This window comes from Cinclus cinclus, chromosome 4, assembly GCF_963662255.1.
Source record: "Cinclus cinclus chromosome 4, bCinCin1.1, whole genome shotgun sequence".
NCBI classification, from domain to species: domain Eukaryota; kingdom Metazoa; phylum Chordata; class Aves; order Passeriformes; family Cinclidae; genus Cinclus; species Cinclus cinclus.
In genome coordinates this window covers 69,759,033-69,831,121 of record NC_085049.1, presented here as the reverse complement: position 1 = coordinate 69,831,121, position 72,089 = coordinate 69,759,033, and the positions used below count along the sequence as shown (strand labels likewise).

Genomic DNA, 72,089 nt, shown 5'->3' with positions numbered 1-72,089 from the left:
TGAGACTATCACTCTCTGGTTTCATCAATTTTTTTTCCCTCTTTCAGTTCATGTTCACAGTCAAATCTCATTTTAAATCACAGCCATCTTTCTGTTTGATGCCAGTCTTTTGTTGAGTTTGTGAGAAGATGCAGTGGTGAGGGTGAACCAGGAAATATTGTGTACCATTGCTGAATTTCAAAGGGAGAAGCATTTTCAAATCTGGGTGACACCTAGTAAATCTTTAACAGGCAATGAATGAGGCACTTTCAGACTGTCCTTATTTATTGTCAGAATGGAGATTAATATCATTCCAGAGGTCAAGTTGGTTTGACTGATCTCTAAATTACTGACCAGCTTTTTACTCTCTCTAATGATAAGTCCTGTGCTTACCATCCTGTGGCCCTTTGGAACCTCACCACTTCTGCTGGGGATAACTGATTATTTCCAGAGATGATGGCAGTTTACACATTCTAGAATGTGTTCTGCCAAAGCCTAACAACTGCAAAATACACTTTATTAGATTAGCGATTAACTTATTTTCCATCCAGTCTGTCTTGTTTCATCCATCTCCTTTATCCCAGTGAGATGATTCATGTAGGATTTTTCATCCTCTTAGAGCACTGAGCCCACGGGAGAAGTTGGAAATGCTTTTGAAATGAAGTTGGTCTCATGCTTTTGATTTGGTCAGTTCTGATGCTGTACAAGATTAATAAGAAAGCACTTCAGCCACTGAAATTAGCACAGTTCAGACTTCTCTTGATGGTTTCTTAGCTGGACATGCTGCAGGCCTTGCTGGAGTATTTTTTTTTCTGTTGGTCTTTGTCGTTTGGAAATGGAAGACAATATACAACACAGGTGAAATAATGAGGAATAATTTTATTAGCATAAACACGAGGTGGGCATTTCCTGTGAAAGGAAGCTTATTAACTTAAGGAGAAATACGAGCAGATCTCAGCTTCTGCAAGGTAATTTCTGCAGAGCTATAAAGCCACAAAACTGAAATACCAAATGTTATGCTCTGTCTGAAAATCTGGTTGTTCTAATTAAGCTGTCTTCTTCCATTCTGGCCAAGCTAGACATGTAGGGTTTTTTCAATGCTTAGAAGATGGTTTTAGTAGTGGCATTAAAGGAACTACATTTTCACAAGACTTAATAAATTCTGAGTATGAACTGTGAGTTTGCACTCAGGATCTTCCAACAGTTCTTAAAAAGAGCTATTGGATCCTGTCTTCCCTGGCAGGCAGACCTTCCTGGGCCATGTGTGCCTATGGTTTATTTTTGTTTTTGTTTTTTTTTTTTTTTCCTGATTCTGGAAGGAATGTCCTGGTTCCTGATTCTGGAAGGAATGTCCTGGAAGACTGTGCTTTTATTATTAGCATTATGAGAAGGGTACTCTGAAATACAAAGGGATTGTTTCCAACAAGGGGTTCCTTGCTGAAACTGGGCCAGAAAAACCAGCTGTTCTAGTTTACCTGAGCTATTTGCCCTTCTAACTCTCCTTTGCAATGTGAGGGAGAAACAGTTGCTTTTCTGCATTTTCTGTATTCTTTTAAGAGCAGGGTGAATTTGCAGAGACAAGTTGACATATAAATCACTGCTGCTCCTGTCCATGCAGAGTACATTTAAAATTAATATTGTAAATATGCTGCTTTCTCACTTTTCTACAGTTAGCTTTTGGCACGGGGCCTCACTTTGTGGTCCTAAATACACTGCAGACGTGCTTTAATGGCAGCAGTCAGAACGTAGCAGAAGCTTCTGGCTAAGCTTGGCACCTAAATCCTCCTTCCAGGATTGTGGGGGTGAGTTGCCAAATAAATTCTGCTCAGCGTTATCTCTGCATCTGGCCCTGTCTTGGCATGGGATGGGCCTGTGCAGTGGGAAACAGAACTACAGCTTCAGCAGAATGTTTAAATGTAGTAAATTAAAGCCCCCAGCCAAATGAAACTTGTAATTGGTGTGTCACTTTCAAGTGAGAGAATGGCTCAGGCAGGTTCAGCATTCTGCCTGGGTTGCAGAACTGTTGTAATTATCCTGTGTGGTTTTTAATACTTCTGAGAAGAAAGAAAAACAGAGATGCACTGATTTTTAGAGCTACACTCTCTTGCCAACGTGCAGCTGGCATCTGAGGGCATCTGAGCATTTCAGCCAGATGCAGTCTCTGTCAGCACTAAGGCTGGCTCAAAAATTGCTGTTGCCAACACAGGCTGAGTTACTTTTGAAGTAATGTGACTTCTTCTGGACATAGACTGTCATTGAGATTGTAACTTAATTTCAAGATCACACTCTTTTTCTCTCTTCCAATACAGAGCGTCTGCTGGAAGCATGAGAGGACAGACTAAAAATATGATTTTACTGTTAGTCCTTAACTTTCAATACTTAGCTTTTTTTTCCCCCCCTTATTCTTAAGGACATTCTTATTATAACCCTTGCACACAAATTGATATAGATACACTCAAACACAGGTGTATTGAGAGGGACCCTGGAATTTGGCATGCTTGAATAGATTCCACACCTTTCCAGAAACAACCTAGGTGATACGAAAGGTCTCTTGGCAAAAGAATGCCCTTGAGGTATCATATTTGCATGAGGAAGCTCCTAAAATAAATATGTGTGGGAGTTGCTGAATATATTTAATCTACATTTGTCTGTCAGAAACAATAAATCTCAAAAAAGGAAAAAAAAAAATCTTGGTAAGTTGACAGTTAATCTTGAAGGTGAAATAACACCCAACCAACTCCTGAACCTGCTGTGCCTACTGCAGTCTGAATGCTTGTGAATGCTGCTAGTTCTGCTCAGAGCATTCATGCTTTTTGATATCAAGTTTTTTCAGCAGCTATCAAAAGCAATTTACCAGGAAGCAACAAAATAAAGCACTTTATCTGAAACAGGTATTTCAATTCATGTCACTATACATACATACATACATACATACATACATACATATATATATATATATATATATATATATATATATATATATATATATATAATAAATGGTTCCAAAAAACCAGCTGGGCTAGTAACTGGTGCATCTGCTGGTTGCCACCTTTGAAGGGCAGCACGTCATCATTTCACATACTTGTGGCCTCCTGGAAAACACAGAAATTTCCCCTTGGTGCAAAAATGGTCCTTTCAATAAGATTTTTCAAAGCACTAAAAAGCAACAGCATCAACAACAACAACAAACAACAAATTACCACATCGATGCTTTGATGAGGAAGTTTTCCCTGGAAAATGATCTGAGGTGGGTATTTGAAGGAATGGAGCTATATCCCGATGTATTTGAGATGGGAAAAGTGAGGTTAACTCAGCTCTTGTAGCTGATGCCAGAGAAATCTGCTTGTTTTGAAGGGCACCCTGTTCATAGATTTCACTGATGCCCAGATGCTTTCATTGATCTGATGGGTGAGCAGCAATAAACAGAATACCTTTGGGTGTGGGAATCCAGTACACTTCTCAAGAACAGGTAAAACTTGTTGTTCTTTTCCTGCAGTACATTCTGAACCAAAACATTTATACAGAGAATGAAGTTTAAGCACAGTGCTCAGGCTGTTATTTCCTCTTACTTTTGTACTTTGTGAGCAGAGGCTTAGATGTGCAATATTAAAGGAGAGTTCTGTAGACAAGTGGCATTATATGCTTTTTTCTTAAAAGTGCTTGCATGCTTTAGGAATAAAAATTCAGAATTTTATATGCAACTCATGATGGCAACTAAGCTTCTTAAGGCTTCAAACATCCTGAAAGGAAGAAGCCAAGCTAAAGTTTTTTCTTGTGACAAGGCTTTTGATGGTTCCTAAAGCACTTAATTCGGCTTATTCAGTGCCTTATGTCTGGACTCAGTGCCTGGGCTCTCAGGGCAGCTTGCCTCTCAGGTTTGTAAGGACAAGACTAACTCCTCTATTAGCAATTACTGCTGACTAGTTTATGCATTTCCAAAGAACTTCAGCTGAGGCTGGTCAATACAGCATAGTTGCTTGAGACCTGGGGTTTTTAGCAGATACTCCTTAAATTTTACATCAACTAAGGAGGAAGCACAGGATTTATCTTGTGAACAAAGCATCTCCAACTTTATTGCTGCTGTTAGAATACCAGATCGCTGTAGCATTCTGCCTTGGAGCCATCACAAGTAAATTATTTCAGTATGAAGTTCTTTCTTTGCAATTTTGGGCTCTTCCTTCCTAAGTTATATGATGTCTTTTCCTTTTCTTTGTTCAGCATTTACTAAATGACAGATACTTTACCCATCCATTAACTGTTATCCACTGGTGTGTCCCAGGTCTTTCTCCATTCTCCTTACTTAAGCAGGAAAAAGGTTTAAAAATATGCTCTAAATAGATTTAAAAATATGCTCTCAATCTCCCTGGGCACTTTAACACATTGCTTGTTTTTATCTAGGTTCCCAGATGAACTAGGACCTCTAAGTCAGGCTGTTACAAAAAAAAAAAAAAAAGGCAGCAGAATTAAACCAATTTCTAAGTTATCATATTCATTACAAAAGAAGCTCCAAATTTTCAAACACCACATTTTCATTCTTCTTCCCTTTACCCCTAATTTTAGTCTCCCTTTAAAGGAAAAAAAAAAAAAGAATGCAGACCCATATACCAAAATAAATCTGTAATTGGAGGCTTTAATGATAACTTCTAATATTTACTTCTTAAAATGCTGAATTAAAACTAACATGGTAACTTTAATGAGAAAAATGAGTTCCACATTATGCAAATATTTGGCCTGGAGACCAAGATTTCAATTCATCAGGATTATAGCTGTTGGAAACAACTGAAGAACAAGGTGAAGGTTTCTTCTTGTGTCTGAGACCTTTTTCACAGCTGACTGGGTTGCTCACTCATCAGCTGGGCAAGTCCCAGCATCCTTTAAGGTGTCTCTTAAGGGAGATGTGACTGTGTGACTGCTGCTTTATGTGGGGCTCACATATAAGCTCCTGATCAGGGAGCTGATTAGAGGAATTTCCAGAGCTGGCCTGGTCTTGCTGATGGTGACTATTACAGCTGTAATGTGAGGGCTCTACTGAAAGGAGAGCATACAAGGATAAAAAGTATGGCAAAGGAAGCTGTCGCCATTATGGAAAATCAAAGCTCAAGCAAAAGCACAGTAAATTCTGAAAACAGATATGGGGGAGCTCTTTTAGAGTGGTGATTTTAAGACCCACTTCAAGAAAGTCTGTAAGCAACTGTTTTTTTCTCTCAAACTTCTATATTTCCTTTCAGGTTATCAGTTGTATGAATTTATTTGGAAGCAGAACTCTTGGCTTGATTGGAGCAGCAGCAACAACATAGAAGTACAGAAGCATTCAAAACTTGTGAAAAATCTGTGTGCTTTGCTGTGAAACTAAGCTTTGTGCTGGGGAATGAGAAAGGGATCAAGCAAACATCTTGGTCTGGTGTCATTGGCTAAACCCAGTTAATGCTAATGTTAGTTGGAACTAATGTTGCTCTGTCTGCTTCATGTATAGCAAGGCCACTTGGAGTTTGAATTCCCAACCAAGGGATGAGTTTGCCTTCAAGGGGAAAATATTTACCAGCCTCCAGTTAAAGTTACCTCAAAGATTTATTTTTTTTTATCCCCATAAGCCTTAACTGGTTTCACTTTATGACAAGAAGTTTTTAAATCCTAAAGAAGTTGTACCAAAGGGGAGCTGCAACCACTTGCACTGTGCACAGAATAGGAAATACTGAGTTGTCGGGTTGCTTTTATCTTGCCAAGTCTTCCAAAGTGGTAGGAATGGAGCATCTCTGACCTCACTGGATAGATGTTTCTAGCATGGCATCACTGTGCTGGTAAGAACTTTTTTCCTGATACCCAACCTGAATCTCCCCTCATGCACCTCAGCATGGTGCTAGTGCCCTGTTGCCCCTTGCTTTGCCCCCTTTCACTACTGGAACAAATTTGGTTTTGTGATCTCTGGGGCTTAGTTGCAAGTATTTGTATGTTGTTTTACATCTCTGCCAAGCACTTAAAAAGTACAGTCCGATGTACATGAAGAATTCTGAATTCTATGCTACTTTATTTCTGGGGAAGAATATGAGTTACAGCTTCAGTCCTGGAAATCCTTTAACAGAATTTGAAAATCCAAGGTGTGGTGATTTAACCCTTTTTTTTTTCCAACTTGAAATTTTACCACATCATTGTTTATACAAAACTACAACCTGAGCTTTCACAGAAAATATCCATCTTCCTCATTATCACATCATCTGCCTCACCATTAAAAGCCCTTAGAATAAAGAGCTGTTTATGGGGACAGATGTCTTGTATCAGCAGACTTTAAAAATAAATACTCCAAACAGACTTTATAGCCCATGCAGTAGCCAGACAAATGCAAAGAACTTCACAGCACAGGTGTGAGAAAGCTTATCTGTCTCCTTATCTGCAAATTACAAGGGTCAGAGACACACAGGTTTGAAAAAGTCATAGCAAGAAGGAGCAGATGGCAAATGATTGCAGCATGGGAATAGTCTGCTAAATTCAGCCCTGGGTGAAAGCCAGTGGCAGGTGAGTGACCTGTTGTCAGGAGGAAATAGGGCCATGCAGAGCTGTCAAATACCAGTTTACTCAGAAATGCTGGAGCTGGGCTCTTTCCAGCAACCATTGGGGTAGATTTTCTGAGAAGAATGTTTGGGCAATTAGAGGACTCCAACAACAGGAATAATGTTACTGAAGATGCTTCTCATCAAACTCTTTAGGGAATAACGAATAACAAAGGAGCTCAAGACCGGCTCTCTTGGCCCTTCAGAACTTACCTTCCATGTGAACAAGGTTTCAGAAGGCAAGGCTGAATCTCCTGAAGTTTCCCTTGTAGCCTAGGAGCCACCACTCCATCAACACAGCTACTGTTGGAATGAAGAAGGACCCAAACAGATGTATCTCACTTGGTTTCGGCAAGAAAATCGTCAACCGCACGTGAAATATTCTTTGATGTTTTGAGACCTTCCTTTCCCTCAACCTCGTGTCAAGTTTCCTGTGTCTGAGGTTTTGGGTTTTATGGAGCTAAGCAACGTGTTACCCTGACTTCACTGCTCAATTTACAGGAGATGGAACTGACTTTGATGTGGGAGCAGAGATGGGACTGCTGGATTATTTCTGGTCTCAACTTTGCCATTTTCAGAGATTGTCTTCTAAGGCAGAGCAAAAACAGCATGCATGCACATTTCAGCGTGCCTGTTGTACACAGGACATCCCAAAAAAACAGTAAGTGATTTATCTTGGAAGAGGGTGGGGAAGAATCATATTTTTCTTAGTTTAGGAGGAGAGTTATTGTTACAGCCCAGAAAGAGAAAGAATGTTGGCAAGATCTTCACAGAAACTCTTCTCTTCTTTTCCTCTTTCTTACCCTTAAAAAGCAATTGTTAAATAGCATGCATGTAAAAATTAAACTGTCCCCTTCCAAAAAGTGCCTCTGGTTAAAGGACAACAGCACAAGCCAGTGTAAACTATGGGCTATTTGCTGTCCTTTTGGTGGTGCTGCTGCCAGCAGTCAGGAGGGTGTTCTTGCCCAAACCACAAGGTCATGAGCATTTAAAAAGAATTTCATGTTTTACTAGAATTGTGGTAAAATATTTTTCAGGGTTGAGATGTTACACTGTTTTTTAATTTTATTTTTGCTTTGTGTGTACTGAGAAAAAAAAAAAAAATTCTAGCCAAGGTCCTACTGCCTGACTGCAGAGTGGAAACAGTGACAGAGCAGAGCTTGCACCTACCACAGGTGATTGGTATGAACACATGAGAGATCAGGGACCACTGACCAGGGCAACACCTTCATCATCTTGGTTTTCTTTTCTGCTGGGAATCAGCTCACTGCTGTTTGCTGACTTTAGTGGCTTTTCTCTCTCTCTTTTTTTTAATGCCTATTTAACAAATCTCTATCTGTAGCCACTACAGTGGATGTGAAGAACATGAGGTTGCTTTGTAAAACAGGTCCATGCCTTTCAGGTGCACTAAAATAGCTCTTCTTTAAAGGTGAACACATTATAGACTAGAATTCATTGTGGCCTACTAATCACCATAATAACCCTCACAATAAGTTAATTACAACCCTGAGGTAGTGATGAATTTGTCCATCTCTCTTCAGAAGAGCAGACAATAACTGATGTGATCAGGAAACCTGTCTTTGGAGGATAGGTAATTCATGCTGTGTACTCAGGAGGAATTCTTTCAAAGGCCTCTGCTCCAATCTTTCACACCAGAAGACAATCTTCTTTGTGTTGTTTAAACTGTGCCAAATCTTCTGTAATAACACTTTTGCAAGAATATTACTGCTATGCAAGGCATCGCTTTTTGACTTCCAGGTTTGTAAATAATTTCAGGCCAAGTAAATAGTACCACTAAAACAAAACAAAACCACAAAAATTCCCTACAATGGTGCTACAAACACTGATTTGTAGATTCTCCTTTTTATCACCGTGTATGTATACCTTCAGACCAGAGTATCTCATCCCAGCCTCCTTTATGTTAAAACTCCTCCCTTTTGTTCATATGCTTTCAATATGACAAATATTATAAAAATTGTATTTCAAGGCTATGTGTAATCGTATGTTGAGAGCATTTCTTTTTCCCAGCATCAGGAAAGAAAAAAACTCCTTAAGAATCCCTATTTTAATTTTCAGAAAGACATAATACCTCCCCTGCTCTCACTGCAGCATCCTGGCTTCTGCTGCTGGGTTGTAAGTGTAATGCAAAGGTTGCTGAGGTTCTCCAATCTTTAAGAATTGTGCAGGGTTTAAACTCATGCACAGTTTGTAATGGGGCTAAGCCCAGAGTTTTGAGTCAAAAAAACTCAGGCATGCTGATGTATCCTAAGCACAGTGTGCTTTCCAGGCAGAGTTCAGCACTGACACTACAACATTACTGATTTATTTTGTTGTTATTCCAAGCCAAACACAGCTATTCTGGCTGGAACCCATTTTCTTATGGGCTTCAGAAAGTTCCTGAAAGTTCCTGAACTTTCTGAAAGATTTTACCCTCCTTGGCCTATCACTATTATTTTTCTGTGGCTCAGACATGGCTATTTCCCTCCTCTGGTGAAAATACAGTACGGATGTATTTTTGAGGGTCAAAAATACCTTTAAATTTCTCGAGAACTGAGGAAGACCTTAAATCTCTCACTGAAGTTGCAGGAGGACCCAGATGTTCAAGTACAGTCAAGGTAGTAGTGGTGTCCTTCTGAACCCCAGAAAAAAGAGCAGGGTGGGGATTTTGGGGACCCAGCTCCTTTCAAGGTGGGAGTGGTGATAGTTTGATAGTCCTATAGCTAATTACAAATTAGAGCATGCAAATCACAGGCATAGGTAAGAGAAAGCCATATGCAGATTTGGAGGTAATAAGGTGGTCAGCACTGGGAAAAAAAAAAAAAACCCTGATGATGAGCACTGGATTTGCAGTGTGTCTCTGTTTCTCTGTTGCTCTGTGATCAGGAGCTTCTTCAGAAGCCTCTGATACCGTGGGGGTATTTGGAGGATTGGGATTGGCTCTAAATTGCAGCAGCTAAGGACATGCCTACTTTCTATTTTCTGTATCTGTGCATATTTAGGCTGTTTTGAGAGAGAACTAAGAGTAACAAGATACAAATAAGAGAACGGGAGCTTCAGTTGAGTAACTGGGAAATTGTTAAAGACATGTCAAGTTCCTAAACTTGAATTATTTACAGTCACACTGGGTACAGCACTGGAAGATACAGCTGAAGGAAGGATGCAGGCAAATTCCAATTTCTAATCCTAAGCCTCTAATTGGAATGCCTCTGATGCATATTTTAGGATGTTTTTAGCTCTGAACATGTGAAATAAGACAAAATTAATTTTCCCTTCATATGCAAACCTATTAATATATCCAAAGTAAGCCTGTAGAGAAAGGCAAACCCCTGATCTGTGTACAGTATCTGCACTAAAGCCCTTTTTGTCTTTTGACAAATATTTGAGCAAATTTCCCTGCTGGGTTTCCAAGGGGCTGTGCAACATCTAAACCAATATGCCAGGCATAACTCACATGCTTGCACCAATATCTGATGTTTCGGGGCTTGTCCTCAGCGTGCTGTGATGTTGAGCTCAAATATGCATTTCCTCCTGATTTCTGTTTCCAGATCTTAGTTGCAGATGATGCCTTAAGGTCGTGTCATGTTCCCCCTGGGATGGGTCAGGAATACGAGTCAGGAATGTAAACTGAGGTTTAAATCAGCAGCAGTTTAAGTAAGGGAGTGGAGGAGCAGCTGCTGGAGTTGGAATAGCTTGGGAAGTGTGGAGTTCTCCACACTTGGCATGGCTTGTGCATGATTCACTGTGTGACTGCTCAGCAGGCTAGCTCATGAAGCATCTCCCAGGAGGGCTGTGAAGTGACACTGTTGGGCTTTTTGGCCCTGCAAACTAAAGATTGGAAAATATTGATACTTCTATCAGGCTGGAACCTAAGGGCTAAGCATGGTAGCATACAAAAAACCGAATTAACAGGCAGCCTGACTGCCCTCAGCTTCCATGGGCTGCCTTTGCAGCACGGACTGGCAGCCTAAAGAGGGGCCAGGGGAGGGCTGGGCTTCTTGTGTGTGGCCTTTGATGGTGCCAGCTCATTTCACCTGGAGTTCTTTTATGGGCCTAGAAAGGGAAGCTGAACCTCTCTTAATAGAGAGCATGTTTCTTCTCAAAAGAAAAATCCCCCAAAAAGACAAGTAACCCAAACCCCATGCCCATGCAGAATACAATGCAATATTTTACATAGTTTAATTCTATTTAGGAAAGGAGGGAGAAGAAAAAGCACTAATGTTTAGGACCAGTGACAGTAGAAAATAAGGTAGGAAGATGAAATGAGGAAAGGAGTTACTCTGGCAATGTCTTCAATCTACTAGAAAATTATCTGTACTTTTTAAGAGTTTCTAGTAAAATAATTCTGTGAAAGATGGTTGTACTGGATTGTGGTTAAGGCACAAGACAGTAGGACCTGGGGTAAGTTCCTTATTCAGCCAAAAATTCTTTGGGCACTGCTCAGCATGCTTAAATTCAAGGTTTCTAATCTCCTCTCAGGAACAGAGCAAGTGGGAACGTTCTATTTCCCTAGTCCAAGACTATGGTGAAGATGATTCTAATTATTTTTGAGGCCTCCAGTGGCCCATGGTGAAGTTTACTAGTAAATACCAATTAAAGAGAGGTGAAAACAGCAGATTCTGGGTGGTTTGACAGGTCAGCAAAACTGGACAAAGAAATTATTTGCGGGAGGACTCTGCTGCCAACAGGAGCATTACACAGCCTGCCTCCAGTAACACTGTGCTGTTGCAGGAAAGTCCAAGTCTCCATACCCAAATTTAATTTAAAAATTAGTTTGCCCTTTTGTAGGAAGGGCTAAGGCTTAAAAATACATTTGCTGCATCCCAGCCAAGTAGGTTGACTAATAACAAGAAGACCAAAGACAGATTTTTTGCATTAGAGACAGCGCTTTATTATTTCTCTGCTTTGTTTTCTTTGGAGTCCTGCTGAAAAGTTTTTGATTGCATACAAGTAGGAGATCAGTTGTAATAAGGCGTACCTCATGTTTCTCATGTTGCTGCCAGTTCAGAGATACTTCTCTGTGAGTTTTGAACGCTGCTCTCATTTTAAAGGGGCACTATCATAGATTCATTTCAGATGAACCAGACCTTTAAAATCACTGCATCAACAGAAACAACCCAAAAACTCTGCATTTCCATTTTAAGGATATCTTACTGAGAGGTACTCATATATTTAAAAGTACCCAGCACTGTTTGTTTGTTTCTTAAATAGCATATGAGTTTAATAAAACTAAATACATGAGTATTTCTAAAAGCTCCCTTCTTGATCTTTTAGACTGCAGTTCTTCCCTCTTATGCTGTTCTCTATTTGGGTTTCCTCTTTCTACATTAATTTTGCCTACCACTTCCTTTGGGCAGTAAAAGTAGACTTGTCCAGGTTTCCTGGTATTCATTCTTTCATGGCACAAGCAGAGTAACAAGTTAGAAGAGGAAGTTGGATTTTCATTGTCTGTTTTCCATCATATTTGAAAAAGTTATAAAAACAATTCCCTCAACATGCAGGGCTGTAAGTTCCCTATCCCCGTGTTTTTTTTTGGACCTGCAGCATTTTGAGTACGATATCTTACAAAAAATAATAGTATTTTTAAAACCTCCTACTGGAGTGCATTTGATTTGAGTTATTCAAAGCAAATGTGGAGGACTAACTGCCCTCCGAAAATAATCAGGAAAAAACTTCCTTCCCCAGGGCATGTTCTGTTCTGTGTGCACGTGTGTGACTTTCTGGGACTCCTTGGAGAACTGTGTGCATCTGCCAGCTGAATTCAGCTCCCAGATATCCAGAAATAGGTTTGGACATGATGCAGTGGTACAACCAGCTGGTTCTAAATTTCTGGTAGGAGCCAGACCTTTAGCCAGAAGTGTTGAGATGAAGAGACCTGGTAACATCTCCTGTGAGGTCCCCACTTCAAGGATTTTGGATCTCCTTCTGGACAAGAACAGCTGTTCAGCAGTGAGGGTACAGGATGGGCAGCAGGGCTTGTAAATACACATGACAAAATACCCATTGCCATAAAGGTAGCTCACCTCCCCAGTTTCAGAAGAGTAATACCAGATCACATCTGCTGAAAACCCATTATTTATATAAGACTTCCCTACTGGTTTAATGGACAATCTAACCCGTTGTTTTTTGTTTTTTTTTTGAGAAAAATCTGACTTACTAAATGTAGCAGATGGGTTTTTTTTTTTTAAGTGCTAGTTTACCATCTTGAGCATCATATCATGAAAACCTGAGCCTTCAGGCCCCCAGGAATTTTTTTTCCCTCCTGTTACCAATTCCCACATGTGCAGGCATAGTCCTAAAGTTATCTCATTGCATGCAGTAGCTGTAGGGAGGATTATCATTTCAAGTATGAGAATATGAAGCAGGATGAGATTAATTCCTTAATCAGCACAGAGCCCAGCCTCCTGTGTGTGTCTGTTTCTTCAAAAATAAAGGCATGACTCCACTCCCTTTATTATATATAGATTATCAACAGAATTGTTTTGAAATTGCAATTTTCTTAAAATAATCACTGAATTACCCAAAAATAATTTCTCCACCAACTAGCAAAGAATGATGAGCTTAAGTTCAGCCCAAAGTGTGTAAAACATAGTGCCTTAAACCTAGTGGTTCTAATTAAAATCCTTTAGGGACACAGTTGTAAAATGCAACAGCCACGTGAGGGAGGATGAGAGGAGCAAGGGATGATAAGATCTATGTAAAATCAGTTTTGCTGCTGTTGTTGATGAAATCTCAAAGGAAAGAGGCTTAAGAATCAGTGAGCCCAGGAAAACAAACAATACAAAAATAGTAATTTTAACTTCATTGGTGCTTTTATAATGCAGGTAGTGAAACAGCTTCTTGTGCATACTCATAGAGTCTGGAGATTCTTATTTAGGAGTGTGAAGAAACAAAAGAGTGAAAATCTACTAAATTCTGAGCAGTGCAACTGATGCTTATCCACTGTAGAAAACTTCTGGTATAAAATAGTCTGAAAAGAATTGGCTGCCAACCAGTGTTTCAAACTCCTCTGGATAGAACAAAGGCAGTCACCTGGAGCTCTGACTAGTGGTAAACCTGGATGAAACTTCACCTCAGACATCCTGGAGAATCCATCTTTGGTTATTCTTGTACTGATATATACAGTGACAACAAGGTGGTTAAGATTAAAAACTCAAAGAAAGATACTCTCTGGCCACTTAAGTTTTTATAGAAAATCAGCCCCTTCTTTTCTGAGACACTTTGTGGTTCATGATGGTGACACCAGGTGTGTGGAGATGGCTACACCAGCTGCTGTAGGATCTCTGTCTTCCCTGGTGCTGTGCTCTGATTCAATCCCTTAGTGAGTTATAGGCTTTTGTGGTCCGGCCGTTGATGAAATCCGCCTTCTTAAAGTCAGCCTTTGGAATGGGAGAAACAGAACAGTTAATTATCCTCAGGGCTGATTCTTCAAGGGAAGAGTGGGTCCAGCTGCCTAAAAGCTGAATGAGGAGCTGTGGTTGGGGTCTGGGCAGAGTCCTGTGCAGTCACAGACACAGAACAGGCAGTGCTCGTTCAGGCCAAGATAGATGAGAGGATAACTGGAATTGCTCAACTCTCTCCACTGACTGTACCAGGACCCTGTTCTTTTAGCTCAGCTCTACAGACTCCTAACTTTTAGGTGACTAATAGCTGAGATTAACATAGCTGAGATTAAGCTATCTGAGATTAACCTAGTTGAGATTAACCCTGTCAGAACAAAGAACACAGGGCAATGCCAAAATGACCCAGGACTCTATCAGTTTGATTTGACCAAGTGATTTCTGTGGCTTATCAGACTAAAGTTTCAAAAATGTCAAGGCATTAGAAGGTTCTGAAGTTTTCAGTGCCATACCTGGTGTCTCTAGGGGGGACCTGATTTGCGTAAGAAGAGCAACTAATCAGCATTTTTTAAAATCAGGTCTGACAAACGTGTCTTGTAGGCTTTCCAAAACTACCAGTAAATTAATAAAAATTCATGCCATCAGGGATATTGCTGTATGGGAAAGTCAGGAATGCAGTTGTAAAAAGCCAGAGATAACAAAAGCTAGTTAAGAATTTATATGGCACAATAGCCTTGTTCTTGAACAGAGCTTTCCAGTTTGTGGGGCAGCACCTGCTGAGTGTGATGCAACACTGTTAAAGTTTATGCTGAGAAGCTTTTTTGGAGCAAATTTCAACCAAAAAAAAAAAAATCTACAAAGGGAAACAGCTGAATAATAAGTGCTAGCAGCTTGCTTGAGAACTTGGAACAGTTTTAGGTTATAGGGAATTTGAAGTGGCAAATTCTGAACAGCAAACACACCAGAAACAATTTGAAATACAGGGTGAAGGTAGGGAGGTGGAAATTAACTCAGCTGTGTGCTGAAAAAGCAGGCACAGAGCTTCAAAAAAACCCCAAACTGGTTTGTGGCAGCCTGGTGCTGGTCATTTTTTGTTTGATCTGACTGTGGCGGTGAACGTTTGCCAAGACCTTTCCCAGCCCCAAGGTTTTGTGTGACTATAGCTGACACCTGGGCTACCAGGCCGTGCAAACAACGAGGAGAACAGAACTGCTCTGGTTTTTAAAGCAGGAAGCTGCCTCACCCTGCCTGTTTTTGCTGGCACCGCAGTCCCTCTGTGCCAGGCTGCTTCAGCCCCTGTGGATGCTCACCTACTCCGCAGCACTCCTCACCACCTGACACTTGTGGCAGGCAGCAGCAGCACTTCTCATAAGCTCTCCCAGCAGAAATAAAACCACAGAGGCGGAGAACAGAAACACGGGTGAGCAAAAATTAAGGCCGTGCATTACTTACGCAGGCTTACGTACAAGTAAATAAGGAAACCAAACTCGGGGACCACTTGAATCCTATCACAGGTTCATTCTTAAATGCTAAAGGATGCTGAGGAACGCTAAGGGCCCCAGGGGACAAACGAAAGGGTTCTAGGTCTGAAAGAACAGATTATTTTTCTTTGTGCTTACCTTTTTGTAAGCACTGTGGAGATCGGTGTGTGACCACAGGGAGTAGAGGAGGACTGAAGCAGCCCTGCTGGCTTTGCTGAACATATTGCTGCCATTTTGCAAAAAGAATGGTAAAATGTATTTAAATTCCCACATCACAATCACAGTGCATGTACAGATCTCAGAAAAGGTAACCTCGTAGCATTTGTTTTATCTATCTCTCTTTATCCTAAGTGCTGGTTTGCCACCCTTTAGCTATTGTAGCATGTTTCAGGTTGTCCTTATTACTGAAATAAATGAAATGTGCCTCCCTGCTTCACTCATTCTTCAAATTTAGGGAGAAACCAAGCATTCTGTAGCCTACATCTTAGAGCAGCTATCGTACTGTACATTTTCAGCTGAGGAACATACCCTCAGCACAACAAACATTTGAAAGAATCTTTCCAGCAGGTAAAATCTCCGGTTAGTTAGACAGGATTGAAACTATTAAGGGCCTCTTGAGGCCTCCTTTACTGAGATTGATTTCCTCTTTCATTTTGCAAAGAGAGAGCAAGGCAAACGGAATAATTACTAGTATTTATAAAGCGTAAATTATCTTTTGAGTAAATATTGATTGCACATGTTTACATATTAAAGAACAATTAAATTTTGTATCTGTTCTCTAAAATGCCAATATGTTATTTTTAAGTACAGGTCTGTAAGTTCTATAAAACGTTAAACTTCATATAAACTTCAGCACTTTATTGCTAAAGTTTATCAGGGCTGTGTTACAATAAAGAGGACAGACATTTTGGGTACAGATGAGATCTGACGATCAGTCACTACATATATATCAGAATACAGATACCATTGTGCAGTTATCTTCTGAGGAGTTATTTAAAACGCTGGAACCTGGCAAATTTACCTATGGATGGCAGAGCTGTTGTAAGAGATCTTTCTGCATTTCCCAATCAGTGCAATCCTATTCACATCACTTGTTCGGGCTGTCCTGTACCTTGAGCTGAAGCGTTTTTTTCTCCCCGAGCGGCAGAGCCCGCGGCTTCTTTTTCGCCCGGGGAAAGAGCGAGACTTGTGGAGCCCCTCACCTGTCGTTGATGCTGATGGCAATGACCTTGGGCAGGCCGTGGGTGCTGAGGAGCAGCCGGGCGTTGTGCGAGCTGCTCTGGGTCAGGTTGAACAGCGTGTAGCAGACGGACGCTGCGGTTTCACTGGCAACATCACAGCCTGGCACGCGCTCGGGCAGGACTGACACCAAATCAGGCAGAACTTCTCTGGCTGCAAGTTGGAAGAGAGACGAGCAGAGCGGGTGAAGATTTACCTCATTCCTCCCATTCTGCCTCGTCGGGGAGCTGAGTGCTCCCACCCCACTCTCCTGGCTTCCTACCTGCATGACATCCCCTCAGTTCAGGTGGAGCTGCATGCACACTACACTGGACAGCCTGTAACCTGCCTCATGCACGATCCATTAATAGCTCAAGTGCTGGACTGAACTCACCAGGCATGGGCCAGCTGCAGGCTGCCACTTTCCTTTTAAGAGATGTTTTATATTAAATTTATCTCCGTTTGATATTAAGGTTCATTTTGCTTGATAAATTTAGACCCTTATGATCTAGAAAACAGTGCGCCCTCTCAAATGTTTTCCTTTGGCCAGAGTTTTTCTTTTTGGAATTTGCCCTGAATTCACACATACTTTCAGTCAATCAAAAAGAACACCTTTTGACAGAAAAAAGGTTCGCCTGAAATTCCCCCAGTCCTCTCTATTACGGGTAAAGCAAGGAAATAACTGCGAATGTGCAAGATGAAGTACCTGCCCCTAAAGCTTTATGCTACTCTGTCTTTCCCACACTCTCATAAGTTGTTTCTTCCTGATGAAATCCCAACTTCTTATCAGTTTATTTCTTCTCTTTCAGGGGGGATTCACCACCTGTAATTGTTAACACCGTATGGATTATCCCTTTGAAATCAGCCCACTGACACGTTATAATGTTTTCATTAATATGGAATGTTCTCTAAAGATCAAACAAGGCCCAGGAGACTATTCTGCAGAATTCTGGAGGTTAAACTGCCCCATGAGCCATCTGTATACCCGGAATTTCCCCTTTCCCCCTTGGTGGGAACACAAAAAAGAACAACAAATTATATGCATATATTTTATCATGTCAGTAGGGAAAAGTCTGAAATACACAATAAATTGAAATGAGAATACTCAGAATAGAAATGGCTTTTTTTTAGAAACGAGATAATTTTGAAAGAATGAACTATTTCTTCTATAGCATCTTATAGCTTCCATTCTCAAAAAATATTTGCAGGAAAATGGTGTGGGCTGCAAACTTCTAAAGCTTTGCGTCTAATAAAAGAGAGTCTGATCTTTACTAGAAGAATTAGAGATGCTCTGTGATTTCTTGCAAAGCATTATGCAGCCATGGCAGCACAGAACTCGGCACTCACCTTCCTTTACCCTATTTTAAGCAGAAGAAAGCCTCCCTCTCCAAATCTGTGCAGACTTTACTTCAATTGTGTATTTTTGAAAGTAACACCAATGGAAGTATCTGAAGAGGAACACCCAATTAAAAACTTGGTTTAGGCGAAACTCTTCATTTTAAACCCTGTACAGTGGCTGCAAGTATCCAGTGAAAAATCTACGATGCTCACAGATCAGGGGTTTTTTGCAAATTTTTTTTTTTTTTCTTTCCAAAGCAGGCAACTTAAATGTGAAGAGAGCAGAGCAAGCTCTCTTTGGACTTTGCTCACCTATGTCATTTTGCAGGGAGGTGTTTCGAGACAGGTTCCTGAGCAGTGAGACTGCTGTTTTCTTCACTGCAGGGTGGCTGACATGCAGCATAGCTCGGATGCTCGGGAGGCCATTTGCCTTTTGAACAACAGTCCTGGCCACTGCAAATGGCATCTGTGGAAAAGGCAGCTCTGTGTCATTACCATGAAAGCAGAGCCTCAGAAAAAGCCACACACAGCCAGCTCTCTGCAGCAGTTTAAGCGTATTTACAATAGTTTTAAGGCAGAGCTACATATGAGTTGCAACAGGAAAGTGATACATAAGAAGTTTCAAGCCCTCTTTCTCCCAGGTGCTCTTTGGCTACTTCCTCAGGCAGGTGTCATTAGTTTCTTCAACACAAAAGTGATCTGCTGTTGTGCCAGAGCCCTCCTCTCTCCACAGGACTGTCTTCCACAAAATGACATTTTTAGTGCTTTTAACATCTGCTCATCCCTCACTGTGTAATGAATTAGCAAACAGCACACATGGAGATGTACACTGGGGGAGAAGAAGCAGACCCCATGATCTGCCAAGCATGGAAAAGTTGCTCTGCTGGTTATGACCTTCCCAATGTTCATTTTCCTTCACCATGTCACTGAGCCAGTGACTTGTCAGTGGTTATTTAAGGTCAGCTCCACTGCAACCCTGAACTCTACGCATTCACATCAAGATCTAAATGAGAAGAAAAGGAAAAAAGCTGACTTACTGGTCCAGTGCCAGCTGTGAGGTTCTGAAGAGCTCCCAGGGATGCTTCCTGGGTGTAGTTTCTGGTACTCTTTGCTATTAAGGAGAGGTAGATCCTAATCAGTGTAGAATGCCAGAGTGATTCAACACCTTTGGGATTGCTCTTTTCCTCAGGTAGCGGGGTGTCCTGCTGCTTCTAAACATGTAAACAGATCAAGCCTTTAGAAACACTGACCTCTATAGCTAAATGCATCATGAGCTGAACTAGCAATTCTGTAACTCTTTATGACCAGGTTATTTGGAGACTGTCAAGTTCCGTGCTCAAATAAGTATGTGCAAAAATTCAGTATTCAGTGATAGTGGCCAGTCCATCCAGTGGAGTATTCCTCAACTAACAAAACATTTGCTATGTCATTGTCATCAGCAGCAGCTGAATGAGAGATTTGGTGTCAAGGACTATCAATAAATTTGCACTTCTGGGGCAAGGAAGTGTCATGTCACCCTATCAGATACATCAATAACAGACTTTTAATGAGATATCAGCCTTATTCTCTAGAGGCTGCTACAAGTTATTAACCAAATGAGGTGTAACTAATCATGTACTTTACCTCTTTCACTTTTCTGCTCCGTGTTCCAAAACAGCCTGGTGTTTTATCATTGTTAGAAATATTTCTTCTCTGCATGTATATGCTCTGGGCATAGCTCTCAGGGAGCTCCATCTCTAGCTGGTAAGAAAGATTGTGAAGAATGCACACACAGTTCTCTGTGGCCTAAAATAACAAAAGAATAGAAATTGAAAGTTTTGGCATGTGTTGAAGGGACATGTACAGACACAGGATGAGATTTCATTTGTGGATCTTCCGTAACTGAGTGCAGAGTTTCTAACGGCTCTGGGAAGAGCCAGGCTTCATGCCTTTACACTGATAGGTGAGACATGCCCTGGGATGTTCCTGAGCACAGAGGGCAGCTGGCACACGGGGCTGCATTCGGAATGGGGTGCGTGCCTGCTGGGAACGCTCCTGGCACATTATCATTCCTGAACTCTGCCTGGGAATTGTTTGGGCGAGTGCTACTTGACACAGGCCAGAAGTGTGCCAAGGAGTGTTTAAGGGCTTAGGAGTAGAGATGATCATGTACACACCTCACCACAGCATCAGCAAGAGGAAAAGTTTTTTAAATTCCCCAAGGAGGAAGCATTTTTCTGTGGTGGAATGCTTTTTAAAATAAGACATTCCTTCTTGAATGTGGCTGAGGTCTACAATTTCTGAGCGATGAGTCTAGTGACAAATAGCTTTGTTACCAGTTCCTCCTTTTCTGAAAGTCGAAGAAGGAATGAGTGGTTTTAAGACAAAATGCAGCAGGCAGCTACTGGCACACGTGTAATGTGCTGGATTCTCCCTGAAGCTAATGACACTGGATACAGGGAGATGGCGAAACTCGAGTAACTAATCCTAGAACAGAGCTATAAATGTGCAGTAATTACCACTACACAGCACGAGTTATAGCAGGCCCACCAGAAGTGCCTCACAGGCTGCAGCTAACCTAAGTGACAGCTGCTCTTCTCACCCAGCTTCACCCAGCTGAAAGAAAAGCCTCTACTCCAAGAGTCTGTGTTCAACGTTCACCTACACTCAGTGGTAGGAGGGAGAGTGAGAACCTGGCATCTGGAGGTGTCCATGTCCCTGTAGTTACTGGCTTAGGCAGCAGGGAAAAGAAAGTGCAGCTTTTATTTTTTTTTTCTAAAAAAAACCTAGGAAAATTAGTTCTATTATAAATGATGTGAGCTCCTTAATGACACTGTCACCCAAACCCAAAAAGGTTCTTCATTTCCTAAGGCTTATGTAGCATTAAATATATAGGAGAGTAACCAGATTATTTTTTTTAGGCTTATAGCTAGCTAGCACCTTGAGACAATCAAAAAGGCAACATCTGACTCTTCTGTGTTTCAGCATTTCTGAAAGCTGTGATTTTACTTCATTAAAAAAAAAAAAAAGACAAGTTTCTACCTTTCTCTCTAGTGATTCTAAAACTGTTTTCCCAGTGCTAAGTTGTACTATTCTTTTAGACTGCAGGATAAAAATACTTCAAAAAGCTTCTTACTGGACTTTCACATTTGGTAGCCCTTTTAAAAGCCCTGGAAATAAATTCTGCAGTTACATCACAGCTGCTTCTGAACATTGGTTTCTAAACAACAGAAAAATGTTCATCTGGCAATTTCCCCTAGGAAAACACTTTTCATCTCAAAGAGTACCTTGTCATTGGGCTCATGGTCTGCAATAGCTCCTTGGATATAATACACAAGAGAATCAATCAAGCCCTCACATTCTCTCATCTTCTTCCTTCCTTCTGGGCCGGCAGAGCTCATGTTTCTGTGCAGGAAAGAATGTGTTGGAGAGAAGAGATTTAGTCCAAAGTATTTTCTTGTGCTCCTCTGACAAACTTTTCCAGCTAAATCTTAAAGATACTGAAGTTCAGGTTGACTGCTTCTTTTCTTCAGAGGTGTAAGACAATCTGAGTCTCTTCTAGATAAAACTTTCACTCCAAAACAAATACTCCAGGCAAACAAACCACTGTGTTTGGATGGATAAGGTAAGACCTGACTCAAATTTTCATCTCAAAGTTGAGTTAATCCTTTTTAAGCAGTCAAAAAACCCCTTGGACTTCTTTTCACTATTCCATTTCCTGTTATAATTTTAATATTTAGGATGGCGAAAATACCAGAGGAGAGACACCTGTAAAAATTGCCATGCACACAGATGTTCTTTAGAATTAAATTTACTTACACTGAGCTGGTTCTTGATCCAAGATGACCCATCAACAGGCACACAATCGGAGGGTTTTGGCAGCATCTCTACATGCAAACACCCCCTCTTTGCCTGCCTTTCAAGTAACATTTGCTGTGCTTTGTAGTAAACCAAGTACAACTTACAAATGAATTACAGAACGGATTTAAAACCTTGAAAAACCAAACACACACTTGCTGCTTGAAGCTGGTTGGCTCTAAACAAGCTACTGATTTTCCAACAATTACGATTTTGGGGTATAATTATTTTTACAACTTAACAAAGTCTGAATTATGAAATATTGGAATTATAAATCCAGGCCTTACTTTTTTTGACTCCTGCAGCTCTCCTGGACAAAAGACTGCACATTCAAGCTTCTTTGTTTGAAATTACATTAAATATAACCAAATCTTAGCGTTCATCAAAACACAGAGGGATATGTTCCTTCAAATAGTTTCAGGTTGCTTATTTTGTTTGCTTACTTTGCCCACTAAATTTACAGTGTTTACAATTTTATTAATGACAAAGCTGGTAAGGTTTAAACTTTCCTGTGGCTTATGACTGTAAAATGAATATAGCATTTTATACACTGTCCTTTCACTTCCACTATTTTATTTTTTTTTCTTCTGGGAAGTGCATATTCAGGTTAAATACTAAGCACTGTAATTACAATTTCACTTTAGGTCATGATGTTAACGATGTCTCTATTTATGAATTCAGTTATTCTCTCGTGGAATGATATATCACAGAATCAATACTCAGATCCCACAACATGGCCTACTATAGAAATCCCTTTGGAATTTAATTTTACCTACATATGTCACACTCAAGGCATGTCACCCTTTCCTATGTTTATGCTGACAGAAGTGTGCACATTACAGCCCTCCTGGTGCATAGCAAAAATAGTTTCTGGGGCACACAGACTAAAAATACTGTCAGAGATAAGTGCGGAATTTCTTTCTCCAAAGGCACTTCAGCTGATGCAGTGTTTTGTTTTGTCCCAGTGCATTTTCTAAAATCCCCTCAACTTTTTACAACTGATCCTGCTGAATGCTTGTGCAAGGAGAGGCCATGCCCTGGCCTTGCTGTCAGCGTGAACAGAGTCGAGTAAAGAGCTTTTATAGCTCAGGAGGCAGAGAAGAGCCTGAATTAGGGGCACTGTCCTGTTCTGCAAGGGAAATTAATTACTGGGCTCTGTTTCATTAGGAAGTTGATGCTCATCCAGAGACAGATATCAGTGTGTGTCCATGTGCATGCCTGTACACACACGGGTACTCCTTTCCCCACCTTTCCCTGCTTCCTTAGAGTGGCAACGTGGACTGGGAAGGGAAGAGCTCCTGCTCTCCCACTCATCCAAACACTGCTGTAATCACCTCACTCAAAACAGGGTCAGAGAAGAGCATTTCAGGAAAAACGTCAGCTGACCATTTACATTTGTTTGCTGACTGAAGCTTAAGAAATACCAGGAGATAAAAATAATATTAGATAGATTAAAAAAAAATATTTCTGAGAAGCGTCACAGAAATGTAAATTTAAATATATTTTTTAAACAATGGAGACATTTTGCTTAGAGAATTTCAAAACTGACTTCATCTTGGCTTCCTAAGACTTGAGGTTCCTGACAACTGATGTGCCAGCCTCTGAGCTGGACTTTATTGTAGTGGAGTTCCAGGAGGCCCTGAAATACTCAGTGCTTGCACCATGAGGAGAACGCAGCCTTAGGGAGATTGGTGCTGGGGGGGGATGCTTTGCACTAAATGACTCAGAACTTACAATTTTGCAGCTCCGACCTATGAAAAAACCCTGACTTCTGGCATGTTTAGCTGTGGTAATCCTGGTGGCATGCTCAGACTGTGCCATTTGCTGATATGGATGCACTGTATCTGTTTACATGCCTCATTTATCTCATCCTGCATTTGCTGCTTCCCTCCCCTCCTGCACACATGCATGGTGCAACTATATCTTTAATCCAAATAGCTTTTTGCTCACAGTCCTGTGGCATGTGGCAAGGATCATCTAATTTCCTGTTGGGAAATACTATTTTGATCCAGAGTTGTGAGGTAAATACAAAGAAATTCGACACAGTAAAACCAAGCCTGACTTGGAAAGAAACAGAATGATGATAATAAATGTTCAATTAGCTGATAAATGGCACCAAATGAAAGGGATACTCCCTCTAAGCCAACACTGAGTCATGCACTGACTGTTGGAAAAGGTTCTTGAACTGCTGTGAATGGTCCACATAACTGATAAGATGAAGGATTTTGTTCCTGGGAGTCATTCTGCTAGAACTGGCAATGCAAATTTAATTCAATTACCAGACAACATTTTGGGAAATTCTCTTCCCTTCATGCCTTGCACAATTCAAAAATTCACCAAGGAGGGAAAGGTATCTGGGATCTACTTGGTAACTAGATGTGCCAGGCTTCAAGCTGCTTCTTCGAAGTAACAGAATTCCTTTCCGGAATTGGGGGAGCAGATAAACTGAAGAGGAAGCAAGAGGAGATAAGAAGGATGGAAATAAATGAATGGCAATGCTATGCAAGAGGCCTTGGTTCAAAGACTTATCATCATCAGTCATTTGTTTTACATTCTCTCTTAGAAGCTGCCATTACAATTCCAAGCTTTTCAACACATGGGGAGAGCTTTGGCTTCGCTTCTCTCCAGAGTAAATGGAAGCAGATGTTTCTGCAGCCTCCTGGCCTGAAGTGCAATGATACCATTTCCTCCAAATACAGCTTTCCACTGTCCTGTGGGTCACTGTGTAATTCATAAGAAGCTCAGACAGAAGCTGGGACAGACAAACTGTGAAAGATAACAATGAAAAAGGAAGGATGATTTTTACTTTGTTGAGTGAGAAGAGATAGGTTAGCTGGCTATCCTAGAAGTAGTTGTCCAGAAAGTTTTGAAAAACTAGAATACATAGGGGCACAGGATGCTTCAGTCACAGGGCAGTTAAAAAGGAAGGCTCTGTAGTAAATTACAGCAGCTTCAGCACTGAAATGTTTTGCAGGGGAAAATGTGATAACTGTGTCTAAATTTGGGAAAATCCAGCATTGCAGAAGTTCTGGGAAAAGGTATTTAAAGATAAAAATGGAACCAGTGCATTATCAGCTTTCAAGGTGTGATACAAACAGCCTTCCACTAAGCCTTCCTTCCAGGGGAAAAGTCATGCCAGAGGTTCACATGAATATAAATAATATTCAAAACCATGCATTCTACATGCTGCTGGGATCTTATCCTTCCAGACTCAGAGGAGTACGGGGAAACTATCTTGAAGATTTTTATCATTCGTATTGGAACTGGAAGCACAACTTTTATGTGTAGGACTTTCAGGCCAAGAAAAAGTGACTTTACCTTTAAAACCCTACAGGACTTGGCCACAAATGTCTGTAACACTCCTCTAGATAGTTTAATACACCTATTTTACTTTTTCGGCTATTGTCACGCAACCAGTGAAATCTGTTGATTTGGCTTACTCTGTGGGTCAAGGCACAGTGTTTTTTATCATAATTCACAACTGAACAACACTATTACTTATTTTAACTGCCAATGAAGAATTCTGTGGTGCATGCAGCTTCTTTTTATTACATGAAGTTTGTGACCCGTGGTTTCTGTAAAGCTTTGCTTCTCACAGGGTTTTAAGACAAAATACAGACCTAGAGAATGGGATTAACAAATCCTTGTAACATCAGACTTCCCTATCATTGACTGCATGCACCAACTCAGGTGTTGAGATTCAGGACCCCACAATACTTCTGGCAATAACTGGGGACTGGTCTGGTCATGCACTCATTCCAGTGCTTGGAAGTACCTGCAATATTATCTGCTAGAAGTGGACTCACTTCTCCTGATGGTGTTTTCTCAAAGAGTATGAAGGAAGCTTTAATTTATAATTTGGTAATGGTGTGGTGCAGTGCATATGCCCCCACCAGATGTTAGTGTTGGGTTTGGGCCGTGGCTGCCCCTTTCAGCCAACAGTTGTATGGAAATTTTTGAAAAGAAGTTCTGGCATTCTCCTGTAACTAAGTACAGTACTTTGCATAATGTATTGCACTTCAAGGTACTATTTTTACCCTCTAATAGAAGCTGCAGGCTATAGACTTTATCAACATGCCCAACAAACATGTTAGCATTACAAAAGGGAAGACTAATTACAGGTTTATATTCTGGCAAATAAGTAGACTCTTTAAACATATTTGAAAGTAACATCATTCCCTCAGTGCACACTTTTATTGCTCTGTGGTGTGCACTTCTTTTTATTGATCCAGAGATTTTTTTGTGATTAATACATAAGGAAGGTATACTTCTAATGATCTAATCTGGGAGGGGAGTCAGTTTCCAGATGCAAATTGATTAATCTTAAAAATCTCAGCTGTTTAGCCTGTACAAATAGGTAAGCCTCATTAAAAATTACTCTGTGCTAGAAAGTATGTGGCAATCCTGCAGATCATCTCTACCTGAGAATTTTCAAGCCCTTCTCCTATTTCTAATTTTTAGTGCTGAAGCTCTTAAAGATTAGAAGGACTAGAATATGGACTGAAAATATGGAATCATTATTTTTAAAATAGGTAATGTACCCTTAAGTACTTGCATAAGGGCAGTTTTAGAGACTTTTAATTAAGACTGGAGAGCTCACAGTAACTCTGGAACAGCCCCAAGCACTGCCTTTGTGTCCAGAGTAATGTTAACCCAGGAATCTAGTTCCATTTAAAAGAACTCAGGTACTGTTATACTTTATTTGTCACACTAAAAGTTGTGTCAATCTGCTGAAACAAGCTCAGGAAGAGCAACACCAAGCTAAACCCAAGAATGATCTGTGTCCCCATTGGCTGCCTCATAGGGAAGAGACAATTCCAGAGTCCAAACACCAAGAGAGGAAATGCCAGACTGATTTCTGCAGAAATGCAGCTTGAGCTAATTAATATGAAAAAAGACAAACTCCTTCACTTCCTAGACAACAGCACTAAATGTTAGCTAGACAGGCTTTATTATGGGTGGTTAGTGTTTCTTTGTATTTGTTTTTGAGTCATCAGAGTAAATAAAAGTTAATTATTACTTAGACATGAAGTTAATTAGTAGCTAGTGGGCTGACAGGAGTTTCTTCAGAAAAAGGTGCATTATTGTTGAGTATTTTGAATAGCTTAGAATTCATCTGTCTTCTGAAATCACACGAGTCAGATACAGAGCTGTCTGCACAGGAAGAATCAATGCCATACATATACATATACATATACATATACATATACATATACATATACACATGACACATCTGCTAGTGGATGTGTCAGCATAGCAGGTATGTGTGAGGCAAAATGGGCAGCTTCCCAGCCTCCAAATTCCAAACTCAATTCCTTGTACTCTACTAGAAGGAGTTTAAACCTCAGGTCACGCCTTTGCAGTCATACATTACTCCTTAGTCAATTCAAACAATGTCCTTTTGTGCATTTTTAAATGTGTAAACTTACTTAATGTTCCATGAGTTTGAACTCTCAGAGGGCCCCCATTTTATAGACTGTTAAAGGTGTTTTTATTGAAGTTGTGATTTTCATACTTCAGCCATTTAGAGGTGTGTTCACTGAGGCCTTTGGTGCTTGTCTACAGTAACTGCTACCGTGTCCATGAGTCAATTAGCAGATTGCAGTACTAAATACACAACTATGAATCTATTCCTCCACCCCATGGCTGCAACTTACTTGAACATGTGCAAAAGGCTGGACAGGGCTTACTCTGGTTTAAAAAATGGCTTTTCTCTAATTTAAGATGAATCACTTTCTAATCAGTTTAGTCACAGATTACGGTATGTTCAAATAAGCATCTCTGGTAGCAGCTGGAAACAGAACACCTTTATGTGCTTGTAGGTACCATGTCCCCTTTCCAAGTCGTCTATTGACAACTTAGAGAAGTGACTGTAGCTTGAGATGAACTCTGGTATTCATCCAGAAATAATTGTGCAAACCTCTTTTGTCATCACTATTGCTTTGGGTAGTTGTAGACAGAGTGCTTACCTCAGGCATCCTGTGGCATTGTAGAAGATATCAGGGTCAGGTAGAACACTTGATTTTGGGTAATCTCTGTCTGGCCAGCCTGAGTAGGGGATGAGAACAGCTTCAGTCAGGGTCTGCAGGGCTTCTCTAACCAACAGGTGCTTCAGCTGGTCATTGGAGGACAGATTCCACAACAAGCCTGTAATATCCACAATAAAATCAGAGAGGCAGAAAGACTCCTCTGCACTTTGAAAGACTTAATCTCACAGCCCTTGGTGTTAATGAGTGAAGAGCCTGCCTGGCACTGATAATCTGAAGAGAAGGGATTGGTAAGTGTTTGCCAGCCCTGATCCAGGGACATGGAAAGAGGGCAGAAAGGGGAGCACAGCTATCCTTGTGAATAAACTAAAATCTCTGCATACTCAGTCTAATGCCCAGCCAAGAAGTGCAATTTTCCATGGCTCTGAACTGTCCATCTGCCACAATCACCTTCTCTGTTACCAAAGCAGCACAATCTAGGGGAAAAACAAACTCACAGAAGGGATAGAGGGGAGGTGCAGAGAGTTTAAAGGAAACCTGCTGGAAGACAGGAGATGCCCACTCCCCAAGTTTCTCTAACACCTGATAGCAAAATTTCTCATAAGAGGGAAAGTTGTTAACACTGGTTGGCTGCTACTGTCCAGACATTAATCACTAAACAAATCATAAAGTAATGCTCCAAACCTCATCTATTCACAATCTCCAAAACAAATTTCAAATAAAATCTTGTAGAACTTATCAGGTTCCATTACGTTCTGTTCCAACAGACAACAATTCTTCTTAAAGTACTCATCCCTTGGAAAACAACACGTATTTCTGCTTTTCACTACAAAGACATTCATTGTTCCTCCAGCTTGCTGCTCTAAGTTTCACAGACCTCCTCCTCTACACACTGGCAAAGTATTAGAGAATGTTCCTTTCATCAGCTCACAACAACAACAACAACAAAATGTTTCTTTTGTATCTCCTTACACTTTGAATTTAATTTCAGGTATTGTGAGCAGCAGTAGAATCAAAACAAAAGCCAGCCAGAAGCAGCCCATTCCTTCTCCTGGGATCAGCTCTTCAGCCTCTGAATCAGGGGATAAAAGGAAGAATGTACTTTTCTGAAGGATAGGTAAGGCTTACTGGAAACCAGACAAGTGGTCCAAAGGGCATTGGTAAGCGAAGCAGGTTAAGACAGAAGGGCACAAATGCAAGAAATGGCACAAGGACAGAATATATTTTTAAAAGAACAAATAAATTCAGAATTACAGGCAGATACTTAGAATTGTCAGAAGAGAATTTTTGAGATATTGCTCTCCCTGTAAATTTCCCAACACAAACCCTACCCCCAGGCACTCTCTCTGGGCTCAGAAGGATTCTCTCAGTGGTATTCTGGGTGTGGATGAATTTGTGCACATTAGAAAACGTCTTCAGGAGTGGATTGTTTCCTTGCACCTATGCTATATTCTCAGGAGCATAGTTTTCCCTTAGATGGTTATTTGGAAAAAAGGGTGGCGTCTGCTTTTGAATTTACATTTCTTTTAATGACAGTTCTGCTTGTGCTATAATCTTCCCCGCAGGAAAAATTGTCTTTAATTTCTTTTATTTATGCTGGATGATAACAAGATCAGGAGGTTAGCTACTCCCTGGAGGCCCATCTGGCTTACCTTCCAAAGCAAAAAACTTTTGGTTCTTTCATGCGACAGCCATTTTACTTTCTGTTCCTCAGTATGCTCTCCAAATACCATACAATTCCAACCCTGTCTTAGGTCCTGTGCTGTCTCCAAATGATATCCTCTCCTACAATTTAGGAGAAACCTCACTCCTTTCCTAAGAGATTTCTAAGTAGCTTGTATGCCAAAGAAAGGACAAAGCCTCTGTGTACTTTATCTGTATCAATGCTTTTGTGAAACCAGCAAATTTTCAGTGAAATTTTCAGTGAAATTCAGTGATCTTGGGCAGGTCTGATTCCCCCTGTGAAGAGATCATATGAGCACAGAAATTGCAGAGAAACTGGGCAGCTCTTTTCTGCACAGGGGCATTAGGCAGATTGGTCCACAGCATCTTTCAAACCTTTGTATCAGGACAAAGCTGTTTTGTTGGGGGCAGTGGTCTGGTGGTTTTTGTGTGTTCACAGACTGTGAAGCAGTGATAGCATGTTCTGGAATCAGCATTTATCTCCACACAATTTGGCTGCTCTTAGTCTCTTCACAGCACAATACATGCCACAGTACATGACTGGGCTCAGGCTGTATTCCTAAGCCTGGGTCTTGAAGAAAATACAGAGCGTTAAAGTATTCTTTGAGAACATAAGATAAAATACGGATTAATGTCAGGTAAATGTTTGTCTGTATTAACAATGATGGACCTAATAAACCAGTGACCTTTAAAGATAAGCTTCTAAGGCTGAGATTTACTTATCTCATGTGCACAAGTACTATATTTCACACAGGTAATGAAGTACAGTATCAGAAAACTTCTGACTCAGAGTTTTAACTTCCTTCTCTCCTCAAACTTCCTTATCTTCACACACTTTTGTCAGGTGGAGTGCTTTGATTCCATGCTTCCCACACAGCAGTAGAAACAAAAAAACTCCCTCTGCTGAGCTTAGACATCTTTATTAATTAATATTGCATGCTTTCAATCCTCAGCCAGGAGTCTTTCACTTCAGTTCAATGAGGTATTATCAGGTACCAAGATGATGTTACTAATCTCTTATGGGGAAAGACATTTAGCTGAATATGATGCCATACATTTGGAAGTCCCTAATTTACAGTCAAATTAGGCAAGTAATATGTATGATGTGGAAAGACAAATGGACTTCTGGTGCTGACTGGTGTAAGACCAGATCTTTCACAGGAACCTTTTCCTGGAAGAGTGCACTTCAGAGATTGCTTGCATGGATATGATATTCCACTAGTCCTGTAAGAAGTCAAAGGCAATGCAAGAGGTGAAATTCATTCATCCAAACTGCCCTTTGCTCTTGTTAGGCTCCTTGCAGGTTGCTAGGGAGCTGGAAGAATTGTTCAAGTGATGGCAAAAAGTATGCCCCAGTGGCATTTTCACTAAGTTACCCAGTGCTTTTTATCCTGGCTGCACATTTGGTTTTGAACAAAGCAAGAAATACTTCTCTCTTGGTGTATTTTTAAAGCTATCCTTTGCAACTGACAGGCATGAAAGCACATAATAATATTTTGCTTTACACAAACTACATCATCCTGCTTGGCATAAACAGTTTTTGGTGTCTTCTTTCTTTTGTGAATAAATATTCATGCTCAGTGACAGCAGTAATTGCTGAAAGAAGGCATCCCTTTATCCATTTCCACTTTGGTGACGGGGAATACTGTGATATTCTCAACATACATGTGAGTTATCAGGCATAGTCAACATTTTTGTCAGAAATTCTGAAACTGCTAGCAAGGAAAGAGCATTGGCTTTCTGGCCACTCTACCACCATTTTTGCTGCTTCCCTCAGTGGTCTGTAACAGCACTGAGAGTTAAGGCACTATACAGTAAATTACTTTGTGACCCAATTCTGCAACCACTGAGTGTGAAAAACTGAGCTAAAAAAAGGGCAAACAATACAAAGCTTTGTTCTCCAGCTTAGGAAGCAGAGAATTTCAAATACTTTAAAGAATGCAGAATTACAGAAGGTCTCAACATGTCTTTGCTTTAGGACAGGGCTGCTTGACAACTTCAGTATCTTCTCACACACTGTTGTCTTCATAGATTTTGTTCCTGGTATCTTCAAAGATCACTTGAAATAAACCTCCATTAATTTTTTCATGTTTTCCATTTATAAAATATAAGCCTGCTCTTCCTTTGCATGCTAATTAGAAAGAATGTGGGTCACAAGCAGTGGAATTCCAAGAGACACACTATGGACACACGGGACTGCAGGAATGAAGCAGGAATCTGGGGCAGTAGGGTTTGTGGGGAATAGAACCACTTTCTGTCCATGGCACATGACAGTTCTGGGTGACAGTCTTCAACAAGGAACTTCCAGTAGGCACTCTCAGCAGAGTCAAAAAATGAAAGCTGAGCTTCTGCGTAAGTGGCAGGCATTAATTACGGTCCCAGGCACCCCTAGGGAGCCTGACTTTCTTTTCTGGAATATCAAGGACTTTAGGCTTCCTGCAAAACAGTCTCACTTAATTTCTGAAGAAACTTTAAGAGGGGAAGTTGCAGCTCCTAATCTCTTTTAATTGACTGAAGGACTGGTCTTAGTAAGGACCTTGGAATTTTACCCTACTGGAATTGCTTGGAGTTGGTGACAATGTTTTTGTATTTAGTCACTAAACACAGGCTTAAGTAAACAATCACGTACTTCACCCTGCAAGCTCTTGCACTACTTAAAGCACTTCATGCTTGACTGCAGAGAAAACACTACCTGTGATTTGCTTCTTAGTCTCTATGTCCCTGGTGTGCCGCAGCAGGCGGAGCAGGAGCGGGATCCCTTTCTGCTCTGACACTTCCAGTTTATTGTCATTGTCCTCAAACACCAAGTTTCTCAGAGCACCACACGCTGCCCGCTGAATATCTTCATTCTGAACCTCAAGGAGCTGCAAAAGTCTGGGGATACCACCAAGTGAGAAAACCTGTGAGGAAAACAAAACACAGCAGAGAACAGTCAGATGCTGTAAATGACAAACTCCACTCTCCCCCTGCCCCAGCAAACATTTAAATACTTACAGGAACTCCTTTAATTTGCTGCTATTTGAGAGACTTGAAGTACAGATCATTAATCATTTGGACATGACTATTAATTTCTGAGCTTTTGTATGACTAATACTTAAAATCCACAATTAGGGGAGGCGACATGTTTTCATAATTACTATCAGAGAATGATACTAAATCTCTTCCAGCTTTGCCACAGATTTGTACTCTCTGACAAGACATTTAATCACTTTGCTTTTTAGCTTCCATGTTGGTGAAATGAATATTTGATATTTAATATTTAATTCTGGAACCTTTATTAACAGGTTATTTGTTTGTTTTTTTTTTTTTTACCCCCAGTAACCAGCTTGATGAAAAGACAGTCTTCTTCCCACTGCACCACGTTAAAAACCAACACATTATACTTAATCCTTCTTAACTGTGCCACACAGAGGAAACAGTAGAAGTGAGCATCATAATGTAGAGCATTAACCACTGTTAGCCAGCTGTCTTCCAAACTACTCACATTTAGCAAAGACTACTTTTCAATGTTTAAATCTTCAGAAAACGAGTTTTGGTCCCAAATGAATGAAGGATTTAAAGGCTGTTATTTTACAGTAGCTGTATGGAAACAAATAGTTTGTTGTGGTGAAAGAGGAATCCCATATCATGAACTGGGATATTACGCAGGCAAGCCTGAACTGACCCGGGAATTAATTTACTATGGAAAGTACCTTACATTAATGTATGATTGTAAGCAGTCTCCTCTAGCATCTCAAAACGTCACGTGGTTTTGTGGACAAACTCACCCTTGTGCAGAACCAACAGCACATGAAAGACTCAGAAATCTGATACCAGTGTCTTAAACAGTCCTGAGTTTAACGATAAAATGAATTCACTACAACCGGCAGGTGTTGGCAGCACGAAAAAATGGAATGTTACCAAAGCCTTGTGTCCTTCATGGAGTAAGCTACACAGCTTGGCAGCCTCTCCTGTGATCCAGCTGTACAAAAGGCACAGTTTCTTTAACCTGCTCTGCTGACCTGACTTCCCCCTGCAATCACTCAGCAATCACCTGAACGCTAGCACAGTGGAACACAGGAATACATGTCGTGAGGGCAGTGGTGCACAGAGCATGCTGAAGGCACATCAACCTGTTTTATTGCACTAGATCAGCCCTTTGGACACCAATACTATAGCTGTTTGGTTTTCAAAAAAATATCTACACAGACTTTCTGTCAGTGATTTCAAGGCATTTATAGCTCTTTTAAAAGGAGTGCTATTTCCACATAATTTGCTGAGAATTTACAACAGCTATTGAATGGTCCTTCTAAATTTTCATTAGTAGACAAAATTCACCAAAATACTGAGAAGTTCATGGAAACAGAAAAACCACCAGACCCACAAACTGTCAAATATCAGGGAACAATAAACAAAGAATGTAGGCTGAAAGGCTAAAAAGGGGACACGAGACCATGCCGACGTGAACAAGTCTGACAGGCACCAAACATAAAAGCTCATTATAGGATACGTGGGATAGACAGGAAAAGAGAAGGTGGCTTCAGACTGACTGCTCCAATCTGAACACTACTCAGTCACTTGTTTTTCTGGGAAGCTGCCTGAGAGAGCTCTGGATAATAATCCACTTTTAAATTTTCAGTTTTGAAGCTCTGTCCTCAGTTTGAAGTTAAGGTCATCACCTGTACTGTTATTTTTCTCCCAAAACTGACTCTGACATACCCTAAAGCACGTCAAAGGAACTGAGACATGTTTGGCTGTCACTGAACTGGACTGCATGCACATGATTATGGAGGTAAGGCTGAGCATATTACAAGCCAAAGTAGGTGTAATAATGTTTTTAATGGTTAAAATAAACAATTACCTTACATTTTAATATACAGAACTGTACAGCAGGAGATGAACACATATTTGAACATGAACACATTTGAATATGAACACATATTTGTGTTCAGTAGTGACATTTACAGAAAAGGAAAAAGAGAATATTTTTAATCTACCCTATTGAAAAACTTGTAAGAGACTCCAGAAGTTTCTTGTAAGAGACTTGAAAATTTGGTTAATCTAAACAATGTACTAATGCATGTACATAGTTCCAGCGAGCCCTTAACATTTTTGCTAACCCACATACTTTTTTTAACACATTTGTGCAGTCCTAACAAACCCTGAAGCTTGGATAAGTTTGCACTGTCCTCAGAATTTTCTTTCTTGGGATATTTCTGCATGCAAGTAAAAAAATGAGAGACAGGAGCAACTATATTGACAAAAAGTTCAGACTCCATGATTTATAAAGGCTGAAAGAATTAAGTGTGTTTGGTCTGAAGAAGAGCAAATTGAGTGGGTATACACTGAGTGGGTTCAAAAGAATCTGCAGCAAAACACATAAATCTATTTTAGGGAAAATATACAACATCAGTATCCTGTAAGGTTACTTGGGACTGCCTTCTTTCTTTTCATGCTGGCACACAGTGCCATAAAGTATAGAATCTTATTTTCTCTACCTGATTGTAACTGGCAAAAAAACAATTACTCACTTTTCTCCTGGCATCTGCTTTTTGGAAGCACTCATGCTGTATGAAAGTCACTGCAGCAAGGATCCTGGGGGTGGACTGAGTATTTTCACTCTTCAGTATGTTCACTGCACGCTCCAGGGTCATCTCCACTTCTGGGCTCCTTAAAAGTATAGTCAGAGAGATCTAGTGAAGAGAGACTGCAGAAAAAATATCAGTCTTGTAAAACTAGGATTTCTGTGGTTTTCATGTAACTCTAGCTTTTCTTAGAGATATTTTTTTTCCCCTTTCCTATAGCAGAAAATATCATAATGGCTTTAAGAGATATTGATATTCGGGGGGGAAGAGGAAGTCATAAATAGAAGTGTGGTTCTGGAGAAAGCAAGTCATGCTTTAAGTTACAACAACAAAATGGAAATACCAGTAGATGTTTCTATCAGTGTTTCTGTCCAGTGCATGAACAAAGATTGTGCAAGGAAGGATGAAGAGGTGGATGAGGATCAAAAGAAGGCCATAACCATGTCAGAGTGACTATTATTGTGAAGATACCTTGATGTTTCCCTCAAGAGTGTGATGATCAAATTTTTGTATTTTATGCCTTTCATCAGTGTCTTAGTTCCCACACTACATCTATGCAGGACTCAGAACTTCATTTTTTTTCAATAAAAAGGAAATTGTTCTTGCCTGAAATAGATGGGCAAAGCTCTTTTTCAGGTGGGAAAAATAAAAATTAAACTGAGTATGTAGAGATCCTGTGGTAGAGTGCTAATGTACAGAGTATCAGAAATATGTGCCACCACTTCCCTTCCAACTTCCAAAGTATGTTTGCTTAAATGATGATTGTGTTAGACAACCATATAAAAAATAGAAATAGAGGTCACCAAACACTTTTTTTTCCCCCCAGTAAATGGAACATAAAACATTTAATGGCACAATCAGGTGCACTAGGTCTGGGACAGGTGGTTATGCTCTCTAGACTTTTTATTTACTTTTGGTTTCAAATGTGCAGCACCAAGAGGGAAAAAAAAAAAAAACAGAGAGAGGAAAACTGACAAGAATGTGAGCATCCTACATATTTTTTTTTTAAATCCAGATAGTTTTGTAGTAGCAGATGTGCCACTGGCCAGAAAGGGATGAGAGGGCAGTCTGTGACCCACAGTGAAACAAGCAGTAATTGGCAATAACTCCCTACTGCACAGCTACCAGAATCAGAATGATTTACTTGATAATTATCTCAGTAAATGAATCTGCAGTTAGACATTTTAACCCAAATTAAAATGAGTACCTGGGAAATATGTTTACTAAAGTTGAAACTTTAATTTTTTTTCTTTAAACTAAGCAGAAATATTAAATAATAAAAATGCTCAGAAAAGTGGAACATGGAAAATTAGCCAGATCATACTTCTTATTCTGTAGGGAAACTGAAAAGCAGGCTTTCCAAACTTGGGTTTTACTTACATTTCTTAAACCAGCAAAGGTTTTGAGACCATGCTGTAAATGTGCACAGGTGACCATGTCTACCCGCTGGACACAACAAGAATTTTGGAGCACTTTTGACCAAATTCAGTCACTTTCTGTGAGCAGCAGACATCTCTGAGGTACTGAATTGTGGCATTTCACTGCCCAGCAGCTGAAGAGGACCAGAACCAGAGGCTTCCCAAGGTCAAGGCTGACGCACGAGCTGATCCCTCAGGGCACACCACAGAACTGAAGTGGGAACTCAACGTGAGGATGCCAAGAGTATCCCAGAGGAGTACCATGCATCAGGAGCCACTGGCGGGCTGAGATGGACACACGGCCAGGCAGACAGTGCAGTGCTAGGTGCTGGGGGTACAGCTGTGCCCTGAGACTGACAGCAGCCCCCCAGGCACACCGTTATTCCTCCGTGCAGCAGGCAGAGGACTGCTCTCGAGGTGTGCACCGCCTTTCTTGGACAGCTCTCCATCAGATCAAAACAACATTCCCTAATGTTTTATCTGGCAGCAATGAGGGATGCAATACCATCTCTGACCCTCAGTGGTATTCATAAAGTGGCAGCACCCTAACTCTTGTCAAAATAAAATCTGATGTAAGGATTCTGTTCCCACCCTCGAAGTATTTACAGGCAAACTTAATTAGCTCTGTGGCTGAGTGGCACATGAGGTGACACCAAACAAATGGCCAGCCAGGCAAAGGTTGTTAAACAATGAACAACGACTTGACAGATTCTGACTTCGTCTTAACTGCCAAAATATACCAGTTTTGAGACAAATGCATACATAATCATTTTGTGGCAGCTCTCAGCACATTTAGAGGTCAGAACCTGCCAGCAGCCATTTCTCAGACAGCTTCAGGTTGAGTCTCTCTCTTTTCTAAGCTCTTAATCATAAGGATGCTCTTAACAGATTCTCTTCACCAGAAGATACAGAGATGGCATCTCTGTACTCTGATTTTTTCAACTCTGCTTTCACAGCATGAGCTAATTCTTTTACAAGAAGTTTGAAAATGCTTTTAGATATGTTTCAAATGCTGTACACAGCTGGTCCACTTCTTCTCTTTGACCTTACACAACTATTTTACATTCTCTTAAATCACTTGGAAAGACAAATTGTGACCTCCCTAAAAAAAAAAAAAAGTACAGATTTCTGGAAAAATTAAATTACTCCAAAAAACAAGCTTATATTCTTTTTTTCCCTTTACATTACTAAGGGACCAACAAGTAAGGTAGCAACATCAGATAAATGCAACCCTAAAAGAAGAGAATGAGAAATAACAAGAAAACCGAGAGTGTCTACAAACTCCTTGACTGAGGAAACTTCTGGCACTGAAAACACTGAACCTAAAATCTGGCACTTAAGAAATTATGCCATCACAAAGATTTCCAATAGATCACAGATCTTCCATCTGAGTTAACATGGTCACAATCAAGGCACTTGCACAATGATTCAAGACTGATTTTTACATCTGCAGGTATTAAAATACTTTGCCTGATGTCTGTACAGACAGACAACCAGACTCCAGTGTCTGCACCTGCAAAAGAAAAGCCAAAATAGCTTCTACATGTAATTCAAGATAAAAATTGTTGGTTGTGGCTCAGAAATGCATTCAAGAATGCACCAAAACTCAAGCAGATTATTAAATCAATGGGTTACACGTTTGTAAATTGTCTTACTGAAAAATAAAGTCCTCCCTACTAAAAACCAAAACCAAGTACCAATTTTCAGTATTACTACTCCAAAATCTTTAGCTGTTGTGAGCTCTCAGCTGATCTTTTTTGGACTTACTGGCTGCAAAGTCTGAATAGTTAAAAGTCAACATAATTAATGTCAGATCTCTGTAGTCCTGCCTCACCCAGAGATGAAAATTTCAATCCTTCAATCCAGACCAAAAGTGAGCATACAATATATAATAATAATAATAATAATAATAATAATAATAATAATAATAATAATAATAATAATAATAGCACCACCATTTGGTTTGCAAATAGAATCATAACACACAACATGTAGTTAACAACAAAAAATACCTGATCTACACAAAGCAGTAATGTCAGGTAATGACTCTTCTCATAGAGCAAGAACCTCAGAAAAAGAAGAAAGACAGGTCTTTGGAAAAATGAATTTAACAGCTACACAGCTATGGGGGGAAAAAAGCCATTTCTTAATAACACTGTTGTAAATTACACTAGGATTAACTTAAACTGAAATTTTAGGATCCTATTTGAATTGTGAAATAACAGCAACCAGAATAAACACGCAAGAAACTATCTCCTGTATATGAAGTAGCTTGTTCTGTCCACTGAAACATAACAGCTCTGGAAACATTCAGAATTGTTCTAAAATGAAAAGATATTCACTCCTGAGGGGGAATTCAGAAATAATAGAATTTCTCTTTTGAAAATGGAACAGATTTTAAACATTCTGAAATCTTCTCTGGAAAGGAATTTTTGGTGGGGGAACTAATTTTGGGAAAAATCCCGAAATTGTATTCTATACAATTTTCATGAAGTCGGGGGGAGATTTGGGAATTTTTGGCATGGAGCTAACAGAGTTTCAAATTAAGATAACTCCTTCAGAGCGTGCAGGATCTCATGCTAGTGGGAAGCTCTGTGGTCTTGGGATTTAGAGCAGTTTGTATTTGTTCTAGGGACTGATGGTGCTGCAGAGCTAAGAGAAATTTCTGCCTGTCTTTTACCTGAAGTTTATAAAAACTAAGACGTGTCCTTGAAACCATGAAGGATTTTTAATTGGAAATTGTCAGTCTGCCAAAAGCTATTCCACCGGTACATTTCTGACCTGTTCTTGTGAGAACCAGTACTGATATCGTACGGGTTCTTGCGAGCACAAAATTTGCCAATACAATTTTGTATATTGTGACTTAGGCTGTAAATTACTCAGTGACTACATGTGTCCCAATAAAATTAACTCTTGGCAAAAGGGGGTCCCAAATTTCAGCAGGAGGTGTAGACCCTGCACTGTACATACACACACATGTTTTCTCCCCTCTCCTCTGTTGCACTGGATGTTGATTTTTAAAAGCCGGTCTACCTTCTGCCTCGTCCGCGCTGATATTTCATACTTGGTGCTGGCTGCTGAACCACAAGCTATGAGTTTACTTCCTAACAACCACGTTCCTGCCAGCTGAGACAGCCCAGAGCCAAAGCGGGTCCTGCACCGTGCTTACCCGAGCTGAGATCCATTGAGGGTCACTTGCTCGCTCTGCAGGAAACCATTTCTCCCCGCTGCGGCCACCGCAGCTGTCACTGGCATCCTCTTCCCATCCGTTTCTGCAGTCACACTGGCTGTGGAAGCTGGCTGGGAAACTTCCCTCCCGCTCCGCGTGCTTCTGAAGGCCGTTTGGTAGAAGCCGGACCTCACGGATTGCCTGTTCTGAGACAAACGGGATGCGGTCGGGGACCTCACCTGTCCCACGGCGCTCTCCGAGGCCAGGCAGTTCTCCTTCTCCAGAAGGTTGGTCACGCTGCGGCTGTGGCCGGGCAGGCGGTGCAGAGGGACGGCGGGGCTGGGGTGGGCACCGTCAAAGAGAGCCTCGGCGACGGTCCCCACGCGGGACTGTCTCTTGAAGGAGCGTCCCCTGTGCGCGCAGTCGCCAAGGCTGTAGCCGACAATCTCCGAGCGCGCGTATCTTGGCGGCACGGTCCCGCTGGATCTCGGGCTATCTCCGTGCCTCTCGCAGAAGCCGGCTGAAATCCCCCCGCCGTAGTGGAAATCGTTGCAGACGTACGCCAATCTTTCCGGATTTCGCTGGGGCGAAACCTCCAGTCTCTTCAAAGGCTGCCTTTGAGCTCTCTCTTCCATCGTCCTGTAAGCGATCCTTGTCCCCCAGCCATTGGTGTAAGAGGATGGGGAGGCAACCTGCTCCGGGGGGGGGCACGAAACAACAGGAGCCATGGTAAGGTCACAGCACTTAGGATTAGCAGCAAAGAAACCAAACCAAACAAAGTAAAGACAAAAATTCTACAGTCTGCTCCCAGAACCACAAAAAAAACCCCAGTGGACATCACCACAGCTGTGCGTTAAATGGGACTCTGCCGCGCTTCTTCGCACCTCCCTCGTGAAGGCAGGAAGAACTACAGTCCGAACATCAGGAGACAAAGTCTAAGCATCCAGTCTTCTGTCATAAACCCAGAGTAGTTGCATAAGTCAATTATGCTAGGTAATGAATTGATTATTAATGGAGATTTTTCTGTTGAAACTCCTTGGGGATTAACACTGACATCTGCTACTAAAACTAAATTCAAGGCTGTCTAACAGATAGAAGAAAATTAATCAATCAAATATAAAAAATATTATACCGAAGTGTCTGCATGTTGATAATAACCTTATTAATATAAAGTTATTTAGCATTATATTTAGGATTGTGTTCATTTGTGGTAGGAGCTAGTAAAAAGAGATAGTCCCTGTTTGTCCAGCCTCTTAAAAATTAATGGGATTGTATAACACTCCAAAAAATTTAAAATGACCATTTCATCATCTCAATGACTTCCCTAATTTTACAGCTGCAATTTTAGATTATTTTTTCTTCCTTTACCTAATGTATTGGATCACCATCTTGCTTTACAATTGTTTCTTTCCAAAACCAAACAAATCCACTGGTGTCAACCTTTCTTTGTAGAATGTACCTTCAAGATTCTTACTTTTAGGTACCACTGAGGTCTCTTGATTCTCATACTTTTTTCTTGTACTCTGTATTGGACTGCATATTCCATTCACAGCCTTACAGAACTAAATCAACTTGGGACACTATCTGGCCTTGAAATAGAGGAGTCATGGACCAATTTTTTTTAAAAAATCAGCAAGCATAGCTGCATACAACCATAAAAGAAAGCTCCATATTCTCCATTTCCACACTGTATTAAAATTTAGAAATATTAAAGGCATTTTTAAGGTAAACTGAGAAGCTTACATAAGCTTCTAATTGAAGAAACAGTGCTTAGTAGATAAGATGCCAGACTGATTTCCCTTAATTTCACTGCTGAAGAGATCTTGAGGGTAATAGTTGACTCACAAAAGGAGTAAAGGTTATAGAAACTAGCAGGCTCAGGCAAAGATCATTGGATATATCTCTTTGCACTACATAAGTTATGCAAAGATAACTTTATCTGTTGTTTTGGGATAATTAATGTTTTTATGAAGTACTAGCCCTTGTGGCTTTTCCCAGGTTTTACACTTTTTTCTCTTTTCTCCCCACCCCCTGCCTGGTGAACTGTATTAAATATTTTCTTGTGATTCCTCTGTCACCTCCAGTTTTCCTCTTGCTGCTCTCCTCTGCAAGGAATGGATTCAGGTCAAATATTATGGGCTGCAGGACAGGTGAGAACAGAGGATGGGAGGACAGAGAATGAAACGTATTCAGGTAAATGTTTCTGTCTCTCCCTATACAGAATCAGAGCTGATTCACTGACGGTTCAAAAGATGGCTTTTAATGACAAAAAGCCATTCTTGAGTAATCCAAAACAAGGAAGGAATTGCCTCCTTCATACAAAGTCATTTAGTAAATGAATATTTCTGTTCTCAAGCCAAAATGCTTTCAGTTTACTAAATGGATCATGAAGGACCATTGCTATGGAGCTGTGTTGATTTCCCAGTCGCTCCTTCAAATAGGTTCAAAAGCAGTCATGAACTGTATCAAAAACCGTGCAGAAAACCAATTATTTATCTCAGCATTCAGGCCATGACCCCAAGAGAAGCTGGTCAAAATAACAAGAGAATTTATGATTAGATGGTTTAGAAACATCCTTGTACTGCAAGGACTGTACTGCTGGAATTCTTGTTATGATGAAACAGGTTACAACAGGAGTATTTTAAATGATAAAGAACCATTCTACCTCGTGTGAATGAGAGTATTTGTGAAACCAAAACAATCTGTTTTCCTTTGGTTTTGGATGATTAATTCTGTTTGCCTGGGCAGCATGGCTTCTGGCCACCCTGAGGTACAGATGTGCTGACTGAGCTGCTGTCTGGTAGGAGGGAAGAAGATCTGATTTGTCACAGCCTTTGCATTAGTGGAGTGTATGCATGATTTTTCATTTTCTACCCTGATGTCAACTCTCACAAACCCAATAGGACTGCAAACAGCCCATGTGTATGACTGACTAGAATTTGCTAACCGGGCTCTGAAGTCATTAGAAGGGAGAGAATTAAGAGATTTCATTGTAAAACCCTCATTTTCTAAAAATCAGGTTTTAAGAAGAAAACAAACAAGCAAACACTATCTAAATGCTATAATTTGTGGCAACAAAACGAATAAACTATATATGTGATACTATATTTATTTCTACTCATTGTCTTCCTTTCCTCACCTGGTTTTCCTGGTAATATGAGAAACTGTAGGGAGACCTTGGTGCAAAATCATTCTCAGTGATCCCCATGTTATAGACACGCTCTGGTACACTGGATGCACGGTGCAGGCTGCCTGGAACCAAAGACTGATATTAGTAAGATCTTAACAAAACATGGCAGTGTTATGGAGGATGATACACAGTAGTAGTGAAAGGTAGCAGTCAGCACTGACATTTTTATAAGCTGAAAATTGCACAGGAAAATGACAGAGGGATATTTGCATTTTCCTGAGGATAGAAGCAATTTTTTTCGGTTCCCGATATACTTTACTTAAGAATTATTTTTAGCTTTTAGGAGTCTAGTGACTCGTGCAGCTATGAAAAATGTTTTAGCAAAGCAAGCTGATGTTTTAAATATCCCAGTTAACAAGCTGATTAAGTGCTGAGAAACAGTATCACTGAACTAAGAAACTAAGAACACTTATTTTTCACTGTAAACATTTTGAATGCAGATGCAAATATAGAAATGCATGGTTTACACTGGCTGACTATGACATGCAAAGTACACAAGAAATGAAAATATTGCAGCTGCAGATTGGAGCTGAGAAACATGGGTTGATGTCTGTATCTGTTACTGTGCACCCCAGAGAGGCAGATGTCACCATGTACAGTTGTAAACAAACAGCACACACTCAGTGTAGACTCCTTATTTCACAGCTGTCTGCCTCAACTGCTGCTGTTTCCTCTCCCTCAGGTGCTAATTTAATGACAACGTATTGGAACAAATAATGCTTCACTAATCCCAATGCTCCACCCAAACAGCCCAAGGAGTCTGGGAACAAATTCTAGGGCTCATGGTGCTGCACAGTTGGGCTGTCCAGTGACACTTCAAATCTGCACTTGAAAGGTTCACTAATCCTACAAAAAATGTCAAAGATCTACAGTTTATCTGCTCTCATTCTTTTTTTTCCGTGACCCAACTCTGAAAATAGAGCAGCACATTGTGATTATTTCTTCCATTAAAACCCCAAACAGGCCAACAAAATCTTCAGGCTGTTCCTTTTTTTTTTTTTCCTTCACTGACAGAATGCATTTTCAAAGAGTCTTCTATTAATGAAACTTTTAAAAGCAAAAGACATTAATGACATAATTATTTATGAGATTCCCATGTCACTGTGAGAATCTGAATATAGGAATATAATTAACACAGGTTTAAAGAAGTGAAGCAGAAGTTGAAAGCAAGACTCAAATCAGTCATAAATGGGCCTATTAGGCTGAACAGGTAAGAGTGGTCATGAAAGAAGTTAATTAGCCATCAATTTTCAATATAGCAAATATTACCTGAGATACTACATAAAAGAAATCTAAAGAACCAATCGCTGACTTGCCCAAACTGCTGAAGACCAGATTTGTGTATCCAATAGTATCCACAGTAAAATACAAAACAATATAATGGCAGACTGTGATAATTTGAGGCCTGATTCAGTAGTAAAATGCAATTATTTTGCTTGTAAAATCCTACTTCTAATTCTCTCATTCTGGCAGATTTAAACACGTATGAGGCGATTTGTTAGGACACATTCACAGTAACTTCGTGTCATGAGAGTGGAACGGTGCAGCTTGGACAAACTCATGATTTGGATTGTAATAATTCTTTCCTGACATTACAAGGTTACCACAGCCCAAGGGTTGCCTGAGTCCATGAGAACGAGGCAAGAGGAAACTGTTCTCTTACACTGCACAAAATTCCCAGAAATGTGCACCAACACCCCAAATCTACAAATTTATATGGATGTCTCATTTGTGTCATGTAATTCACATAGCAATATACTGTTTCAGGTGCCCAGTAAGAGTCCATCTCAGCTAAGGGCTGGCTTTTTAATGATTCACTTTCTTCACTGCTGCATATTAAAGGACTTTAATACAATAAATCTTGAAATATAAATACCCATAAATTTCTGTTTCTTTACAGTCTGTATTGTTTTCCTGTTTATTTAGTGAGAAAGTATTCTCAGTTATCTACTTAGAGCATAAAGGCCCTTTCAACAAGTAATTTCTGTATATTTTAGGGAACTCTAAGGTTGCCTTTATTAAAAATAAAAATAATAATAATAAAAAAAGGATGAGTTAAAAATAACAGGGCCATTCATTAACTGGCTGAGGATAAAATACATATTTAACAGTTCCCTCCCTGCAAAAAGAAAATACAGTCAATCAAAAATTGTACCATGCAGGTATCTTATCCTTCAAGCAGTCCCCTTTTTTCGCCTTCAGTCTCCCTGTGAAATTATCCATCACTAAAAATTTTTCCCTTTCAGAGACAAACACAGTATTATGTCAACCTGTGGAATTTCACTTTGCAGTTATCTCTTGCTTGCTCTTATCACATCACTAAATTATTCTGCCAGCCTTTTACCTGTAGATTTATTAGGCAGACATAAAAGGCATGCCTTTTTACTGTGTGCTGGTCACTTGTGCCAAAAGTCAGTGTGGTAAAGGAAAAAGTAGGAACTGAAATGCTGTGCCTTTCCGAGTTATGAGATGCAGGATAGGTGACCTGATCAGAACATGCCTGTGCCAGCGAGGCTCCCTTCAGTTTATTTTCACTGTACTACAAAAACCTTACACACCCAGTGCACCGCTCTGTTGTTCGATTTTAAAAAGCCATGAATTATTATTTATTTAATTTACATTGTGCTCTCATAAACTGTTAGCACTAATGCTGTTAGGAGAACCGCACTGTGATTCTCAGTGTTTAAACTCTCACAAAACCTCTCTCCTCAGGAAACAAGCACACGATTCAGTTTCTCATCCACAGGGGACAAACGCTACTTGAGAGACCATAGGACACCACACTTGATTTCCAGCAGCCAGTCAGGAAAAAATGGGTTTGCTGCAGGCCCTGCATCATGTCTGTCATCCCATAAGGATATTTTGGACAACTCAGGCATCTCAGACAGCACCAGACACCCATGTGTGGGCAGTTGAGTGGAACTGCTTATCAGTTCCCTGTCCCCTGTCCATATGATCTGAAACAGCTAAAGAACACCTTGGATGTGGTCAGTGGAGGAGGCAAACTGAACCCCTCTGCTCTTTTCCACGCCTAAAATAAAAGCTGTGCACAAGTCACATGATATTGCAACAGTTACAGGAAAATTCTGACACCAGAAAAAATAATTACAGTATCAGGAGGCAGCAGGCTGTACAGATGACTGAGCAGAAATCCCATCTGTCTCCACTGAGGCTCTTCTCAAGGCCCCTTTGTTCCCCTGGACCTGACAAGCCCAACACCTCCCAAGATTTGGAAATTTCTTCCCAGCAGTCACTGACTATGGTTGTAAACTAATGTTTATTTTGCTCTCAAAAACAACAATGACAAGAGGCATCTCCAAGATATCTGGTGGATGAAAAAAGACTATTATCTCCACTAAGGACCTGGGTGTATCAAATCCCCCTTAAATCATGCACCGCTGTAAATCTCGGTTGTGAGTCTTTTGCATTTGAATAGATACCACGAAAGCCAAATTTTGGCTTTGAATCCCCCGGGGCGGTCATCAGTGCAGCTGTACCTGCACACACCAGTGTGACAGGGATTGAGGGACTGCCACACACCTGCAGTGTCCCCCTGCCTGGTGCTCACTGTCCACTCCTGCTCAGGACACCTGGGTGGTCACCTCCCCACGGGACTCCTCAGCACCCTCCCATCCTTTTCTATACTTCAGCACTCGGGATGGACCGAGATGATGACATTTAATAATGGCATATCAAAACCATCACTGAATCCCTTCATCTCGAGATCAAAGAGCCTTCCTTTTGATTGTGCTCCTTCAACATTCTGCCAGCACATGCCTGGTCCCAGAGGAGTTTTTCCAACATTTTCTGTTGGTTAGGACATTTACATGAGGGTTCCAATTTAAGAAAAAGATTTCTTGTGGCTCAGGAAACAAAGGTAAAGAATGTAACAAAACCAAGAAGAACTGAAAGTCAACATGGGTATTTTTCCTACTTCCTTATCCCAGAAAGGCAGAAACAGAAAATTACTATGCAACAGTTAACAGCATTGCCAGCATTCTGCGAAATAGAAAGCTAAAGACAAAAAAAATGCCCTGAGTCCCTAAAAGCCATTGTAAAAACAAAATACTATGAATTTTAGAAATTAATAAACATGAGGAATAAATAAGTCTCTGATTTCCACCATCTTATATCTGATGTTGTCTATTTGGAAATCACGTAAGATTGAATTCTGTTTTTTTTGTTGTTGTTGTTTGTTTGGTTTTGCTTTTGTTAAACACACTGTGCTTATAGAACTTGTTAGAAAATTAGAACACAGCCAGCAGTTCACTAGGCCATTTGGTTTTGTGCGATACATTACTCAATTCTGTCCCTGATTTCACAGTGAGGATCTGATAAGGATGCCTGGAAAAGCCAATCAAAATCCAAAAGGAACAAGATCAGAGGCAAGTGGACTCATACACAGAATGAAGTTTAAAAGATTCCTAAAATGTATATAAAATAAAAACAGCACTTGTGACAAAACACCAGTCATTAAAGCCGGTGATTCCAAATGACACTTTTACTCTGATAAGATGGAACTACCTACCACTGTATTTCCATCCTTAAATAGCATTCAGAAATTTGATACGACTGCTTCGGTTGTTTAAAACTTTTAAGGGCAGCCCAGTCTTTAATTTATAAAGGCTCAGCAGTAAATAAACTGGACAAGTGGCAGCTGTTGTTGAACTGCTTGAAAAGCTATTAACAATGCTTGACAACATCTTGAAAAGAGCTGAGGGCATATGTAACTTCAATCTTTTGGCAGCAGGTGGAATCCTCAAATCTGAAGATTACTGAATTTCTATTATCAGAAAGAAACTCACCTTCCAAAAGGGGGGAAAAGGGCATGAAACAACAAACAATATGGGGGTAGGAGGAAAAAAATAAGTTTATCCATATAAAAGTAGTGCTGAAGGCTAAGCAGACACCTCTGATTCAAAACCCTAAGGAGAAATTATGCTGGCTGACAAACTGCTTCTTGTGGCTTCAAAGTTTGCAGCAGTAGAAAATGGGTGTGCATTGATGACACTGGGCAAGACCTTTCTGAGCACTGATTTTTCATACCTGGTGGTTATGTGCTTGGCTAATTATAGGCATGCAGGTGAACACTGTGGTTAGGTATGTGCTAAGTAACCTTGCTGAGTAGAGTCTGACATACTCCTATACACAGGACAGTTATATCACAGGGAACTGTTCCTGCCCCCTCTAAATCTTTGTAATCTTCCCCTGAAACTGCCAACAGTACAGGAACCTGGATGAATGTAGCCAGAAAAGGGACATACTACATAGAAAGGGATGCTTTTGCATGTAAAAGAGAGCGTATTTGTAAAAAGTTCCCTACACATCAGAATTCAAATGTTTCTCAAATACGGTTCAGCTTTGAGCAAGTCTATATAGAAAGCACATTGGGACACACATGAAACTATGTGTATATTTTTCAGGAAAGTGAACATGACAAGTGCAAGATTAGCTATGATTCACATGATATATATTTAAGATATAGACAGATATACATGTATTATACATATGCATAAATTAATGAAATGCATTTCAGTTTTATTTTTTTGTGAGTTTTGCAGCGCAACTAAACACTGTACATCAACTTGCCCATAAAAATATGTTTGAAAGAAGAAAAGTTCATTTTTCGCAAGAACAAGACATGTTACAGACATGCCATTTTCCACCCCTCATCCTGAAGTTTAAAAGTTTTAGTGTCTCAGAAATGCAAGGGCATCAAACACCTGACCTTTAGAGAAAGAAAGTAAACTAAGATAACTAACCCCAAATACATCAGATCTGTTAATGTATTCCAGAGAAGCCAGGATGACTTGGCAGCACGGGAACTGTGTTTTCATAGTGCTTTATGCATGGTTTAGAGACATGAGCTTAGGTTCATAACACCATATCATTTATAAGCTACTGCTTAAAAAGCTTTTTTCAGGCAATCTGCTGAGAGAAAAAGAAATTACACTACTCTAAAAGAGTTTAGAAACCGTATTTAAATGACAGCAGCCAAACTAAGGACTTGCATATTTATCTGCACATTGTACACCCATTTATGTGATCCTTACAACTGATTTCTACAAGCATAATATGTCCATTTTTACCATGAGCTGTCTTTTTAAATAGAGGCCAAACAGAGAACAAGAAAAATATTTGTCTGCTTGACTGTTAAGATAAATAAGAGAAGTATGGTTATAAAGACTTTTGTCTTACAGCTTTCAGCAAATGAAAAGTGACAGCTTCTTTAAAGACAAAGGAGCAACAGGACATGTAGCCTGAAAGCCTATCTTCCCATTAAAAAACCCCAAATTTAAAGTCTCACGGTATATAAAGTTTTCATGAATAGCTAAGACTAAACCCCCCGAGCATCTTGCCTTTAACCCTCAGCACTTGGCAGTCACCCTGTGGGTGCCTGTTGTGGCCGGGCTCTGCCCGGGGCACAAGGTGTGGCTGCAGATCTCCTGACTGCTCTGGCCTCCCGGCTACCAGATCTTGGGAGGGAGGGATGACTGACGTCAATTTGTATCACACACGTCAAAGAACTGGGTAATAACTCCTGACTGCTTCCCATTCATGCCTTTCCGGGAGTTACTTTTCCAGACTTTCAGTTTGCCCTTTTTTTTTTCTTTCTTTCTTTTTTTTTAATTCACGGTTAAACAAGGCAAAACTTTTTCTACGATTCTTCCCAATTCTCTTCGCAAACAGGAGCAGTGGGTAAAGCTAAAGGCATTAAAATAAGCACACGGAGCGGCTGCTGGATGAGGAGAATTTCGGCTCGGTTCCCCTCCGGGGCAGCGGAGAGCCCGGAGCAGCCCCGCCACGCACCGAGCTACGGCGGAGGCTGAAGGGAGAAACTTGCACTCGCGGCGGTGGGAAGAGTTAAAGAAGAAGCGACAGAGCCACGTTTCTCTCTCTGCCCGAGCAGTCCGGGAAGCCGCGGGCACAGCCGGGCTCCAGCCCGGAGCCGTGTGCCGGGTCCCCGTGCCGGAGAGCATCGCCGGGCGGGGCGGGCACTCACCATTGTACAGCGAGCCCCGGCTCTTCCTGGCCAGCGTCTGCCGGACCTGCCGCTGGATCCGCAGCGCCTTCTCCTCCCCGGCGCGATCTCCCGAGAGTCTGAGCCGCTCCTCGGAGGGCAGCGCCAGGCTGGAGCTGTCCAGCTCGCCCAGGATCTGCTGGCCCAGCACGGTGCGGATGTAGCCCTGCTCGGGCCCGCGGCCGGCCATGGGCACGGCCGGGCTAAGAGCTGAGCTCCGCTCCGCGGATCTGCTGCGCCTCCGCCGCTTCCCCAGCTCGGGGCCGCGCCCCGCCCTCCGCACAGGTGCCAGGCACGGCCCACGGGACCGGCCCTCCCCTCCCCTCCCCTCCCCTGGCCGGGCCCTCGCCGCTATTCCCTGCCCCGCCCTGCCCGTCGGGGGAAGGGTCCAGCGGGGCTGCCCGGCTCAGCTCAGCCCAGCCCAGCCCAGCCCAGCCCAGCCCAGCTCAGCTCAGCCCAGCCCAGCCCAGCCCAGCTCAGCTCAGCCCAGCCCAGCCCAGCCCAGCCCAGCTCAGCTCAGCCCAGCCCAGCTCAGCTCAGCTCAGCCCAGCCCAGCTCAGCTCAGCCCAGCCCAGCCCAGCTCAGCTCAGCTCAGCTCAGCCCAGCCCAGCCCAGCCCAGCCCAGCTCAGCTCAGCTCAGCCCAGCCCAGCTCAGCTCAGCTCAGCCCAGCCCAGCCCAGCTCAGCTCAGCCCAGCCCAGCCCAGCCCAGCCCAGCTCAGCCCAGCCCAGCCCAGCTCAGCCCAGCCCAGCCCAGCCCAGCTCAGCTCAGCTCAGCTCAGCCCAGCCCAGCCCAGCCCAGCTCAGCTCAGCTCAGCTCAGCGGGGAGCGGCCGCCGCCTCCGGGCACCGCCGCCTGTCCCCGTCCTCCGCCGGGGAGTCCCGGAGCGGCCGGGGCTGAGCTCCCGGGGCCGCGATCGTGCGTGTGTGGTTGTGTGAATGTGTGTTTGTGTGAGTGTTTGTGTCAGTGTGTATGTGTGTGTGTGAGTTGTGTGTGTGTTCGTCTGTGTTTGTGTCGCACCCGCCGTGACACCGGGCTCCCCTGGCACGCGTATTCCCTTGTGAACAAACACATGGACCCATTTTGAACATATAAAATATACACTGTCCTCATGTGCCGTCCCTCATAGATGCTTTGCATCACCGTATGTATAAGATAATTCTGTATTCTTCCACGTTTACACATTTTCTATGTAGGTTTCAGCCTGGAAACAGAAGCGCGGTGGTCCGTGCTCTGAGGACCAAACTTTCAGGCGAGAGTGGTTATAAGGTTGCTGGTTTAGGAGATTTTCCTGCTGTCTGGTTTTTTTTTCCAGGCTGCCCTAAGGGATTGCAGAGACATGAGTCGCAGCTGCCTTCTCTCCGTTTAATTGTAAGGAGGTGATGATGAGGGAATTGCACAATTAAAGCTTGGAAAAACCCCGACTGGCCCTGCCCCGGCCGTCCTGAGCGGGTTTTGCCCCCTGAAGTACAGCTGGGAGAAGGCTGAAGTTCCTACACGATCTCAGGACACAGCCTGGAGTTAGTGTTCAAACACGGGACTCGTTGTTTGTTGAAAGGAGGAGGAGCACGGGAACCTACAGTGTGTTGGGGAAAGGAAAATTAAGGCTTTAGAAAAAGAAATAAGCGATCCAGGGTTGCACAATTGAATAAAAACAAAAACAACAAACAACCAAATTTCACCAAACTACACGTAGGTATTTCAACAGAAAACCCGCTGATTCTTAAAAGCACATGAAAACTAATGTGGCTTTCAACTCCACATGTTGCTATTTCAGAGCCATGCTGGGACTCAAAATGAGCTATTGAAACTTTTTAAAAACCAAATTTCAGACAGCAGCGAGGGTACAGATGGCTGGGGAGAAACTGGACTGGTACTTTTGACTTAGAGTGCACTGTAACATAAAAAACTGGGCACCTGCTCACAAAACTCAGGGTGGGGAGGAAGAACTGGCTCCACATGAGTCCAGAATCCTTTTAGCCCTGATTTTTTTACTCTTTGTCTCTCTCCTGTTTTTTCACTGAAAGGGGGGAGAGAGAGCTCTGGCCCTTCTCATCACTTGGGCTAAAGTCTCTCCCCTTTGTTCTAATGTGGCATCCTCAAGAGACTGATACATGAGAATAGTTTCCCTGGTTGAGGGAAAATGAGTGACACCCTCCTTCTGTCCTTATAAATGGGAGAAAGTTATATATATTGGAGCAGAAAGTTTGGAGTTTGTGGGGTGGAGAGGGGAACCAGCTGGGAAAGAGGAGCAGGAATTTGTGGAGAGGAGGAAATTGTCGGTATGTGGCAGAACTGCAGATAACAGTGGTTCTTCAGGCATACAGCTTTTCTTTTTTTCTTGTTGCTGTGCAGTAGGACAGGATTAATTTGCACCCTGACCTGTTAATAAAGCTGTGTTCATGTCATCAGTCAATCACATGCTCCTGATGAATACAGGCAGAATTGGGATGGGCAGGAAAGAATTGTAACAGAAAAGTACAAGGGTAAAAAAGGAGAATGGACAGGATAGGGTAGGAAAAACAATGGGGAAGACATCACAGCTAGAAAGGAATGTAAACTATGTCAGAAGCTATGTTAGACCCTTTTGCTGACATGCAGACAGTCACAAAAGCATTTCCAGTAAACAACAGATACTTCATTCTCAGGCAGCATGAGTGAGGAGATTAGAAATAGTCTAAAAAATGTGAAACATTTCCTCCCCTCCTCCTTTTCCCTGCCCTCTTCTCCATTCCCTAACTCCACCACAAACATGAGTTCTGGAGAGTTTTTATAGTGAAAACCAATTTGGTTTAATACAAAAAATTGCACCTGAAATGGATTTAATATTTAGAAAATACTCTTGTAGAGGGAGTCCTTGGATGGCACTGACACCACATAGAGGTTTACAAGTTTTTGGCACTTTGGCATTGCCTCTGTTGAAAGAACTGTTGAATCGTTATTAACTTTATTTAGCAAGCATGTACATTTATCTGTGCTTGTGAGATCTGTGGCAAAAAAACCCCAAAAACAAAACAAAACAAAACAGTTTGCTTTGGGCTTTAAAATCTTTAATTGGATTTCTGAGGTGGATTTCTCTCCTTGTAATTAGGAGTGCTGACTGGAAAGTTGGGGGTGGGGGGAGAGAGGAGAAAGGATTTTGCCTGCGCAACAATTCAGAAAATGCTTAGCCAAGATCTGAAATAGAAATTAAGTCTTTTTTTTAGCTGAAGAAAATTAACAAGTATCATGTAACTGATTGTCCCATCAACAACAATTCCTTGAAGATGATTTATTTTGGGTTAATATCCCATCTCAACTGAATAATAATAATAAAAAAGCCCCAAGTCTTTTGAGAGTGAAATACTTTAGCAGTGTCATTTGCAGATGGAAAGCAACATAGCTGGGGTTATCTGTAAAAGATTGTAACTTATGATGTGTGTTTGCTCATAAGATTTTTGAAAAATAGAACGAATTATGAAGCATATGCTGATTAAGAGATGTAGAATCACATATATAAAAACATTTGCTTCCAGTCCAGTGTCTGATGCAGTCAAGCAGATCAGGAAACCAAATTGTTTTTAATAATATATATTTCTTATTCTTACCAGATGTGCTTGGCCTAAACCACAAAACATTTCTCCATCAGAAGTCTCCCACAAATGATATTTATATTAAAGTTGAGGTTATTCTTACTTTCACTCTTTTTTTCCATCCCAGTCCCCCTCTCTCTGTTAGGACTTACAGAACCAGCTGTGTTTGTACCCTGGAAACAGATGATTTTCAACTGCAGTAAAACCGGTGTAAGTATGAGCACAGACGTGTTCAGTTCAAATGTGAAGCAGCGTCTTAAACGCACCCAGACACAATGTGTGTAAATCTCTAGGACCACACAGAAAACGAACAATCATTCCCTCAGAGTCTGTGGTTCCCCTTCCCTTTTGGTTTCGGATCCCCCCGCTGAAGGTGTTATTTGTAAGTGCTGGCTAGTCAGGAGGAGCAGGACATTTCTCCTACATGTGTATTCTTCCCTCCGGGTGAACTTGTGAAGGAAAGGGAAGCAGCCCCTTCCCAGCAGGAAAAGCCCTTGGAGGAGCGAGAAGTCCCACTGTACACTGCCACACCGCCACATTGCCACACTGCCACACTGCCACACTGCCACACTGCCACACCTCCACACTGCCACACTGCCACACTGCCACACCGCCACACTGCCACACCGCCACACTGCCACACTGCCACACTGCCACACTGCCACACTGCCACACCTCCACACTGCCACACTGCCACACTGCCACACTGCCACACTGCCACACTGCCACACCTCCACACCGCCACACCGCCACACCGCCACACTGCCACACCGCCACACTGCCACACCGCCACACTGCCACACTGCCACACCGCCACACTGCCACACTGCCACACTGCCACACTGCCACACTGCCACACTGCCACACCTCCACACCGCCACACCGCCACACCGCCACACTGCCACACCGCCACACTGCCACACCGCCACACTGCCACACTGCCACACCGCCACACTGCCACACTGCCACACTGCCACACTGCCACACTGCCACACTGCCACACTGCCACACCTCCAAACTGCCACACCGCCACACCTCCACACTGCCACACTGCCACACCGCCACACCGCCACACTGCCACACTGCCACACTGCCACACCTCCACACTGCCACACCGCCACACCGCAACACCGCAACACCGCAACACCGCAACACCGCCACACTGCCACACTGCCACACTGCCCCACCGCCACACTGCCACACCGCCACACTGCCACACTGCCACACTGCCACACTGCCACACTGCGACACCGCCACACCGCCACACTGCCACACCGCCACACTGCCACACCGCCACACTGCCACACCGCCACACTGCCACACTGCCACACTGCCACACTGCCACACTGCCACACCGCCACATTGCCACACTGCCACACTGCCACACTGCCACACTGCCACACTGCCACACCGCCACACTGCCACACTGCCACACTGCCACACTGCCACACTGCCACACTGCCACACTGCCACACTGCCACACCTCCACACTGCCACACTGCCACACCGCCACACCGCCACACTGCCACACTGCCACACTGCCACACCTCCACACCGCCACACCGCCACATTGCCACACTGCCACACTGCCACACCGCCACACCTCCACACTGCCACACCGCCACACTGCCACACTGCCACACTGCCACACTGCCACACTGCCACACCGCCACACCTCCACACTGCCACACTGCCACACTGCCACACCGCCACACCTCCACACTGCCACACTGCCACACTGCCACACCTCCACACTGCCACACTGCCACACTGCCACACCGCCACACCTCCACACTGCCACACCGCCACATTGCCACACTGCCACACTGCCACACCGCCACACCTCCACACTGCCACACCGCCACACTGCCACACTGCCACACTGCCACACTGCCACACTGCCACACCGCCACACCTCCACACTGCCACACTGCCACACTGCCACACCGCCACACCTCCACACTGCCACACTGCCACACTGCCACACTGCCACACCGCCACACTGCCACACTGCCACACTGCCACACTGCCACACCGCCACATGGCACACCTCCACACTGCCACACTGCCACACTGCCACATTGCCACACTGCCACACTGCCACACTGCCACACTGCCACACCTCCACACTGCCACACTGCCACACTGCCACACCTCCACACTGCCACACCTCCACACCGCCACACCTCCACACTGCCACACTGCCACACTGCCACACTGCCACACTGCCACACCTCCACACTGCCACACCTCCACACTGCCACACTGCCACACCGCCACACTGCCACACTGCCACACTGCCACACCTCCACACTGCCACACCTCCACACCGCCACACCTCCACACTGCCACACCTCCACACTGCCACACTGCCACACCGCCACACCGCCACACCTCCACACTGCCACACCGCCACACCTCCACACTGCCACACTGCCACACTGCCACACTGCCACACCTCCACACCGCCACACCGCCACACCTCCACACCGCCACACTGCCACACTGCCACACTGCCACACCCCCACACCGCCACACCTCCACACCGCAACACCGCAACACCGCAACACCGCAACACCGCAACACCGCCACACCTCCACACTGCCACACTGCCACACCGCCACACCTCCACACTGCCACACCCCCACACTGCCACACCTCCACACTGCCACACTGCCACACCGCCACACCGCCACACCTCCACACTGCCACACTGCCACACTGCCACACTGCCACACTGCCACACCCCCACACTGCCACACCTCCACACTGCCACACTGCCACACTGCCACACCGCCACACCTCCACACTGCCACACTGCCACACTGCCACACTGCCACACTGCCACACTGCCACACTGCCACACCTCCACACTGCCACACTGCCACACTGCCACACTGCCACACCTCCACACTGCCACACTGCCACACCTCCACACTTTCACACCCCCACACTGCCACACCTCCACACTGCCACACCCCCACACTGCCACACCGCCACACTGCCACACTGCCACACCTCCACACTGCCACACTGCCACACCTCCACACTGCCACACCCCCACACCCCCACACTGCCACACCTCCACACTGCCACACTGCCACACCGCCACACCCCCACACTGCCACACCGCCACACTGCCACACCGCCACACTGCCACACTGCCACACTGCCACACTGCCACACCTCCACACTGCCACACTGCCACACCGCCACACCGCCACACTGCCACACTGCCACACTGCCACACTGCCACACCCCCACACTGCCACACCCCCACACTGCCACACCTCCACACTGCCACACTGCCACACTGCCACACCCCCACACTGCCACACCTCCACACTGCCACACTGCCACCGCGTGTCCCCTTGCTGGAGCAGCATGGCTGAGTCCGCTCCTGTCGGCTCCCAGTGAGTAAAACCCGCACAGCATGCTCGGAGGTCGTGCATGAAAGGGTTAACTGCGTGCTTTACAACCTGACATCACTATTCTATTGCAATTTTTTTCGTATTATCTTCCTGTAGCTTGTTTTGTTTTGTTTTGTTTTGTTTTGTTTTGTTTTGTTTTGTTTTGTTTTGTTTTCACTCTAACACCATTTTTGGAAACAGAGAAGCAGAAGATTCTCTATTTGATCCTAGGATAATTTAAAGGAAATTTTTTTTTTCCTGAGACACCTACCTGAATAGTTCCATTTTTACATTGGTAAAATGAGTGTGATAGCAGCTCTCTGCCCATAAGAGATATTGCAATAAACCAAGAAAGGGCTTTGATTGAGACTCTCTCCCTTACCTAGACAGAGTTCAAGGGAGCAGCAAATTGCCTGAGGAAAGGAAAACTGCAGTCACACACACACACACACACACACACACACACACACACACACACAAACATTATGAAAAGTATTTGCATTGAGACATCACAAACCTTCATTCACTTCTATGAGGTGGGTGTGGAACTGCTAGAGCCATAGCCTAGAGCTGACTAAATGACTTGAGCAGTGTCATACCAAAGCTGCTGTATGACCATGAGCTTGGCTTTATGTCTCAAGAGAGTCAAGGACTGCAGATAGCAGTGGCTCCTCAGGCTTTTTATTTTATTGCGTGGTAGGACAGGACTCGCCTGCATCCTGGCCTTGTTAACAAAGCCCTGCTCATTTCATCATTCAGGCCTCACTTTGTTTCTCCCTGCAGCTGGAGGTGTTCGTGTCTATCCCACCTAGAGCAGGGTGGCAGCTGATGCTGGCTGGTGTTGTAGCCCTCAGGTAAAATCTCTGCCTGAGCCACAGCCTGAGGAGCGGTTTTGGGTGGCGTCGCTGCACACAGTGCTTGATGTGATGGGAATGGGGTGATCCTGCCAGAGGTCTGTTAGACATCTTTGCTGAGGTGCATTCAGCCAAGGGATGGTTTTGAAAGCTGTGCCCAGCACAAGCTGTGGGGTTAGGTTATACTCCACTACAATAGAGCACTGTCCAAGAGAAAGGGAGATGTATTGGTGTGGCTGCCCTCATGTACCACGACATCTGTCCTCTGTGATGCCGTAAAAGGGTTTTGTCACAGTGAAGGAGACAGCTGGAACAGAGATTAAGTTTTTAACACACCTGACTGTGAATAATTTCTGTGGCAAATCCCCAGGTAGATCCTGGGGAATATTTTACTTGATAGTAGGCTCCTCTACACCCTGGGTAGGGGACAGTCTGGTTGCACAGCCCCATTGGGAAGATATTTTTCAGAGATTAAGAATGGAGGAGACAGCACTAATCTAAATTTTCCATCTTCCAGCTAATCCTTTGTGTTTGGCAGAACCACCTGCATGCTGTGAACTGGAGATGGGGTGGTCAGCAAGTTCTGGGGGAAGGTGGCAAAGCCCCTTCTGTCTCAGCCACTCAATATCTCGTGGATAACATTCCCCTGACTGCGCTCTTCCTACCCAGTTTATCACAGCAGGCTCAAGGCTTGCTGGCAAAGCAGACAAAACTGAGCAGCAGGGAAATATGGGCAAAGCTGGTAATTCTGCATTTAAGCATCAATAAAGTAACAGCATGGCCCTGTCCATGTGTTGGACTGTTCTCCTGCTGACTCAAGCAATTGCTTGTGCCTAAGACTTCATTTCTTGTCCTCATTTCTTTTCTTTCCAAATCCCCGTGCTCTGTCTTATCCTATGATTTTTAGACTCTCGCTTTGACAATCAAGTCTACTACTTTAAAAGTGTGTTTTCTTTTTCTTTCTCATTTTCCAGTGTCAGAGATGCACATAAGCAGTTTTTAGAACAAAGGTTATGCTCTGCATCTGACAGTTCTTGAATCATGTGGGTGCAGGGAAGACAGCCAGGAAAGATTTAGGAAGACATATTCAAATGGTCTTACCAGATACAGTGCTATAAAGAGCAGCAATGCAATGTGACTCGTCTGCAAGGTCTGGAATGAAAGGAATGAAGTGGGGCTAATTTCAGGAAGCTGCAGTCACTGCTTTGGTTAACACACTTATTCTGTTGTCTCAGGTGTGGATGCTTTCCCAGGCATTAACATTTTGGTCACTGTAGTAAAAGAATATGTGCTGTATATGTAGGTGGAGGTAGTAATATTCTGAATGTGAGGATGCTGGAGTTTATTTGTGTTTATTTGAGCTGTTATTGCATGCACTAGCACCTAGAGGCTCTGAATTTTATCAAGGCACTCTTTCATTGGGGGCTGCACATGTGAGAGCTTTTTGTTTTCACCTTGTGCTGCGAGGAAACAATACAACCCAAATGACTCGTGTCTCATCTTTATATACAAGTCAGGGATGGAGAAATGAAATGTTTTTCCTGAAGAAATGTGGTATCCCCGAAATTGAAAACCATCTCTTATTTTTTGGATCCTAATTTTGAAATGTTTGAGATATGGTTATTGAGGAAAATACTAGAGCAACATTTTAAAACACTTTTTTCCCCTACTGTTAGCAGAAGAGGTTTTTATTGGTCATATTTCTCCCATCAATAAGGTGATAAAACTTTGAGATAAAACTTTGGTTTTGCTGGTTTTTTTTTTTTTTAATAATAACTGTCAACACCTATCTTTCAGACAAAATGAAAATTCCTATTTTCATTAAAATATTCTAATTTATTTTCCTATTATATTTAGTGAAGTTGTAGAAATTAGTGATAAGGGGGTTTGAGGAGCATATCTACTAATTTCTGCTGTAAAACAGGATTAACTGTATCTAAAATAATACAGATATTTTCCTAATCTGCTTTTAATATATTTAATGCATGATGGGAGACTATTACTGTATCAGTCTGTTAATCCACAACCTGAGGATGCTTACATGAAAGATCTGTTAGACACTCATCTGCATAATGCCAGGAAATGCATCCTACCCAGTCACCGTAAGAGAATGACAGAATGCACTAAAACTTACAGATGAAGCTGGAAAGAAACTGAAGTGTACATGCATGTTCATTTTGGAATTCTTAACTGCACAAAGCAGTCACAAAGCTGGCTGGACTCTTTCCCTGGGGAAGGAAAAATCTCAGTCAGACTCTGCTTGCCAGAAGAGTTTATGAGCAATCTGTGTGTAAGCCCAGCAGGTCCAGCTGGCCAGCTAGGACTGCTGCTGAGGGCTGCTCCATGATTTCCCAACAGTTTAGGGAGGTTTTTTGGGGGTGGGTTTCTTTTGGGTCAATCAGATTGGTTCACATTTTCTGGGCACATTTTTTGTGAGGTCAGAAAAAGTACACTCCAATCTGATCCTGGCTTAAAATAAATGCAAACAGGTTTTCAGGGTAAAAAACTGCCTGGTTTCCTAAACGTTTTCAGGTTTCTAACTCTTGTTAGGTTTTGCTGTTAGCACAAAGAGTGGTGGGTATAATACAATGAAAACGTTCCTAGGCATTTCCAGCATGGTTTAGGGAGTGCACAAGAGCCATGGCTACCCTAAGGTAGCCTACCACACTGTCATGGTGGCCAGCAGTGGATGTCTGGTGTAAAAACAGTGCAAAGGTGGAACTGTAACTCCCTGAGTATCCTTCTACAGTTTACAGCAATGTGCAGCTCAGGGATATCTCCAGCCAGAGGCAGTACCTTTGTGTTTAATTGTCTTTAATGCTTTCCCCCCATTCGTTTGCCTTTTTGCATGACTATTGCCCCTCTGTCATAGGTTATACAGCTTAATTACGGGGTGTGAAAAGATACATTCCCTTTTGTGTTGTTCCAAAATGCTGGGTGATGATTTCATTTGATGTAATCTATTTTTGGTATTATATATTAAAAAAAAAAAAAAAAGGAATAAGAGTTTCTGATTCATCCTCTCTGTGTTACTGATTATAGACTTCACTATTATGTTTCTCTGAAATTGGTTTTCCAGGCTGAAAAGTCCTAACCTTTACATCTCCCTTTCTATGCAAATTGGTTCAGACTGCGGGTCACCTTTATTAGCCTTCATTTTCTTTGCTCAGCTCCACAGGTTTTAAGATGGGATGCCAGAAATGCACACAGTATTTAAAGTGCTGAGACACCTTGGACTTACACAGTGGTATAGTCATTATTTCCTTTCTTTTCTTGCCTATTCTGCACCTAATAATTCCTTTATGTTCAGTTAACATTTTTTGGCTGCTTCAAAACTGACATTTGAAGTCAAACACTAGTGCAGAGGAATTTTTTTTTGACCTTCACATTCCTTGAAGAATGTTGAATATAAACACATTTTAGTGGTTATTACAGAGGTAGTTGTTGATAGTAACCTTGTGACACAAGCCAAAAATGTCACTGGGAAGAGAGTCAAAACCAGACGCTCCCTGTTGAGTTGCTTGACTAGCTTATCCATGAAACATTCCTGTAGAGTGTCTAAAAATACCACAATGACATTTGAATCTACATAGGAGTAATTAAATTCTACTATTATTATGGTATTTCCAGGCCTGGCAGACTCTCTGAAAGGGATTTTTCCCTGGTTTGACACTGTGGTTAACTGTCCTGATCTTGACCTGGATTAGTGCTAATGTGTAGACTTTGCTTTGAGAGCTGCTTTTAAATATTTTGCCTGACACATCTGTATGAGATTTGAGATTTGCAGTTGGACATCAAACCACTGCTGTAGTTTTGGTGGTCTTGCAAGATGTCCATGGAGCTTTACAATACACATCGGCTTAAAGGATGAATGTCAGGTGTGTAAACATGCAGTTTAAAATTGTGAAGGTCTAAAGGAGTATACCAAAATATTTGTTAGAAAACACATTTCTAACCTGTAGAGTGTAAGCAATGGACAAAATCCAAGTTTAAATTGTTTCCTTTGTTCCAAAGACTGCAAAATGTTTCTCGTGTATTCATGAACCAAATTTGACAGCATCACCCAAACAGTTTGGCACCTAGGGCCCTCCAGCCATCTGCAAAATGAGATGATCTTTGGGAGCTTCTTACAAACATTCTCTAGCTGTGGCTTGATCAATATACTCAAACACTCTCAATGCCTACCTTCTGCTCCCTTGTTGCATAATAAATTTCTGTATACTTATCCCTATCACAGCACCTGCCATCTGTTAATCCAGATGTTAAATCTGGACAGTGGAAGTTCTCTGTGCCAGTCAATTGTTCCTTGCTATGTCCTACATCTCCTGAAGTCAACTATCATTTTAATACCAGCAGGAGATTTGGATGCTGCTGCTTTTTTTGCCTGTTTGTGGAATCTTTTAGATAAATTACTGAAATATGTACAGACCCCTGGTGGTCTCTGTAGTACCTGGTTTCATTTTTAGATTCATGAAGACTGTAACTAGGAATGTCCATCTCTGTGCCAGCAGACACTGTATTTCACTCCTCTTTGGCAACTCCAGGCAATAATTCCAAATGGGAGAACAGGATAAAGTGCTTCCTGAAAATCTGAAGTAGTGCTTCCAAATACAGCCCTGATGTGAAGCCACTGTCAGTAATGCAGATACAGCATGGATGAATATTGTCTTGGCCTCCACTGAATCTGTTTCTTTTGGTTTTGGCAACACACTTGAGATTTTTTTTTAAGATTAATCTGTCAGTCTCTCCACAATCTGAATCCAATCTGGATGATCTTGTTCAAATTGTACTTTTTTTGACATTGATGAAAATTAATTGATCCCTAGACATGCTGTTGATGCTAATTTATTTCCTAAAGCTGCAAAAAACCCGTATCTCAACAGGCAAATTAAACTGGAATATTCAACCCAAAAGCAGTCTAAGATGACAAGGACATTTCTGTTTTGTCTAGATTTTATTTGGAAGAAGGGACTTCACAATGTGCAGTGGCCAGTAATTTAACTGGCAAATCACCTTGGACATCTTCTGTTACTGACAGGCTCCTTTCCAGCCTCTCTGAAAGCCCTGCTGAAAGTTTTCCCCATTAGACCTGTAATTATGTGCAGAGAAATACTGGAATTTATTCCTCAAACTCTGCTTTTTAATCAAGGAAAGGACACAAAAGCATTTCAGTTGTTAAATCAGTGCTTCATTTAGAACATAAATTAGTCAATTAGGGCATCACAGTTTTAAAGGACATTTTCATAGTTAAAATGGATGAACTGAAATAAATCTCCTCCCTGACCGCCTGATCCTTGCCGGTGTTTGTTTCCCCTCACTCATCAAGAGGACACTGCAGAAACCCCTACAGCCCCTTCTGGTTTGCTAAGGAAGTGCCTGTCTCAGGGTACTGTGCAATGCCAACTTTCACATGGTTTGCTGCCAAAACGACAGGTTCCACTTCTGCTTTTGCACTTTCAATTAAATCCCTTTATTCTTTCCTTTGTGGTGGGTGTAGCAGCAGCCACAGGGTAAAGGTTCCGGGCTTGCTTTGCCGCAGCTGCTGCAAAACTAGAAATTTCTGCTTTATTGGGCTGGTTTTCTATGAGAATGGCAGGTGAAGGAGCAGCACCAAATCTTTTGGCAGCAGCTGGCAGGTGACTCAAGCTGAACAGGTCTGTTCTCTCTTGCAGGCTGCCCCTCACTTCTGTTGAGGGTCTCTTCTGTCACAGCTTTATGCCTTTTGCTCCCTTCTCCCTCTCTCTAGAGAGTTCAGTATAATTCAGAGTGTGGTGGCCCGGATGAGACAGACCTTGCTGTCTTGCCTATTATAGAAACAATCCACTGTATGGAAAGGAAATTAACTTGTTTCATCAAAGATATATAGGCAAACATACATGTAAAATGCATGCATCCAATTTTACGCATTTTGGACGGAAAAGAAGATGAAAATTTGTGTCTGTAGGAGTTGCAGTCAGTTAGAAAACATGCATGAGCTATTTCCATTAGCTTTCCTCTCACTAAGATCCATCAGTAACAGTTTGTTTGTTCCCTCCTGGGCTGAGTAATTTAGCTCCTTTTTTCTCCATCATAGGAACATGGTTGAAAAAAGTCTCTGTCTTCTCTGCCTCCACAGCACTGAAACAACATCTTGGCAATACTTCAAATCAAGAAAATTGAATACTGTTAATATAGATATCCTTGTGTTGTATCAGCTTTCTAGGATTGTTTTTTTTTCCTCAGCTCCCTGTCCTACCCCATTGTGAAAGCTGCTCTGAGATTTTTGCACTCCTATTCAGTGCTGGGCTGTGTTCTGCTCTGAGGTTTGGCAGTCTATTAGTAACGGGTGATGTGGCTCTTCATTTTTTGTGTATGAGCACACAGAGGAATGCACAGACAAGCACGGACTAATGCTCTCATTCTTATATCAAGGGGAGTTCACTGGAGAGGAAGAAACTCTGGATTCCTTGTCTACTCACAGCTATGAAATAGGACTGCAAATTGTTTTCTAGGGATGTCGAGGTTTCAATCAGTTGTAATTCCACGTGGACAAAAAAACCCAAAGAACAAATAACTTATAACATGAAGAGCATAGATCTGTGCATTCAGTGGTTATATGTGGTACCAAGGAATGCCTGTTTCATCCAAACCAGAGTAGAAGTTTGACCCTTTTCCATCAATATAGTCCCCAAGCTGTATCAGTACAGACCTCATTGTATATTTTCACGGGTTGCTGTCTGCAACAGAAGTGGGGGACAAAAGTGCCTTGGGCTTGTGCCTTGTGTCCTGATCATATTCATGTGAATTTGGCCATAAAATAACATGGCTACACTATATAATGTTTGGCTTTGTGTAGCCACACTTCTTTACTCTGAAAGCTAAGATGTGGCAAGGGGGAGTAGAAAGGTGGTGTTACTGTGCCTTGCAGCCTTGGATGAGCTGGGATTTGTCCGTGGCACAGCCTGCATCCACTTCAGGAACACCCTGAATCTATCTTTTCAAAAATAACCACAGGCTATTGTTTGGCTAACAGACAGGGCAGCAAAAAGCTGCGTGACAAATCCAAGCTTGCCAGTTGGAAAATGGAGACAATAGAAAACCCCAGGAGGTCCCCTACTTTACTTTGCCTAAAGTCACACAGGTCTTGAATCCTGAGATCCAGTCCAGGACTTTGACCCTTCTGCTGACAGTTTGTTTGTTCTAATTATACATTTAATAGTTCTTTGAGCCATTTCTCTTGAATTAATCATCAGATGATAATAATGCTGTTCAGGTAGTTAAGAGTCTTCTATGCCTGTTTTTATCTCTTCTAGAAGAAGTACTCAAAAAGACAAATTTTATATTTGTATTTCATTTTACAAAGGATATCTAAATATTATTATGGGCTTCAGTGTGAAATAAAAGTGATGAAGAAAGAATCTGTGTATCAAACACAGGCTGTTTTCCTTAAACATAACTACATTTGTCCAACTGAAGATCTTGTCTGTGCTCTTTTTCAAAGGCTGGTTTTTAATTACTGACATTGTTTCTTGGTTATTGTACATAGAAGAAGAGTGTGACTGCACTTGTCAGCCACTTTTCCTACAGTGTTATTCCTTTTCAGAAATTATATAATCTTGTAGCCTACTGAGAAATAAATTAAAAAGAGCAGAGATTAGTCCTCGAATTAAATCTCCAATTGAAGTTGCAATTGCACAAAGTGTTTATTTTCATTTCTCAAACTTTCTAAAAGGTTACTTGGAATATAGCTAAAGACAATTTTGAAGGAGTTATAAGAAAATGTGCTTATGTAATACTTGACTTCAAAGTCATATAAAAACATTGCCATTAAGTTCTGTATTCCTTATGTGGAGATTAAGGACTTTGCAAGAAGTGTTTGTCAGGCAGGAGCAAAGATGGAGAGGTAAAAACAGGATCTATGGCTTACCTTGAACAAGGTGAAATCTGCTTCCAGCACAGAGATGGGGAAATAGTGACATTTTCTGTTTTTGTCAAGAGGAAAGGAGTAGGAAATGATGAAGAAAGAATAATTAAAAGAGATGGGAAATGATGTCAGATTTATTCACACTGAAAATAGAGCCTTCATGAATTGAGTAATAATAGCAAAAAAGTATTTGAACTTGGGGTTGAATCAATCTGCTCAAAATTTTAATGAACTTTGGATTGTGTCTCTGTATTTTTAGTGTCTTTTTAATGGAAAATAATAAAAGATTGGAAATACAGGCAAGTTACATGTTACAATAAGCATAGTAATGAGACTATGAATATACCAAATTGTTGTAATAAACATAAATCTGAAAATGTAGAATAGTTTTCTGAAAGCAGAATATGTTGGAATATCATAAAATGTCTCATTAAAAATTTGGGCAATTTATTTTCTAATTTATACTTCTAAACTTTTTACTCAGGCAAGTAATAAAGAAAAATTACAATTTCTATTTGGTCACAGAGGCCAGTAAAAGTTTTAAGAAAGTTATTTTATGTAAGGGAGAAGGAAGAGTGGGCTGAATTTATCACGCTGTAAAACCAAAATGAGGATTCATAAAGTACTAATGAGTCTGCATGTTTCATACCCATCATATTATATTCTGCAGAAAGTGAAGGCTATATTGTGGGATATTCTCTCCTGCTGGGACCAAACTGACATGATGTCCATAAGGAATTACAAGTTTACCTGTTGATACACTATGGGTTGAGGCCTGAAGAAGAGATAGAAAGTATGGAAATGACATGGAAGTAAAAAATGACAATTGCACTCAAGGATATTATAACCCATCCAGGACCTTAGAGCTCTAGAAAGGGATATTTGCACAAGCACAACACTTTAGGAGAAACAAGGATGAAGTATGATGGCTGGTAGTGCAACCTAGAGGCCACTGAATTTGGAAAGACAATTTTGAGCAACAATATAATTTTTTTTTTTTAAATAATTTTTACATTGAAATAGCAGTGTTAAGTCATGGCTGAAATAAAGACGTTTCTTGCATGTCAAACAAAATTATATATTGAAAGGTGTGAACTTTAACTATGACCATCAGGAGAGCTTTTAGCTTTAAATTTAGCCTCCATGAGATGCATTCAAGATGTGATAATCATTGTCAGTTAAAAACTTCTCCTACAGAGAAAAATGAAAGGATCACTTTGGGCATTCATCTATCAGAGATGATTCAGTTCACATAAATAACCTGCTCTGTGCCAGAGGCAACCTAAATTAAGCTAAGTCAATGATATATTTCAAGATTGGAAGGTACTGCCTTTTGTGAGATATTGATGGGAAATATGGAAGAACCCATTTCAGATAATTGAATGAATCCCAAAAAATAATCATAGAATAATTTGTGCTGGAAATGACCCTTAAAGATCACCTAGTCCAAGCTCCCTGCAATGAGCTGTGACATCTTCACCTCGATCTGCTTCCTCAGAGTCCTGTCTTGGAAACCAGAGGAACTACTGCATTATTGTCAAGCACATTTAAGAAGAAACAGGCTAAATCATCATGCAAATATTTAAAATCTGGTATAGTAGTGTTGTACACACAGATGTCCCCCAGGAATTCCTGCTCTGCTGCATTTTGCTCTTCCTGTGCTGCTGCACAGCGCCTGAGCGATTTTCTCCACTCTCCAGGATCTTTATGAAAACCAAAATTTCTTCCATGGGAGTAGTTGACCAGCTATCTTTTCTCAGATTTCACCCCTCTCCAGCCTGTACAAAGTCAACAGGAGGATGACATTTCCCCGAACTTCCCAGAAAAGCAATGCAGGAAAGCAAGTTCTTACAGGCTATTGAATATTTTCTTCTTTGTGTGTTCAGTGTGTTTCAAAAGAATACTGCATAGCTTGCATGCAGCTCTTCCATCTTTGAAAGTCTGTATCAAACCCCAAGGGCAGGATGCAGTGATTTCCATGGCTTTATTTTGCTGAAGGAAGATCAGCAAGGATGAGAAGCAGCAGGGTGATGGGGATTGTGAGGAATGGCTGGTTGGGCACTTGTGTTGGTGTTTATTAGCCATGCACATGGCATCTGCTGAAGGAAAAGAAGCAACAAAACAATAATCACACCCAGTGGGTTTTGCTTCTCCCTCTGTAGAGACTTTTCTGTGAATCTTTCAGGGCAGAGAGGACCTGAAATCTCCGTAACCAATCACATAACACAGCTGCCATCACTGAGAGGTTCTTTCCCTGGAAATGAGTACCTGGCATAAAAGCTCTCAAACCACTGACACACAATATTAATTAAAGCTTGCAGCTTTAATTAAGAGAACTTTAAGAAGAGAACACCAAGGTTATGAATTCTAGGATTCTGAGTTCAGGAAATGTGAGAATTAAGACACACATAGAATATGTACAGTTCTAGCCTGGCCAGCACAAATCTGGCAATAAATAACTTAGAGGAAAGTTTGCAATGGAAAGGGTCAGAGTAAACAAAAGGAAAAACTGTTGTTTAAATGCTTTTTGATATGATAAGAACTTTAGATTTTGATCAGTAAATACACTGAAGGAGCTTTATATGAGCCTGGTCACATTAAACTGAATTTTCAAAATGACTCAAATAAAGGATTGGCCAATTTTAGCAATAAACTCCAGCTTCTTTTGAAAATAATATTTTAATGCTGTGATATTTATCTTGCAAGCATATTTTTATTCCCCAAATAAAACTAGAGAGAAGGAAAAGAAACTACAATATGATAAAATGGAAATGGAAGAATTAAATGATTTTGCCAAGAAATGCTGAGAATGAGCATTCTGTGTGTATTTTCCATGTCATCTGGAGGTAACAGACTGCCCAAGGGGCTTTTCTCAGTATCTGCCTTGGCCATCAACTAGAAAGTATAAAACACAAAATTATTGCTATGGGTAAAATTCTGACCTGTAGTGGTTCTTTGTAATCTCCCAGCATTGTTTTGGGAATTAATATAAAATGGAGACACAAATCTTCATTCCCAAATTCATGAAATTTTATAGAAACCGTTTCTATAGAGTGTGCACAAAAATGTCAATATTGTATGTAGCATTTACTAGGAGCAGTGCTAAAAGGAGGTAATTTCACTATACTTTTTCTTTCTGAATACCTGAAAGCAGCATTCTTAGTACAACTCTTTCATTTGTCTGTTTGGTTGGATAGTGATATTAGCTGAAATAAGACTTGTCATCTCCAACCATTCTTCTGTTGTCAGCTATGCCTTTATATTCTGATTTGCAGCAGAAAAACATGCAGGTTCTTTTTTTTTAATTTCAGGACATCCATAGTGTTTAAAACATTGATAACTTAAGGCTTTCTTTTGATATCACATGAATGATTGTTTTCTTCTTCTTCCAATAGTATGCTCTATAGTTTTGAAGGATAGCTGAATGCTTTGGTCTTTTAAAGAGAGCAAGAGGAATACATTATCTCTCTTTCAGATTGATTTGGATAAGAATCATTGTGGGGATGAATTACAAAATTAAGGGATTGCTGCAGCCATATATTTTTTCTCTTTTTCTTTTTCTTTCTTTCTTTCTTTCTTTCTTTCTTTCTTTCTTTCTTTCTTTCTTTCTTTCTTTCTTTCTTTCTTTCTTTCTTTCTTTCTTTCTTTCTTTCTTTCTTTCTTTCTTCTCCTTTTCCTTTTCCTTTTCCACAACACTGCCTTGAATATAAGCAGTGGCATGTACTCTGCCAAAGCTTTTATGATTGTAAAACAGGGAATATTTTTTGTCCCAGAGCTGAAGACATACCTAAGTGATGAACATAATAAAAACTTGAGAAGGCAGAAAACAAGACATCTTAAAAAAATAAGGTTCCCCTAGCATGTATTATTTGTGTCTATGTGTGTAATTAACTCTAAATCTCACGTCCTAGGTTAGATTAGGACTATGTACTATTTTTAAAATTTGATTTGTGTTTCAAACCTACACAGGAAATTTTTTGAGGAAGATAAATGGCACTGTATTAAAAAACCAAACCAAAACATGACTGATTTAAACAGCAATTTTTCTCATGCTCAAAGTTTATTAAACTATCATCTGATGAACAAATTACACTAACTTCCCTGCAGCTGACAAATAAATAGGCATTTTAAAAATATTATGTGGGATGTATAAGCTGATATCAATTAATAGGTTGCCAAGTTAGAGGTTTTATTTGTGTTCAGAATTATTTAATTAACTTTATAAATTTCAACTAAAAAAGAACTGAAGCATACAATCCAAAAACAGGATAATAAAAAAATCTCAATTAGCTGTCCCAGAGTTTGGTTGACACAGGTAGTGCTGCGGTTGTCAACAAAACTGTAGTAAAAACACCCCAACAAAGTGTGCTCCTGAGCAAAGGAAAACAGCTTTTTTAGTTAATACTGGTCTATATGGTGAACATGACAAAAAAGGTACTCTGGAGGAAGGGGTAAATGCTTGTCAAGATTCCCCTGTGCAACCCTGTAAAATCTCTTTTTTCCATGGAAGGTTTAAGACCAGTTAAATAATTGTCATTTGCTGTCCAATGGTAGAGTAAAAAAAGGTGATATAGATACTTTTGAGGATCAAAAGTCAGTCACAGCTCTACTACCACAGAGTTTCCAAAAAGGACACCCCATATGTTCCATCTTACGTCTGAGGTAAAGCAAGGAGATGGCCAAGGCTGAGGCAAGGGCTTTCATTTTTGCTGTTATAGATGCTGAGTCAAGAGGCAGAGATATTTAATGTGTCCTCCAAGCTGTGGTGGCTTTCATGAGGCAAAAGAAAGGAGAGATCAAAGCTGTCTAAGGCCAACAATTTAAGGAATTTATAGCCCCCGTTAAAATCCCAATGCTGGATGACTCCCAGGGACTGGAATTTATCACTTTGTTGTGTTGGGCTGTTTGTGTGAGATAAGATGAGGCCAAGAGGCCAATTTTTAATTAACAATGATTTTCACAAATCATTTTAAATGACCTCTGCTTTCAGCCTCAGCAGACATGAAAAATGCAATGGACCATTGCAGTTCTATTTGCACTTTTTTCTTTAGAACCAAACTTCTCATCACTGCCATGAATAATTGGAAAAAATGAATACCACAAAATTTCAATGATCAGATAAACCCAGCCTCACACTGCCTCGAAGCATTAGCTGATAGCAGGATTGATGCATTTTCTCAAATGCATTTATCCTCACCTGAGTAAGAAAGGCAGAGCTCCCTAGGGCTCAAAAATGCAACTTCCAAATTGGCTTAGCATTCATTTGTAAGTAAATGGGTACAGTCTGGACAGACACTTTCCTTCCATTGTGTGAAGCCTGCCTTTGATTTGTGCCAACCCAGTTGGAATATGGTCTCTCATCATATTGGTGAGCTAATCCTGTCCCTTTTTTCACTAGGGATTGTATTCTCTGAGAGTGATCTACTGTTTGAGCACAAATAATCATCTGCTCCATGAATAAAACATGGGCTAATTTAAAGGGAAAAGGAAAGGGAACATGGGCTAATTTAAGGGAAAAAGGTGATCATCTGCTGGAACAGAGTGCCCAGAGGTCTTGTGGGGGCATCCATCCTTGGAGATACACAAAACCTGGCTTGACACACCCCTGAGCAGCCTGCTCTGGCTGACCTTCACATGAGCAAGGGCTTGGACTAGAGGGTCTGCCAAGATCCCTTCCCATCTCAACTATTCTGTGAGACTGTCCAGGTCAAACGCCAAAATGTGATTGAAATAATATTCTCTAACTTCTAGATGGAGCCAGCCTGTAATTTAATTTCTGATCCACCTGTTTAAGGCATGGGAAAATTCATATTGCAATTGTAAATTGAAAAAAGTTAGGTCTGTAACACAAATTGCATTTTACAAAAGCTCTTATTCTTGCAGAAACTCAATTAAATATATGTACTTCAAGAAAAATAAATGAAAGTACCTAGTAGCAGAAAAGAAAGTGCTATCAGGAGGTTTTGATGCAATGCCATTCTTGATTATGTTTATTAGGTTTTGTTTACTAAACTGATCTACCTATTTTCTTCTCATCTAATTAAAATTAATTGCAATAGGAGTAATTATGCTTGCAGTGAGATCTGCTACACTGAGCCGATTATTTACTTGAGTTCCAATTTTACAGCTGCATCTGATTTTGCAGTATTGGATTTTAATACGTGGGTGCTCATCTTCTTGCAGTTTCTAAAATGAAATTACTTACGTTGGGTGTGATTACAGAGACTTTCAAGAGTCATTTTGGTCAAGAGTGAGATAATTTGGCACTTTACCATGGAAAGATGGAATTTAAGCTGAGGAGATTGCTGTGTTAGAAATATATACTTAGTTAAGTTACTGTCCTTTCTCTGAACAGTATTAGAGCAGTCATTTTATTAATATATATGTGTGCCACTGGCTTATGCTGGGCAAATAGAGAAATACCTGTTCAGCTTTAAAAAATGACATTTAGCAATTGCAGGAAGATGGAAAATCAGTGGGTATGGGTTCATTATGTTTCATGTAAGGAAATGGTGTACTGGTACCAATGCAACAGTTTGTTTATGTCTTTTTATAAATGCATTGCATATATTTCATTTAAAGTCT

General features: G+C 41.6%; 1 protein-coding gene across 3 annotated transcripts; it reads right to left on the bottom strand.

The window, feature by feature from the left end:
• Positions 1–13,810: 13,810 nt before the first annotated feature.
• On the bottom strand, positions 13,811–49,999 carry PKP2 (plakophilin 2). Of its 3 annotated transcripts, none has more exons than XM_062491516.1 (13): positions 49,750–49,999; positions 42,696–42,808; positions 39,557–40,251; positions 34,916–35,054; positions 32,098–32,305; positions 27,705–27,882; positions 21,165–21,282; positions 19,522–19,683; positions 18,936–19,109; positions 18,211–18,364; positions 16,545–16,734; positions 15,481–15,568; positions 13,811–13,900 (listed from the first exon to the last, which is right to left on the bottom strand). In XM_062491516.1, exons 1-13 carry the CDS (start codon positions 49,955–49,957, stop codon positions 13,832–13,834), a joined length of 2,496 nt encoding a protein of 831 aa, XP_062347500.1. In that variant the 5' UTR covers positions 49,958–49,999; the 3' UTR covers positions 13,811–13,831. The 3 variants fall into 3 exon arrangements, with proteins under 3 accessions (XP_062347500.1, XP_062347501.1, XP_062347502.1); XM_062491517.1 differs by having other exon boundaries at positions 39,557–40,248; XM_062491518.1 differs by lacking the exon at positions 19,522–19,683.
• Between the last annotated feature and the right edge of the window lie 22,090 nt (positions 50,000–72,089).

Coding starts and splice junctions, on each gene's coding strand:
- PKP2 (XM_062491516.1), bottom strand. CDS start 49,957: ATGGCCGGCCGCGGGCCCGAGCAGGGCTACATCCGCACCGTGCTGGGC. Junction 42,809..49,749: donor CCGGGGCTCGCTGTACAATG/GTGAGTGCCCGC, acceptor CTTTGGTTCCAG/GCAGCCTGCACCGTGCATCC. Junction 40,252..42,695: donor CATATTACCAGGAAAACCAG/GTGAGGAAAGGA, acceptor CCCCCCCCGGAG/CAGGTTGCCTCCCCATCCTC.